This window comes from Schistocerca americana, chromosome 1 (genome assembly GCF_021461395.2).
Source record: "Schistocerca americana isolate TAMUIC-IGC-003095 chromosome 1, iqSchAmer2.1, whole genome shotgun sequence".
Classification (NCBI taxonomy): Eukaryota; Metazoa; Arthropoda; class Insecta; order Orthoptera; family Acrididae; genus Schistocerca; species Schistocerca americana.
In genome coordinates, this window is record NC_060119.1 from 633,482,517 (window position 1) to 633,554,605 (window position 72,089).

The following is a 72,089-nucleotide window of genomic DNA, read 5'->3' on the forward strand; positions in this document are numbered from 1 at the left end:
AAGAAATGCTTCAGTTAATCGAAGAAAGAAGAAAATACGAAAATGTTCAGGGAAGTTCAGGAGTACAGAAATACAAGTCGCTGAGAAATGAAACAAAGGTGAAGTGCAGGGATGCTAAGACAAAACGGTTGCATGAAAAATGTGAAGAAATAGAAAAAGAAATGATTGTCAGAAGGACTGACTCAGCATATTGGAAACTCAAAAGAACTTTCGGTGAAAGTAAAAGCAAGGAAGGTAACATTAAGAGTGCATCGGGAATTCCATTGCTAAATGCAGGGGAGAGAGAGCAGATGATTGCAAAGAGTACACTGAACGCCTCTTGACGAGGAAGATTTGTCTGATGTGATAGAAGAAGTAACTGCAGTCGATTTAGAAGAGGTAAGGGCTCCAGTATTAGAATCAGAACTTTAGAGAATTTTGGAGGATTTAAGAACAAATAAGGTAGAAGCGATAGATAACATCACCATCAGAATTTCTAAAATCATTAGGGGAAGTGGCAACAAAACGACTATTCACGTTGGTGTGTAGAAAGTATGAGTCTGACAACAAACTATCTGACTTTCTAAAATATGTTCGAAATTCTGCGAAAGAAAGCGCTGAATTATAGAGAGAAACGAGTAATGTACAATATGTACAAGAGCCAAGAGGGAATAACAAGACGGGACGACCAAGAACGTGGTGCTCGGATCAAAAAGCGTGTAAGACAGGGATGTAGTCTTTCGCCCATAGTGTTCGATCTGTGCATCGAAAAATCAATGATGAAAATAAAAGAAAGGTTCAGACATGGAATTAAAATTCAAAGTGAAAGGATATCAATGAGACGATTCGCTTATGACACTGCTATCCTGACTGAAAGTGAAGAAGAATTACATTATCTGCTGATTGGAATGAACAGTTTAATGAGTACATAATATGGACTGAAAGTAAATCGAAGACAGAGGAATGTAATGAGAATTAGTAGCAATGAGTACAGTGAGAAATTTGGCATCAGGCTTGATGATTACGAATAGATAAAGTTAAAGAATTCTGCTACCTATGAAGCAAAATAACCAATGACGGAGGGAGCGAGGAGCACATCAAAAGCCGACTAGCACTGAAAAAAAGGGCATTCCCGACCAAGAGAAGTCTACTAGTATCAAACATAGGCCTTAATTTGAGGAGGAAGTTTCTGAGAATGTACGCTTGGCGCGCAGCAGTGTATGGTTGTGAAAAATGGACTTTCGGAAAACCGGAACACAAGAGAATCAAATCTTTTGAGATGAGGTCCAAGAGACGAATGTCGAAACTCAGGTGGACTGATAAGGTAAGGAATGAGGATTCTGCTCAAAATCGGAGAGGAAAGTAATATGTGGATAAGAATGACAAGGAGGAGGGACTGCATGATAGGACACTTGTTAAGAGATCGGGGAATGGCTTCCGTGGTACTAGAGAGTGTTGTAGAGGGCAAAAACTGTAGAGAAAGACAGAGAGTGGAAGACATTCAGCACATAAGTTGCAAGTTTTACTCTGAGACGAGGAGATTGACACAGCCGAGGAATTAGTGGCGGGCAGGATGAAACCCATAAGAAGACTGATGACTCAGAAAAAAATATTTGAAATTGTTTAGATGATACTGTTCGGAATGTCTGATAGTATAACTCCAGTCTTATAGATTTTACGCCCGAACTAGTTCATCGCTCCCCCCTCCCCCACCCGGTCTCCCCCGTAGAGGCAATCCGTATATTCTTTTCACCTGTCCCCTCTTTCCATTACGTTTGACATTGGAGTTCCCATTCCACTGTTGCTGTTGGCGCACTTGCTTTTAATTTCATCGAAGGGTGTTTGGAGTTTTATTTATTCTGACGCTTTTTCTTCGACAACAATTGCTTTCTCAATTTCTTCACCTTTTTCCTTCAGCCATTTGACCCTAGCCTCCCTGAACATCCTGTTTCTTTTATTCCTAACTTATGTAGCTGTATTCCTGTACTTAGTGCCTTCGTCCATCAGTTGAAGGATCTCTCCCGTTATCCAAGGTTTTTGAGTTACCAGCAGTGTGTCAATATTTGTCTAACTTCTGTGATGGTCTTTTGTAGAGGTGTCCATTCTTCTGTACTATTCATTATTACAGTATATACAGTCTCAGAGAACTTCACACACATCTCAGCCTTTTTCTGTAATTCACTATAATTTTTTTCACGTTTATTCTTCAAGATGAAGCTTTTAAACTTCAGTGCACTCTTCATCGTTACTAAACTGTGATAAGGGTGTGTATCTGCTCCTTCGTGCGGCTTGCAATCCATTATCTGATTTTAGAATCTCTGTTTGACTTCCTCTATCTGTAGGTCTTTTCATCTCCTATCGTGGGTTTGAATTTGCTTGCACAACTTTCTCTCGTCGTATTTGTGCCTTGAAAAAAGCGGTGCGTTCACTGGTGGTTTGGGGAGTCTAATGGCGGAGGAGATTTCACAACACGATCCAACCACAGGCTGAGATGATTCTCACTGAAATTTGTACCGACAGTTATTCAGTTGATGATTACGCAAGGAATTTTTTAGTAATGAGAGCTGTTGGCGGCTGTGTGTGGATCAGAGGGATGCGTGCGGACCGGAGTGTGCTGCCCCCGCTGGCAGCTGGCGCGTGAGCCAGAGGGACTTATCTGCGCTCCGAGACAGCGACAGCGACAGACGTGGGTTCTTTCCGGCGGCTTATTGTGCCTCCAGAGACAGACGGGGCGGAAAACTTGCCCGAGCTACGCACACCACGAGCAGCTACGCTCCACCTCCAACCCCTCCTCCCTCCCTACCGCACCGTCCCTTCTTCACTTTGAGATAAGCAGCGGCGGCTGGGGAGTGCTTGGCTGCTGCCGGCAATCTGCACAAGCCCGACCCAGCCAGATCCACTGGAGGGGCACTTCAGCCTGCTTCGTTCGTAAGCACTAAAGTAATTTCACGTCTTCTCACAAGTTCAGTATCCTTACACTGAGGTGACAAAAGTCATGGGATAGCGATAAGTGCATTTACAGATGGCGGTCGTATCGCGTATGCAACCAATAAAAGAGCATCATTTGCACTCAGGTGATTCGTGCGAAAAGGTTTCCGATGTAATCATCGCCGAACGGCGGAAATTGACAAACTCTGAACGCGGAATGTTCTTTGGAGCTAGACGCACAATACTTTCCATTTCGGAAATCTGTAGGAAATTCAATATTCTGAGATCCACAGTGACAAGAGTGTGCCAAGAATATCAACTTCAAGCATTATCCCTCATCGCAAACAATTGAGTGGCTGACGGACTTCCCTTAACAACTGAGAGCAGCTGCGTTGGCATGGAGTTTTCAGTGCTATCAGAAAAGCAACGCTACTTGAAATGACAATCAATGTTGGAAGCACTATGAATGTACCCGTCAGGGAAGTGCGGCGAAATTTGGGGTTAACGGGATACTGCAGCAGATGACCGACGCGTGTGCCTTTGCTAACAGGACGACATCGCCTGCTGCAATTTTTTTCCCTCGTGACCCTAGACTACTGGCCTGGTCAGTGAGTCCCGATTTCTGTTGGAAGGTCTGATTGCAGTGTTCGAGAGTGGCAAAGACGCCACGAAGCTCTGGACCCAAACTGTCAACAAGGCACTGTGCAAGTTGGTGGTGGCTCCGTAAGGGTGTGGGCTGTGTTTACGTGGAAAGGATTAGGCCATCTGATCCCACTGAACCGATAGTTGACTGCAAATGGTTATGTTTGGTTACTTGGAGACCATTTGCAGCCATTCATGGACTTGATGTACCCAAATTACAATGACTTTCTATCGATTGACAATGCGCACTGTCACTGGGCAACAGTTGTTACTAACTTACCCGAAAAACTTTCTGGGCAATTTGTGCGAACGATTTGGCCGCTCAGATTGCCTGGCATGAATACCATCGATAATTTTTGGGACGTAATCGAGAGGTAAGTTTGTGCACAAAATCCTTGACCGGCAGATCTTTTGCAATTATGTAGCCACACATTCTTTCCCAACTGCTTTAATATTTTTCCGTCTGTCCATATGTTTTTCCCAAAAAGATGTTTTCCTTTCTTTACTATTTCTATGTTACAATATTCCAGTAGGATCTGTATTCCAAAAGTTTTAGTTTGTTTGGTGGGGGAGGGGAGGGGGATGTCATCTTTTCTCAGACTGGTCTGACACAGCTGTGCTGGTGTAAGCTGTCACCAGCAGTCTTATCGGCAAAGAGGCTGAGAGAAGATAGATAGGAGGCACCAGAGCAAGCGAGCCTATCAGGAAAGAGGCCAAAGACCAACTGGCAAGAAACGCGACACCAACGCCCTCTCGACCGCCAGTATTTATAACACTGCTGCGGACCAGAGTGCTCAGTCAGTCATCAGTCGCAGCCCTGTCAATTGCAGTTGCAGACAGTCGCAGACGCTATCAGAGTCTAGTCTCAGGCAACCCATAGCGACCAAAGTAGTGTACATAGCGGGACCTGTACTTCAACAGTAGTGAGGCTGACGTGGACTATTACAGAAGAGCTTGTACCACAACAAAATGGTTCAAATGGCTCTGAGCACTATAGGACTTAACATCTGAGGTCATCAGTCCGCTAGAACTTAGAACTATTTAAACCTAACTAACCTAAGGACATCAAACACATTCATGCCCGAGACAGCACTCGAACCTGCGGCCGTAGTGATCGCGCCGGTCCAGACTGAAGCGCCTAGAACCGCTCGGCCACTCCGGCCGGCTGTACCACAACACCTGGACTATATTAAGTAGCTTCTTGTTCTGTTAACAAAGAACGCTGTTAATATATGTGTGAAGTTTGTGTTATAGAAAGGAGATACCGGCCCTCAAACAACCTACAACAGTCACTGGCTTAAAGATGTCCTTCAAAAAGTATTGTATGACTGTGAATCCCAGCGACAACAAGTATATAAATTGACATCAGTTTGAGAGTACACGTAGTCCTGGTGGACACTGTCTCGTATAGTGCATTCATCCAAGACACACTTGCCCCATCCCAGGAATTATGGTCTGCAGTGCGATAAGTTGCAGCCCCCGTTCACATTCGGTGTTTCTGGAGGAGACGCTAACCAGCGCTAGGTATGTGCAGAGTGGTGTTAGACTCGTTATTCTGACATCCTTGCAATAAGTGCATGATGTTCCAACAAGAAACAGGATAATGCTCGCCTTCGCACTGAAACTAAGTATGCTCTGTAAGACATGCAACTACTTCCCTGGCCAGCACGACCTCTGAACGTATCTCCAATCGAGCAAGTGTGGGGTATGATAGGATGAAAAGTGACTCGTCAGCCAATAATTGGATGCCAGACACAGCCGTTACAGTGGCGTCCGTGGGGGCTACATCACGTACTGATATAGGCGTTTCAGCGTGGTTTAATATCTGGTATGTCAGAGCTACTCGTGTTATTGATCTATAAATGTAATCATTTCATGTACTCTACGCCACTATTACAACAATATATCTTGAGTATCCAGAATGAGATTTTCACTCTGCAGCGGAGTGTGCGCTGATATGAAACTTCCTGACAGATTAAAACTGTGTGCCCGACCGAGACTCGAACTCGGGACCTTTGCCTTTCGCGGGCAAGTGCTCTACCAACTGAGCTACCGAAGCACGACTCACGCCCGGTACTCACAGCTTTACTTCTGCCAGTACCTCGTCTCCTACCTTCCAAACTTTACAGAAGCTCTCCTGCGAACCTAGCAGAACTAGCACTCCTGAAAGAAAGGAGAGCTTCTGTAAAGTTTGGAAGGTAGGAGACGAGGTACTGGCAGAAGTAAAGCTGTGAGTACCGGGCGTGAGTCGTGCTTCGGTAGCTCAGTTGGTAGAGCACTTGCCCGCGAAAGGCAAAGGTTCGGAGTTCGAGTCTCGGTCGGGCACACAGTTTTAATCTGCCAGGAAGTTTCATATCAGCGCACACTCCGCTGCAGAGTGAAAATCTCATTCTGGAAACATCCCCCAGGCTGTTGCTAAGCCATGTCTCCGCAATATCCTTTCTTTCAGGAGTGCTAGTTCTCCAGGTTCGCAGGAGAGCTTCTGTAAAGTTTGGAAGGTAGGAGACGAGGTACTGGCAGAAGTAAAGCTGTGAGTACCGGGTGTGAGTCGTGCTTCGGTAGCTCAGTTGGTAGAGCACTTGTCCGCGAAAGGCAAAGGTCCCGAATTCGAGTCTCGGTCGGGCACACAGTTTTAGTCTGCCAGGAAATTTCATATCTTGAGTAATTGGAAACCTCTAAAAGGGTGTATTATCGTTTTTTTTTAGTAGTGTGTTTGTAACAAACGAAGTAACCCACAAGCCTGTTCGACGGATTCTCGAGTACTTTTCACCAATCTGGAATCCTTATCACGTACATCTGACGGAAGAGAGAGAGAAGATCCAATAAAGAGCGGCGTGTGTCGTCACGGGAGCGTTTTGTTACTGCACAAGCTTTACAGCGATGCTCAACAAACTCCAGTGGCAGACGGTAGAAGAGAAGGATTATGTATAACGGAGAGGTTCACTATTGAACTTTCCGGAGAGTACTTTCCGAGAACCATCGGACAAAGTATTATTTCTTCCCACATGCACGTCGCGATAGGACAACGACGATAAAAGTCTATAAATTAGAGCTAATGCAATGGATTATCAACAATTAATGTTCCCATGCGTCATTCTCGATTGGAACAGAGAATGGGGTATCATTAGTGGTACCAGAAGTAGCCTGTACCGCACATCTCAGGTAGCTTATGGAGTATTGATGTAGAATGTTTTTCGCGTGTACTTCTCCCCACTCAACGGCCTTGTCGCAGTGGATACGCCGGTTCCAGTGAGATCACCTAAGTTAAGCGCTGTCGGGTGTGGTCGGCACTTGGATGGGTGACCATCAAGGCCACCATGCGCTGTTGCCATTTTTCGGGGTGTACTGAGCCTCGTGATGCCAATTGAGAAGCTACTCGACCGAATAGTAGCGGCTTCGGTCAAGAATACTATCATAACGACCGGGAGAGCGGCGTGCTGACCCCACGCCCCTCCTATCCGCAGCGTCCGCTGAGGATGATACGGCGGTCGGATGGTCCCGGTAGGCCACTCGTGGCCTGCAGACGGAGTGCTACCTCTCCCCACTGGTACTATTGCCAACCCCCCTATTTCGTGTCTTATCGGTGGATTTTAATTTCAGTGTCCCTAAACGGCACCACATATCAGACACACAGATTTTCTTTCTCGGCTTTTTCACAGTCCACGATTCGCTTCCATATATATCTGCGCTCCAAACGTGCCTTCTCAGAACCTCTTGGCCTAGAATGCCTTCTTTGCTAATACTAGACTATTGTTACATGCTCTTCTTGCTTCCTCATTCATGTGTGGCTTTGCCTCCAAGACAGCACAATTTTCTCACCTTATCTACCTTTGATGTTCTCTGATACTACCATTATAACAGTATTTCTTCGGTTTACCTCCCATCCATGTTTTGCACTCATCTGACCATTTAGTCCTACAAGTTCTGTAATTCTTCACCTTTCCTTCACTTTCACTGAGGATAGCAATGTCATCAGCGAATCTTCTTATTGTTGTCATAACACCCTTAATGTTAATACCAATCCTAAGGTTTTAGTTTTCGTCTTTACTTCTTCGGTGTGTAAATGGTATAGTAAAGCCTGCATTATTTGTCGAAAGTGTAAAGGTATGTAATTTTTGCCATTTCAGCCATTTCACCATTTTTATTAGGAGGCAGCAAACAGTTTGTGCTTCAACACATTACACCTTTTTTTAAAAAGGAGCTATGTGCACTATGACAATTATTGGAAACTATGAAATTAACTCATCATAACTTCTGAACTGTTTCCGTTAGGACGTTGAAACTGCATGGTTGGCTGAGGGGCATGATGGAAATTAGTATGAGTCGTATGGTTTGGTTTAGCGACGACGCGCACTTTGATTGGGATGGGTTCGTCAGTAAACAAAACTGGCGCATTTGGGGGTCTGAGAATCCGCACTTCGTGATAGAGGAGTCTCTTCACGCTCAACGGGTGACTGTGTGGTGTGATGGCACGGTGACTTCCCTAGAAGTACGTGAAGGTTTTGGAAGGTGATTTCATCCCCATTGTCCAAAGTGGCCCTGATTTCGACAAGCCGTGGTTCATGCAAGACACCATCGAAGCAAGAGAGTGATGTCCTGGAGGAGCAGTTTGGGACCCGCAATCTGGCTCTGGGGTACGTATAGGCCACTGGCATGGGCCTCGATTGGCCGTCCAATTTTCCGGATCTGAACACATACGACTACTTTTTGTGAGGTTATATTAAAGGGAAGGGGGTACAGAAATGACTCCAAAACCACTGATGAGCTGAAAATAGCCACTGAGAAGTTCATCGTCGGCATCGATGTTCCGCCACTACAGTAGGTCATGCAGAATTTCGCTATTCGTCTGCACCATGTCATTGCCAATGATGACATGACAGCCATACCGAACACATCATAAGCGAAATCCGAATATCTTTAGTGATGTTTACATGTTGAATTAAGTGTTTGCACTCCGTAGTTTGTAACTAATTTACGTTTTTTCTCATATAGTTAAGTAATTGTCACTCTGTATGTACGTATTTAAGTATGTACGTATATGAGTAATCATCGCGTCCGTAGGTTGAGTATTTTATTTTTCTTTTTGACATTTATTGTATGAATAACATCAAGATACCGCACAAGTCACTGTCTGGTAGCTAGGGAAAGCAAGAAGTAGCGTTCCGTTTTGGGATTAGATTTACTCCAATTACAATACGTTATGCAACTCTAGATTTGTACAGAGGTTGTGACAGAATTCTCTCGGGTTAGTAGTTGCATTTTTTTCCGTTCAATGATACCTCCTGTGTTATATTATCTGTGTTGTTGTTGTTGTGGCCTTCAGTCCAAAGACTAGTTGTTGCAGTTCTCAATGTTCCTCTATCCTGTGCAAGCGTCTTCACCTCCGAGTAACAATTGCAACCTGTATCCCTCTGGATCTGCTTACTGTTTCTTCCTGTACTAAATTGGTGATCCCTTGATGACTACCAACCGATCCCTTCTTTTAGTCAGGTTGCACCACAAATTTCTCCCGAATTTAATTCATTACCTCCTCATTACTTACATGATCTACCCATGTAATCTTCAGCATTCTTCTATAGCACCATATTTCAAAAGCTACTTTTCACTTTTGTCTAAACTGTTTATCGTCCATGTTTAATATCCATGCATGGCTACACTCCATCAGATACTTTCAGAAGGGATCTATACTCGATGTTAACAAATTTCTCTTCTTTGCAAATGCTTTTCTTGCCACCGTCAGTCTACATTTTATACCCTCCCCACTTCGACCATCATCAGTTTTCTGCTTCCTAAATAGCGAAACTCATTTACTACCTTAGGCGTCTCATTTCCTAGTATAATTCGCCCAAACCCACCTGATTTCATTCGACTACATTACATTATCCTCGTTTTTCTTTGGTTGATGTTCATCTTATATCCTCCTTTCAAGATACTGCCAATCCCGTTCAACTGCTCTTCCGAGTCCTTTGTCGTCTCTGGCAGAATTACAATGTAATCCCAAAACCTCAAAGTTTTTATTTCTTCTCACTGGATCTTAATTCCTGCTCCAAAACTTTTCTTTGTTTCCTTTACTGCTTGGTCAGTATACAGATTGAATAACATTTGGGTAGGCTACAACCCTGTCTCACTTCCTGCTCCATCACTGTTTCCTTTTTGTGCCCATCGAGTCTAATAACTGCCACCTGGTTTCTGAACAAATTGTAGATAGCCTTTCGCTCCCTGCATTTTACCCATGCACCTTAAGAATTTGAAAGAGAGAATTCCAGTCAACATTGTCAAAAGCTTTTTCTAAGTTTGCAAATGCTATAAATGTAGGTTTCTCTTTTCTTAACTTATCTTCTATGAAAAGTCCTAAGTACATTATCGCCTCACGTGTTCCTACGGTTCTCCAGAATCAAAACTGGTCCTCCGCGAGGTCGGCCTCTACTAGTTTCACCATTCTTCTGTAAAGGATCTGTGTTAGTATTTTGCAGCTGTGACTTATTAAACCGATAGTTCAGTAATTTCACACCTGTCATCACCTGCTTTATTTGGAATTGGGATTATTGTATTCTTCTTGAAGCCTGAGAGTATTTCGCCTATATAATACATCTTGCTCACCAGATGATAAAGTTTTGCCATGGCTGGCTCTCCCAGGGCTATCAGTATCCCTAATGGGATGTCGTCTACTCCCAGGGCCTTGTTTCGACCCATGTCTTTCAGTGCATTGTCAAATTCTTCACACAGTATCATATCTGCCTTCTCATCTTCCACTACGTCCTCTTGCCTTTCCGTAATATTGCCCTCAAGGGCATCTCCCTTGTACAGACCCACTATATACTCCTTCCAGCTTCCTGGTTTCCTTTCTTTGCTTAGGACTGGTTTTCCATCAGAGATCTTGATACTCATACAGGTTAATTTTACTGTAGGCAGTATCTACCTTACCCATAGTGATATATACTTCTACATGCTTACATTTCTCCTCTAGCTATTCCTTCTTATACGTTTTGCTCTTCCTGTCGATCTCATTTTTTAGACTTTGTATTCCCCTTCGCCTGCTTCATTTATTGCCCTTTTATATTCTCTCCTTTCATCGATTACATTCAGTATATCTTGTGTTCCTCAAGGAATCCTACTAGCCCTCGTCTTTTTACCTACTTGATCCTATGCTGCGTTCATTATGTCGTCTTTCAAAGCTGTCCATTCTCCTTCTACTATATTCTTTTCCCTTGTTCTTGTCAATCATTCCCTAATACTCTCTCTAAACTCTCTACAACCTCTGGATCTTTCAGTTTTACTAGTCCCAACTCCTTAAACTCATACGTTTTGCAGTTTCTTCAGTTTTAATCTACAGTTCAATACCAATAAATTGTGGTCAGAGTCAACATCTGCCCATGCAAACGTCTTACAGTAATTCCTGAATCTCTGTCTTTGCCTTATATAATCAATCTGAACCCTTTCGGTGTCTTCAGGTGTCTTCCATGTGTACAACCTTCTCACGTGATTTTTAAACCAAGTGTTAGCTATGATTAAATTACGCTCTGTGCAAAATTCTACCAGGCGGCTTCATGTTTCATTCCTTTCCCCCAGTCCATATTCACCTGCTGCTTTTCCTTCTGTTCCTATGCCTACCACCGAATTCCAGCCCCCATGACTATTAATTTTCCGGCTGGATAATTTCCTTTACCTCGTCATATATTACCTCAATCTCCTCCGCATTTGCGGAACTAGTTGACATACAAACTTGTACTGCTATGGCGATGTGGGTTCCGTATTTATCCTCGAAACAATAATGCGTTCACTGTGTTGTTTATAGTAGTGTATCTGCATTCCTATTTTTTACTCATTATTAAACCTACTCGTACATTACCCCTATTTGATTTTGTGTTTGTAATCCTGTATTCATCTGTCCAGAAGTCCTGTTCCTCTTGCCACTGAACTTCACTAATTCCCACTATTTCTAACTTTAACCTATGCAATTCCCTTCACACTCTCTGTTGTGTAAGTAATATGCCCAGAGAAAATACGATGACTGTAAAATCATAGGAACATGGGAAACAATTCAGGTGAAAAACAGTGATACGAGACACAAGACTTTTCATACCTGCCACTATGTTTAATATGATTGTTACTGTAATTATTATTATTATTATTACCATTAGCATTATTAGTGGCAGCAGTAGCAGTAGTACAAGTACTGCCATTATTAACTTTATAAGTTCATAGTCAGTTTTATTTACTCATATTGCCTCTATATGCACTCATACCATTTCTATAGTATTTGTCATATTGAAATTTTTATTATAGAATGGTATGTCTGAAACTCTGGTCCGATGTAAGAGAGAGCCTGATGACTCTAATGAAATCATATTAAATAAATAGATATACAAGTAGTAGCGTTTATTGAGATTGCAAGATTTCTATAAAAAAAAAATTGTCTGTATGTGAAAAAACTGAATACGTCGATTTCTCCTCATGTGATGTGTACTTGGGTCTCGTATTCTACAACTGAGCAAAACCAACTGTTGGTTGGCCGTGTGTCGCGCATGTAAACAATGTTGTGAAATAAAACTTTAAATTTCATGAAATGTAGAATTTTATGTAAGGAAGTTAATCCACTTAAATTCCAAAAGAACTAATTACATGTTCAATGAAAACATTACAACTGAAACTCAGTACCGATATGCACTACGAACATAGCGAGATGTGCGGTGTTAGACTTGGAAAATCCACAAAAATATATTTCTACTCAACTTGGAAGAAAATAACTGATTGAAATTACCACTGCTGTTCACTGAAAATTAATCTGCTTTCTAGCACGACGCCTGACAGTCCTTACTACACACTGTTTGCTCAAGAATGCAAGGTTGGATCTACCTTGAAACAAAAGTGACTTGCCTCTTACACAGCATGCTATTTTTATGTGTGGAGTACAGATGTCCTCGAAAGCAAATGCAAATTAACAAATGCAGCAGCTACAGATAAATAATCAACTCAAAATTTGTTTGTCAGAAACAGTTTGTGTCTTTGTGTGGGGTAAGGGCAATGCATACACGACAGAATTTTCATAACTTTATTACGAATCATGGAGGTGGGTTTTATTCTAAAGAAAATCGTTCGTAAGAATTTAAACTCTCGTTATTGACAAAAAGACTGCACAACAAAAGAACAGGTCAACAGCTCCAAAACTGTCTCATCATAAAAAACGACAAACAAACTTTTAAAATTCCTCCAAAATCGTCCCTATCATTATAAAGATCAAGAAAGTATTGTAAATGAGTTTTCATCTCCACAGTAAAGCATTCCAGGCAGTTTCTCTTAGATCTACAAATAACAAATCTCTTTCTCTGAAAAACTCAACTACTCGCTACAATACCTCAAATACGAATGCCCCAGCTCTGCACAACTGACTGACTGTGTATCGCCGGAAATGCATATCCTTCTATTTCCATCTATTGTACTATAATTTTTTTTCCTTGTTGCCTGAAGATATGACATTTCTGTGTCTTTATATATGGTAATTGTTTTACTATTTGTATATGTATATATTTATGCATTTATGTCGATGTATAATTGGTTTGTTTTATATATATTATTTGTATTTTTACGCTGGGTCTGGCCTAGGGAAAACTATGCTATCGAACGATTACATCGCTAGGTCGCGTGGAGAACCAAAGTGTTTAGGATCTTTGGTAGTGTTAACTCTGCCGCGTGGAGCGCGGACTGAGCGGGGGTCTGGCTGGAGTAGGGCAGTGGAGCAGGTGTGTTGTGTGACGCTCCCGCGAGTTGCCGTGTTTTTGGGGTTTGGCTGCATGTAATTGCACTAGACTTGCTATGATAGTTTCTGACACGGTGTCGCGGACGGGAAGCATTAGCTGGCGCACATCAGGAGCCCGTTCCGCCTGGTGACCGTGTCGAGAACAGGGCGTCCCAACATCCAGCTTCTGCAACAGCGACGGCCGACAATGAGTGACTGTCGCCACCACCTCCATCTACAACTTCAAACCATCAATCAACCAACAAGGAAGACTGAAAGCACGTAAAGTTTTAGAACTGTATGGCAGATCTCAGCTTTTCAAATTATCATCACTAAAATACAGCAACTTAGCATGAACCTTTGTTGCTCATTGTCCCAGTTGCATTACCAAGCAGGGTCCCTTCTTTTTCCGAAATGAACTCGAGTGCCATTGAAATTCAAACGCCAGCATTAAAGTAAAATCATTCCATTTCACTGCTTTAATTTCAAAGTTCAGTTAAAGTATTCATAGCTGGCTACAATATTTAGATTACACAAGCACAAATTATGAGTGCGAATTTTGTTACCATATTTTAGCTTACCTGCGACTGCAGCTCAGCTTGGTACGTACTAAATTTTACTACTGTTAATTGTTCAGAATCATTTAATTCAAGTTCAAAGTTAAATCTCTTATTTCTAAATTGCGTAGATTCAAGTAGCTTTTGAAATGATTGTTCAGGTAGCCCAAGAGTAACCTTATTTTATTGAATTTCGTAGTGCTTCAGAAACAAAGTTCACTATTAATTTCAGTCACTAAATTAACTTTCAATTTTCCGGTTTTATTAATTCTTTTACTAAATTAAGTCAGAGTGTATCGAAATTTATTACTCCTGACAAACATTCAGTTTTCACACAACACGTGTCAGCCTTCAGTTGCCACGCTTTTAGTGCTAATTATATGTGGATTAACCTTTCATTTTCAGTTATTATAGTAGTGGTCCATAGGACTGGCGACCGTAATTTTCCGCAAATCTCAAATATCTAATTAACGCCAATTATTTGTTAACGTAACGATCGCACATTTACTTTCTTTATTAATTTTACCCTTTTCTCAAAATTAATTTCCACCAATTTCATTTGCATTTTTCCTTTCATTTAGATGTAACCCTTTCCTCCCTCTTTACCGACAAATTAACTTCGGTGACGATTGCTTTTCACAAATTTTCATTAGGTGCATGCGGTGAAATTTTTCACTGTCATTAAGGTCGGTAAGTGAGGGGGAGGTTTCAACTGGCAGGTCAGTCACAGATAAAACTAACATATAGTCAAGGATCTTATTCATTACTCATGTACTGCACACATTCATCTCTGTCCCAGTACAGAAAAGGTGATTTATTTACAATAGCAGAAAACATGTCAGAATCCTACAAGATATTTGGCGGTCCGATGCGAGAAACCCACAGGTGAATTAATCATTGAAAGTGAGTGCAACTATCGAAGGTCGAGTTGACGTCTAAAAGAACTACTACAGTGCATGTTTTGTGGTACATACAGTTATTCAAAGAAGGGATGGTAAGATCTAGAAGGTCCTCTATATAAATCGTGTGACAATAATACGACTAATTTGTGGTGGTTAATCTCTGCCTCTGCATTTTACAAAATGTGTGTGTGTATGTATGTGTACTATTGGATCGATTTCTACCAGACTTGACACACATACCTCATGCTCTCTGCGGTAAAACACTGTGGGTCTCGAAACCACATGCCTCTCAAACGAGTGGGCGTGAGAAAGAAGCGTCACGCACCGGTAGCGAATAACCCGACTGTATTTATCCAGTAAGGTATCTGAGAGTGAAGCCACTCGCAGAAAGCTTTCGAAATGTCAAGTCTTCATGAAACTTTTACTCACTAACCCCCCTCCCCCCTCCCCTCCCATAGAAACACACAAAAGTAAATAGATTATCGCTTACTACGTTTTCGCTGTTCATCCACCTAAGAATGCCGCATCAGGCAAGACCTTTGCATTTATACTGATTTACTAAAGGCGCGGTGAGCACTGGAGAAACCCGCTTCATTATGATCTATAAAATGCAATAACGCGACGTGCGAGTATTAATTTGTCAAAATGTATTGATATGACATAGTATTAATACAGGTCGCAGACATGAGGGATCATTTATTTAAATGTGACTTAAGGCGTCCTTCGCGCAACAACTGGAAATGACAGTCTTCTTCCGACTGTGAGCTAGCCGCAAGCAGCGGAAGCAATATACACTCAGGTGGCAAAACGTACGCGATACTTTCTAATATCGCGCTGTACCTCTTCTTGCCCGGCATAGTGCAGCAGCTCGACGTGGCATGAACAATTCGTTGGAAGTCCCCTGTCGAAATATTGAATCATGCCGCCTCTACAAACATCCATAGCTGCGAAAAAGTTGCGGGCGCAGGATTTTGGTTACGAACGTGCTCCTCGATTGGCCAAATCATTCGCTCGAGTTGTCCAGGATGTTCTGACATGGCGTATTGCCACCCATAAAAATTCCACAAATTAGGTCACTGGATTCGTGGTGTCTGCGCCACAATCGTAGACACCATCAGCTCTTATCGACTGAAATCGGGACTCATCTGATCAGCCAACGGTTTTCCTGTAGTCTTGGATCCACCGATATGGTCACGAGCCAAGGATAAGCGCTGCATGAGATATCGTGCTGTTAGCAAAGACATTCCCCTCGGTCGTATGCTGCTAAAGCCCATTAACGTTTAATTTCACCGCACTGCTCTAGCGAGAATAAGTTCATCGTACGTCCCACACTGATTTCCGCGGTTATTTCACGCTTGTCTTAGCACTGACATATCTTTGCAAACGCCACGGCTCTCAACGTTGTGCGTGGTGAGGGGTAAATCCTGAGATTTGGTATTCTCGGCTCACTCTCTACACTGAGGATCTCGAAACATTGAATTCCTCAGTTGTTTACTGATGGGAAAGTCCCATGCGTCTAACTCCAACTACCAGTCCGTTTCCATTGTTTTATAATTCCCATCGTGAGGCCATAATCAGTTCGGAAACCTTTTCGCGTGAATCACATCATTACAAATGAAGTGTCTGCCAGTGCACTACCCTTTTATACATTGTGTACGTGATACTAACGCCATCTGTGTATGTGCTTATTGCTGTCCCATGACTTTCGTCACTTTGAAACGGGTTCATAATTGTAATAAACGTTGTACGAAAACATATTATGTTTTCAGAATGAGATTTTCACTCTGCAGCGGAGTGTGCGCTGATATGAAACTTCCTGGCAGATTAAAACTGTGTGCCCGACCGATACTCGAACTCGGGACCTTTGCCTTTCGCGGGAAAGCGCTCTACCATCTGAGCTACCGAAGCACGACTCACGCCCGGTACTCACAGCATTACTTCTGCCAGTATCTCGTCTCCAACCTTCCAAACTTTACAGAAGCTCTCCTGCGAACCTTGCAGAACTAGCACTCCTGAATGATAGGATATAGTGGAGACAAGGCTTAGCCACAGCCTGGGGGATGTTTCCAGAATGAGATTTTCACTCTGCAGTGGAGTGTGCGCTGATATGAAATTTCCTGGCAGATTAAAACTGTGTGCCCGACCGAGACTCGAATTCGGGACCTTTGCCTTTCGCGGGCATGTGCTCTACCATCTGAGCTACCGAAGCACGACTCACTCCCGGTACTCACAGCTTTACTTCTGCCAGTATCTCGTCTCCTACCTGAAGGAGAGCTTCTGCAAAGTTTGGAAGGTAGGAGACGAGATACTGGCAGAAGTAGAGCTGTGAGTACCGGGAGTGAGTCGTGCTTCGGTAGCTCAGATGGTAGAGCACTTGCCCGCGAAAGGCTAAGGCCCCGAGTTCGAGTCTCGGTCGGGCAAACAGTTTTAATCTGCCAGGAAGTTTCATATTATGTTTTGTCTCTAACAGTACCGTTCTCTGTATGAGTACACAACTAAAAAGAAGAAGCAAATATGCACTTACTCCTCCCACAAATTATAAAGAAATCAGTTCTCAACCATCTGACTGCGAGTGTAAAATACCCTCAAACGTCAGCGAAAAGGCAAATTACCAAAGAATCCTCAGTTAATACCAAAGTCTCCTCCGGAGCTACTAGCGCGACACCGGCAGGCTGCGATCTGCAAGTCGCGCAGCTTCTCCCCACAGCACCCTGCGTCCGACATCTTCCGACTCTCCTCGACAACTGCTCGCTCGCTACTACTCGCGATAATATCTCAAACTTAAAGTTTGTATATGCACACAACAGAATCACTGACGTCCACCTTTCATAACACCCGCCCTCACTTTTAAGAATTTTGTGGGGTGATTCTTGCCTAACGTGTTGGCATGGAGCAAATGCAAAATTCTTACATAAAACAAAATTAAGAAGAATAGCATCAGCAGTTTTACAAAAGTGGTAGAATACATAAACATAAGCATAAGATTACATAAGTTATGTAAATAATAGGAAACTGATAAGCTGTGCAATATAGTCAAGAAAAATTAATATACAGGTATCACTTGCCCATGTAAGCACTCATAACTACCTGACATTTCTAGCACTTCATTTGACAGGATACCAAGACGTTGTTTATAGTTCCCCAAGAGCGTGAAAAAAATGCCCCTGAGCACTATGGGACTTAGCATCAGAGGCCATCAGTGCCCTAGAACTAAGAACTACTTAAACCTAACTAACCTAACCTGTAGCGCCTAGAACCGATCGGCTACCACGGCCGGCTTACCATTGTTTGTACACTGCGATGTTCTACACATGATGAAGACCTCTTGATTTATGTGTGATTATGGTTTCAAGTTCCACAGTATTTGCATGTGCTATTTGCCATACGAATAAAGGACCTTCATACAACAAGAAAAACTTGCTACTTAAAGACTTTCGTTTATGAGATAAACGACGCGATTAGATCAACACTTTTTGACCTACCTGTAAAATCTTGGTGTTCCCCTATGGATTTTGTAGCTTCTTCCTCTTCTCAGCTGCTTTCTTGATGTTTGACAATGGTAAACTAATTATTGCACGGTGTCTTAGACGCAGTTCTGTCGGGCAGGACACTAACTGTTTTATACGATCTAGTGGTGGTTTATTCTGTAGCATAAGGAGTGGAAGTGAAGTTGTAGAAGCATTCGGTAATTGGTTAATGATATTTTGGAAATCAGATAGATGTGAAACCCAGATTGCTGACGATCGCAATACAATTTGCAAAGTCTACCTAATTACTTTATAATGCGTTCTGAGGTTTTACAATATGGTCTAATTTTCCACGCCTCAGAGTTTTTAGCCATATGTTAGAACGAAATAGTGGACCTTTATCAGAAATTACTTTGTCAACATGCCCTACTTCTTTCAGAAAAGTCTTTACGAATGCTACAGTAACAGATTGAGCAGTAGCTTTCCGTAGAAGTTAAATGACACAAATTTAGAGGTAAGATCAACAGCTACAAAAAAAAAAAAAAATAATGACCATTGTTAGATCCCGTAACAGGACCAAAAATGAGAACAGCAGGAATTGCTTCTACTTCTACAAAGCCAAAAAGAGATACCACTGGTTGTCGGGTAGAATGGCGGGTGACAGGTTGGTATCCCATCGATGTCCGGGCCGCCTCCTGACATCTCCTCCTGGAATCTCATGGACTGGGGTGGGATTGTGTTCAGTGATGAGTCCCGCTTCGAACTGAGTCTCGCTGGCGAGCGCCTCGGTCAGGGCCGACAGGGCATCCAACAACTGTATAAATGTGTGAAGCCGAATACCTGCATGCATAAGGGCCTGAGATGAACCAGTGGGTTACAGGCTTGCCCAGTTTGTGCAGTTCTTTCCTTTGAATGAATCATCGAGTCTTTCCGAAACAGTAATCATTTGTTTCTACATCTACATCAGTACACAGCAAATCCACCTTACGGCCAGTGACGATGGGTACCCTGTACCATAAGTGTCATTTCCTTTCCGGTTCCACTCCCAAAGAGGGGCATGATGGGAATTAGTATGAGTCGTATGGTTTGGTTTAGCGACGACGCGCACTTTGATTGGGATGGGTTCGTCAGTAAACAAAACTGGCGCCTTTGGGTGTCTGAGAATCCGCACTTCGTGATAAAGGAGTCTCTTCACCCTCAACGGGTGACTGTGTGGTGTGATGGCACGGTGACTTCCCTAGAAGTACGTGAAGGTTTTGGAAGATGATTTCATCCCCATTGTCCAAAGTGGCTCTGATTTCGACAAGCCGTGGTTCATGCAAGACACCATCGAAGCAAGAGAGTGATGTCCTGGAGGAGCAGTTTGGGAACCGCAATCTGGCTCTGGGGTACGTACAGGCCACTGGCATGGGCCTCGATTGGCCGCCCAATTTTCCGGATCTGAACACATACGACTACTTTTTGTGAGGTTATATTAAAGATTCATAGTCAGTTTTATTTACTCATATTGCCTCTATATGCACTCATACCATTTCTATGGTATTTGTCATATTGAAATTGTTATTATAGAATGGTATGTCTGAAACTCTGGTCCGATATAAAATAGAGCCTGATGACTCTAATGAAATCATATTAAATAAATAGATATACAAGTAGTAGCGTTTATTGAGATTGCAAGCTTTCTATAAAAAAAATTGTCTGTATGTGAGAAAACTGAATACGTCGATCTCTAAAGCTATCTCCTCATGTGATGTGTACTTGGGTCCCGTGTTCTACAATTGAGCAAAACCAACCGTTGGTTTGCCGTGTGTTGCACATATAAACAGTGTTGTGAAATAAAACTTTAAATTTCATGAAATGTAGAATTTTATGTAAGGAAGTTAATCCACTTAATTTCCAAAAGAAACTAATTATGTGTTCAATGAAAACATTACAACTAAAACTCAGTACCGATATGCATTACGAACATGGCGATATGTGCGGTGTTAGACTTGGAAAATCCACTAAAATATATTACTAATCAACTTGGAAGAAAATAACTGATTGAAATTACCACTGCTGTTCACTGAAAATTAATCTGCTTGCTACATGACGCCTGACAGTCCTTACTACACACTGTTTGCTCAAGAATGCAAGGTTGGATCTACCTTGAAACAAAAGTGACTTGCCTCTTACACAGCATGCTATTTTTATGTGTGGAGTACAGATGTCCTCGAAAGCAAATGCAAATTAACAAATACAGCAGCTACAGAAAAATAATCAACTCAAAATTTGTTTGTCAGAAACAGTGTGTGTCTTTGGGTGGGGTAAGGGCATTGCATACACGACAGAATCTTCATAACTTTATTACGAATCATGGAGGTGAGTTTTATTCTAAAGAAAATCGTTCGTAAGAATTTAAACTCTCGTTATTGACAAAAAGACTGCGCAACAAAAGAACAGGTTAACTGCTCCAAAATTGTCTCATCATAAAAAACGACAAACAAACTTTTAAAATTCCTCCAAAATCGTCCCTATCATTATAAAGATCAAGAAAGTATTGTAAATGAGTTTTCATCTCCACAGTAAAGTATTCCAGACAGTCTCTCTTAGATCTACAAATAACAAATCTCTTTCTCTGAAAAACTCAACTACTCGCTACAATACCTCAAATACGAATGCCCTAGCTCTGCACAACTGACTGACTGTGTAACGCCGGAAATGCATATCCTTCTATTTCCATCTATTGTACTATAATTTTTTTTCCTTGTTACCTGAAGATATGACATTTCTGTGTCTTTATATACGGTAATTGTTTTACTATTTGTATATGTATATATTTATGCATTTATGTCGATGTATAATTGGTTTGTTTTGTATATATTATTTGTATTTTTACGCTGGGTCTGGCCTAGGGAAAACTATGCTATCGAACTATTACATCGCTAGGTCGCGTGGAGAACCAAAGTGTTTAGGATCTTTGGTAGTGTTAACTCTGCTGCGAGGAGCGCGGACAGAGCGGGGGTCTGGCTGGAGTAGGGCAGTGGAGCGGGTGTGTTGTGTGACGCTCCCGCGAGTTGCCGTGTTTTCGGGGTTTGGCAGCATGTAATTGCACTCGACTTGCTATGATAGTTTCTGACACGATGTCGCGGACGGGAAGCATTAGCTGGCGCACATCTGGAGCCCGTTCCGCCTGGTGACCGTGTCGAGAAGAAGGCGTCCCAACATCCAGCTTCTGCAACAGCGACGGCTGACAATGAGTGACTGTCGCCACCACCTCCATCTACAACTTCCAACCTTCAATCAACCAACAAGGAAGACTGAAAGCACGTAAAGTTATAGAACTGTATGGCAGACTTCAGCTTTTCAAATTATCATCACTAAAATACAGCAACTTAGCATGAACCTTTGTTGCTCATTGTCCCAATTGCATTACCAAGCAGGGTCCCTTCTTTTTCCGAAATGAACTCGAGTGTCATTGAAATTCAAACGCCAGCATTAAAGTAAAATCATTCCATTTCACTGCTTTAATTCCAAAGTTCAGTTAAAGTATTCATAGCTGGCTACAATATTTAGATTACACAAGCACAAATTATGAGTGCGAATTTTGTTACCATATTTTAGCTTACCTGCGACTGCAGCTCAGCTTGGTACGTACTAAATTTTACTACTGTTAATTGTTCAGAATCATTTAATTCAAGTTCAAAGTTAAATCTCTTATTTCTAAATTGCGTAGATTCAAGTAGTTTTTGAAATGATTGTTGAGGTAGCCCAAGACTAACCTTATTTTATTGAATTTCGTAGTGCTTCAGAAACAAAGTTCACTATTAATTTCAATCACTAAATTAAATTTCAATTTTCCGGTTTTATTAATTCTTTTACTAAATTAAGTCAGAGTCTATCGAAATTTATTACTCCTGACAAACATTCAGTTTTCACACAACACGTGTCAGCCTTCAGTTGCCACGCTTTTAGTGCTAATTATATGTGGATTAATCTTTCATTTTCAGTTATTATAGTAGTTGTCCATAGGACTGGCGACCGTAATTTTCCCCAAATCTCAAATATCTAATTAACGCCAATTACTTGTCAACGTAATGATCGCACATTTACTTTCTTTATTAATTTTACCCTTTTCTCAAAATTAATTTCCACCAATTTCATTTGCATTTTTCCTTTCATTTAGATGTAACCCTTTCCTCCCTCTTTACCGACAAATTAACTTTGGTGACGATTGCTTTTCACAAATTTTCATTAGGTGCACGCGGTTAAATTTTTCACTGTCATTAAGGTCGGTAAGTGAGGGGGAGGTTACAACTGGCAGGTCAGTCACAGATAAAACTAACACATAGTCAAGGATCTTATTCATTACTCATGTACTGCACTCATTCATCTCTGTCCCAGTACAGAAAAGGTGATTTATTTACAATAGCAGAAAACATGTCAGAATCGTACAAGATATTTGGCGGTCCGATGCGAGAAACCCACAGGTGAATTAATCATTGAAAGTGAGTGCAACTATCGAAGGTCGAGTTGACGTCTAAAAGAACTACTACAGTGCATGTTTTGTGGTACATACAGTTATTCAAAGAAGGGATGGTAAGACCTAGAAGGTCCTCTATATAAATCGTGTGACAATAATACGACTAATTTGTGGTGGTTAATCTCTGCCTCTGCATTTTACAAAATGTGTGTGTGTATGTATGTGTACTATTGGATCGATTTCTACCAGACTTGACACACATACCTCATGCTCTCTGCGGTAAAACACTGTGGGTCTCGAAACCACATGCCTCTCAAACGAGTGGGCGTGAGAAAGAAGCGTCACGCACCGGTAGCGAATAACCCGACTGTATTTATCCAGTAAGGTATCTGAGAGTGAAGCCACTCGCAGAAAGCTTTCGAAATGTCAAGTCTTCATGAAACTTTTACTCACTAACCCCCCTCCCCCCTCCCCTCCCATAGAAACACACAAAAGTAAATAGATTATCGCTTACTACGTTTTCGCTGTTCATCCACCTAAGAATGCCGCATCAGGCAAGACCTTTGCATTTATACTTATTTACTAAAGGCGCGGTGAGCACTGAAGAAACCCGCTTCATTATGATCTATAAGATGTAATAACGCGACGTGCGAGTATTAATTTGTCAAAATGTATTGATATAACATAGTATTAACACAGGTCGCAGACATGAGGGATCATTTATTTAAATGTGACTTAAGGCGTCCTTCGCGCAACAACTGGAAATGACAGTCTTCTTCCGACTGTGAGCTAGTCGCAAGCAGCGGAAGCAATATACACTCAGGTGGCAAAACGCACGCGATACTTTCTAATATCGCGCTGTACCTCTTCTTGCCCGGCATAGTGCAGCAGCTCGACGTGGCATGAACAATTCGTTGGAAGTCCCCTGTCGAAATATTGAATCATGCCGCCTCTACAAACATCCATAGCTGCGAAAATGTTGCGGGCGCAGGATTTTGGTTACGAACGTGCTCCTCGATTGGCCAAATCATTTGCTCGAGTTGTCCAGGATGTTCTGACATGGCGTATTGCCACCCATAAAAATTCCACAAATTAGGTCACTGGCTTCGTGGTGTCTGCGCCACAATCGTAGACACCATCAGCTCTTATCGACTGAAATCGGGACTCATCTGATCAGCCAACGGTTTTCCTGTAGTCTTGGATCCACCGATATGGTCACGAGCCAAGGAGAAGCGCTGCATGAGATATCGTGCTGTTAGCAAAGACATTCCCCTCGGTCGTATGCTGCTATAGCCCATTAACGTCTAATTTCGCCGCACTGCTCTAGCGAGAATAAGTTCATCGTACGTCCCACACTGATTTCCGCGGTTATTTCACGCTTGTCTTAGCACTGACATCTCTTTGCAAACGCCACCGCTCTCAACGATGTGCGTGGTGAGGGGTATATCCTGAGATTTGGTATTCTCGGCTCACTCTCTACACTGAGGATCTCGAAACATTGAATTCCTCAGTTGTTTACTGATGGGAATGTCCCATGCGTCCAACTCCAACTACCAGTCCGTTTCCATTCTTTGTTAATTCCCATCGTGAGGCCATAATCAGTTCGGAAACCTTTTCGCGTGAATCACATCATTACAAATGACGTGTCTGCCAGTGCACTACCCTTTTATACATTGTGTACGTGATACTACCGTCATCTGTGTATGTGATTATTGCTGTCCCATGACTTTCGTCACTTTGAAACGGGTTCATAATTGTAATAAACGTTGTACGAAAACATATTATGTTTTCAGAATGAGATTTTCACCCTGCAGCGGAGTGTGCGCTGATATGAAACTTCCTGGCAGATTAAAACTGTGTGCCCGACCGATACTCGAACTCGGGACCTTTGCCTTTCGCGGGAAAGTGCTCTACTATCTGAGCTACCGAAGCACGACTCACGCCCTGTTCTCACAGCTTTACTTCTGCCAGTATCTCGTCTCGTACCTTGCAAACTTTACAGAAGCTCTCCTGCGAACCTCGCATAACTAGCACCACTGAAAGATAGGATATAGCGGAGACATGGCTTAGCCACAGCCTGGGGGATGTTTCCGTTCTCTGTATGAGTACACAACTAAAAAGGAGCAAATATGCACTTACTCCTCCCACAAATTATAAAGAAATCAGTTCTCAAGCATCTGACTGCGAGTTTAAAATACCCTCAAACGTCTCCTAATAGCTGTTCTACAATGCTCGTGTACTGAATAGACAACTTACGTCGTCTCGCCGGTACAACTGCGTGATCAGCAACATCCTAAAAATGCTTCAAAACAGCAATACTGCTAGAGTACTCCAGAGAATAATGCACACACTAATTGCAGCAATTACTGCCATATTTTTCTACATAGAAATTATCGGGGGGTGGGAGGTGCTTTGGTCAACTAACCTTAAAAGTTGTAAAGAGAAATGAAAGAAACCAATAAAAACCTTTACTTTAAGATATTCAGAAAATTGATGATTTAAATGCCGACAAACCTTACTTTGTCTTTTAATTATTCCGCAATGTGTATAATCAATAAACACGTTTCTCGTCACAACAAAGATACGAATAATACACTGAGTGTATCCGTACACAAATTTGATAAAATCCCTCCAGTGAGCAAGCGACCAATAACTACGTGCAGCGAAAAGGCAAATTACCAAAGAATCCTCAGTTAATACCAAAGTCCCCTCCGGCGCTACTAGCGCGACACCGGCAGGCTGCGATCAGCAAGTCGCGCAGCTTCTCTCCACAGCACCCTGCGTCCGACATCTTCCGACCCTCCTCGACAACTGCTCGCTCGCTACCACTCGCGATATATCTCAAACTTAAAGTTTGTATATGCACACAGCAGAATCACTGACGTCCACCTTTCATAACACCCACCCGCACTTTTAAGAATTTTGTGGGGTGATTCTTGCCTAACATGTTGGCATGGAGCAAATGCAAAATTCTTACATAAAAAAAAAATTAAGAAGAATAGCATCAGCAGTTTTACAAAAGTGGTAGTATACATAAACATAAGCATAAGATTACATAAGTTATGTAAATAATAGGAAACTGATAAGCTGTGCAATATAGTCAAGAAAAAATAATATACAGGTATCACCTTGCCCATGTAAGCACTCATAACTACCTGACATTTATAGCACTTCATTTGACAGAATACCAAGACGTTGTTTATAGTTCTCCAAGAGTGTGAAAAAAATGCCCCTGAGCACTATGGGACTTAGCATCAGAGGCCATCAGTCCCCTAGAACTAAGAACTACTTAAACCTAACTAACCTAACCTGTAGCGCCTAGAACCGCTCTGCTACCGCGGCCGGCTTACCATTCTTTGTACACTGTGATGTTCGATACATGATGAAGACCTCTTGATTTATGTGTGATTATGGTTTCAATTTCCACAGTATTTGCATGTGCTATTTGCCATACGAATAAAGGACCTTCATACAACAAGAAAAACTTGCTACTTAAAGACTTTCCTTTATGAGATAAACGACGCGATTAGAACAACACTTTTTGACCTACCCGTAAAATCTTGGTGTTCCCTTATGGATTTTGTAGCTTCTTCCTCTTCTCAGCTGCTTTCTTGATGTTTGACAATGGTAAACTAATTATTTCACGGTGTCTTAGACGCAGTTCTGTCGGGCAGGCCACTAACTGTTTTATACGATCTAGTGGTGGTTTATTCTGTAGCATAAGGAGTGGATTGAAGTTGTAGAAGCATTCGGTAAATGGTTAATGATATTTTGAAAATCAGATATATGTGAGACCCAGATTCCTGACGATCGCAATACAATCTGCAAAGTCTACCTAATTATTTTATAATGCGTTCTGAGGTTTTACAATATGGCTTAAAACATGATATAGGTATTGGTCTAATTTTCCACGCCTCAGAGTTTTTAGCCATATGTTAGAACGAAATAGTGGACCTTTATCAGAAATTACTTTGTCAACATGCCCTACTTCTTTCAGAAAATTCTTTACAAATGCTACAGTAACAGATTGCGCAGTAGCTTTCCGTAGAGGTTAAATGACGCAAATTTAGAGGTAAGATCAACAGCTACAAAAAAAAAAAAAAATTATGACCATTGTTAGATCCCGTAACAGGACCAAAAATGAGAACAGCAGGAATTGCTTCTACTTCTACAAACCAAAACAAGATACCACTGGTTGTCGGGTAGAATGGCGGGTGACAGACAGGTTGGTATCCCATCGATGTCCGGGCCGCCTTCAGACATCTCCTACTGGAATCTCATGGACTGGGGTGGGATTGTGTTCAGTGATGAGTCCCGCTTCGAACTGAGTCTCGCTAGCGAGCGCCTCGGTCAGGGCCGACAGGGCATCCAACAACTGTATAAATGTGTGAAGCCGAGTACCTGCCTGCTTATGGGCCTGAGACGAACCAGTGGGTTACAGGCTTGCCCAGTTTGTGCAGCTCTTTCCTTTGAATGAATCATCGAGTCTTTCCGAAACAGTAATCATTTGTTTCCACATCTACATCAGTACACAGCAAATCCACCTTACGGCCAGTGACGATGGGTACCCTGTACCATAAGTGTCATTTCCTTTCCCGTTCCACTCGCAAAGAAAACGGGGGAAAACGACTGTCTGTTTGCCACCGTATCATCCCTAATTTCTCTTAGCTTATCTTCGTTGTCTTTATGCGCAATGTATGTTGGAGGCAACAGGTTCGTTCTGCAACAGCTTCAAACAGCGGTTCTCTAAATTTTCTCAATAGTTTTTCCCGAGAGGAACATCGCTTTCCCTCCAGGGATTCCCCGGGATTGAGTTCCCGATGCATGTCCGGAACACTTGGGTATTGTTCGAACCTACCGGTAGCAAGTCTAGCAGCACGCCTCTGAGTAGCTTCGATGTCTTCCTTTAATTGGACCTGGTACGGATTCCAATCAACCGAGCAGTACTCAAAAGTACGTCACACTACCGTGCTATATGCGGTCTCCTTTACAGATGAACCACATTTTCCCAGAATTCTCCCAATAAACCGAAGTTGACCAGTCGCCTTTCCTACCACAGACCTCACATGCTCGGAACATTTCACATCACTTTGCAATGTCACACCCAGACATTTAAACGACGTGAGTTTGTCAAGCAGGACACTACTAATGCTGTATCCGAACATTACGGGTTTGTCTATCATCCTCATCCGCATTAATTTACATTTTTCTACATTTAGAGCTAGCTGCCATTCCTCATACAAACTAGAAAATTTTGTCTAAGTCATCTTGTATCCCACAGTCACTCAACTTCGATACCTTACTGTTCATCAAAGCATCATCAGCAGATAACTGCATATTGCCGCCCACCCTGTCCGCCAGATGATTTGTGTGTTTAGAGAATAGTAGCGGGCCTAACACACATCCGTGGGGCACTTCTGACGATATGCTTGCCTCTCATGAAAACTCGCCGTCGAGGATAACATACTGAGTTCTATAACTTAAGTAGTCTTCGAGTCACTCACATATATGTGGACCTGTTCCATATGCTCGTATCTTCTTTGACAGCCTGCAATGGGGCACCGCGTCAAACGCTTTCCAGAAATTTGTGTATATAGAATCTGCCTGTTGCCCTTCAATCATGGTGTACCACGTGAGAACAGGGCAAGCTAAGTACCACACGAGATTTGCTTTGTAAATCCATGCTGTTTCGTGGACATAGGCTTCTCCGTCTCAAGGAGAATTCTAATTAAGGATTCTGCAGCAAGCCTGTGTTAGTGATATTGGTCTGTAATTTTGCGGGCCTGGTCTTTTGCCCTTTTTATATACAGGAATCAGCTGCGTTTTTTCAAGTCGCTTAGAGCTTTGTGCTATGAGAGAGATTCACGACAAATGCAAGCTAGATAAGGGGCCAATACCGTAGAGTACTTTCTGAAAAACCAAATTCGTATTTTATTCGGACCTCGTGACATATTTTGTTTTCAACACCTTCATTTGTTTCTCCGCGCCAGGGTTGTTTATTACAATGTCGTCTACAGCGACCCTCTTCGATGACCAAATGACGATATGTTTGTACGATTTTGCAGCGTGATCGATTTCTTGAACATGAAATTTAAAACTTCTACTTTCGTTTTGCCGTCTTCAACTGCCACAACTGCCACACCAGACTAGCCAGTTAGTGACTGGATGGAAGCCTTAGACCCACTGAGCGGTTTTGAATATGACCATAAATTTTTCGTGTTCTCTGGCTGATCTTTTTCTAAGATATGGAAGCGTTAGTTATTATATGCATCGTGCTTAGATCTTTTCACAAATGGGCGAATCTCTACAAACTTTTGCTTGACTTCATTTTGCACGTTCTCTTTTGAACCGAGAATGCAACAAACTCCGCTTCCTCAGCATTTTCCGAATGTCGTTATTAAACCATGGTGGGTGTTTTCCTTCCTTAATCCACTAACAAGGCATATAATTCTCTGGACTACGATTTACAGTTTACTTAAACTTCGCTCATAATTTCTCTATGTCCATCTTACTGGAACTCGCCGGCCGCTGTGACCGAGCGGTTCTCGGCGCTTCAGTCCGGAACCGCGCGACCGCTACGGTCGCCGGTTCGAATCCTGCCACGGGCATGGATGTGTGTGGTGTCCTTAGGTTAGTTAGGTTTAAGTAGTTCAAGGGGACTGATGACCTCAGATGTAACGTCCCATAGTGCTCAGGGCCATCTGAACCATTTTCTTACTGGAACTAAGCGATGTCAATTCGTCGCGTGCAGTAATTTCATGGAAATGTCTTGGTCACTAAAAACTTTATTTATGACGCATTTCGAGCCGTCATCATCAGATAACTGTGACAAAATGTACACGAAGACAACTTAGAAAAGTTAATACGTAATAACTACGAGGCCAACGTAACATCAGGAACGGAAGTATATGTTAGGTACTATGGGAAAGCTCATGTAAGTGAGCAATACCAGGAAAAACTACAGCCTCATGTACAGCTGCCGTTAGGCGATATTTGGAAAAGGTGTTAATTTGGACACTTCGCATGCCGACTGAAAACAGCAAATACGAAAACCATATTATATCAACTTGGCGACAGATAGCGTTGATGTTAAAGATCGAGACAAACCAAGACATAGCTTTTACGGTACACAAACCAACGTAAATATTTGTACCACGTTTCATTTTTATCCTTTTTTTTACAATGAGCGTCATATCATCAATGAACAAATAAAACAGAACACGTTATGAGTCATGTGAGTCAAAACCTGTCACAAGACACACACAAAGATCGTACAGCAAATTAGGCAGCTAGGCACATCGAGAAAATGGAAGGAAGACATTACGAATGAAGATATTACGATTTTTAATTACAATTTTCTAGACAAAGCAAGCAAGCTTCAACGTATTGAAACTACAGATGGATCATTCCAAAAACAAAACCTATCACAAAAACACAATTTTTTTAACTGTGTCAGTGTGGCTGGGGATGGATAGGAACAAGTTGGAGTGCCCATTAGGGATGTTGAGTGGGAGGGGAAGGTAGTAAGGGCTGTGTAAGGGTCAAATGGAGGGAGAAGTTGAATTACTTGGAGGGGGAAGGGACAGGAGGAGGTGTGTAGGGAAATAGCAGAGGTTAGGGAGGGGTGCAGGCTCGAGAAATCGGACAGAAGGGTAGCATAAAGGGATTGAGGGAAAGAAGGAAAGAAAGGGGAGGGGGAGAAGAAATGTGGCTCCGATGGCACATTTTCACTAATTTTATTAAGAAATATAATGACATTAAAATTCCATTACAAGAGAATTGTCCATGGCTTTTTTCAGTGTATTATTATCCTTCAATGCAGACCATCATGATTATGTTTACAAGATAAGATGTTTAAAGCATATTAGTGGGTGAGGAAGGGGTTGAAGGAGGGAAAGTGGGGGGGGGGGGGGGGGACAAGAGGAAAGGGGAATGAAAAGAGCGATATGCAAGTACATAACATTATTGAAATACAATATGCCACTACATGACTTCATTCAATCACATGTTATTTGATAAGGGAATGTTGTCTGCAATTCACTGCTTAAGCGAGATGACGACAACTGCTTAGTGCTCTTTCAGCAGAAACATTCTGCTAGCCTTCTTAATTGATATAATAACTTTCGTAATCATAGTTGCTATAATGACATCATGATCTTTGATACCCATTTCTGTACTGACGTTGTCTATAATGTCCAGCCTACTTGTAGCTACAAGGTCTTAGTTATTTCCATGGGTGTGCGCTGCTGAACTAGCTGCTCAAGGCTGTTTTCAGAAAACATTTTCAAAAGTACTTCACATTACTACTTTTCTGTACCTCCTACGATGAAACCATAGACCTCCCAGTCTACTACTCGGTACGTTAAAGTCACCTCCAACTAGTAATGCATGATGTGGGTATTTACACGTAACTGACCATAGTCATTCATTGAATGACTCTAGAACTGTCACAGCAGAATCGGGTGAACGGTAGAAACACTCAACAATTAACTTAGTTTCACCTAGATCTGTAATACGCGACCAAATAACTTTACTGTCATACTGAACTTGGACTTCAGTTTAGAATAAATTTTTGGCAACTACAATGAACTCTCCCTCTCCTATGGCCTCTAATCTGCATTTCCGATATACGTTCCATGACTTACTAAATATCTCAGAGCCTTCACCTTTGGGTTTCAGCCAGTTCTCGGTCCCAAGAATAATTTGCCTGTACGTGTATATCATACCTACTGATTGCCGTTCCATTCGGATAATTCCCTGTGGTGTATCCGTTTTTTGTCTCAGAGTGTAATGCACTTTATATCTCTACCCGTTTCTGACAAAAAAGAGTCTTAACTGTCGTACAGACAGACAGACTGACACACAGACTAGCTGACAACAAAGGGATTCTTAAGTGTTTAATTTTTAGAGAGTGATCTAAAGACTCCTAAAAATAGTAAGTAATTCATCCCAGAAAATTCCGTGACAGTGAAGACGGTAAATACAACTAATCCATTAAGTAGAAAGTTATATATGTTTGACATTTCGTCACTCGTTGGGGACGATCCGAAGGTTATGTTATTCTTGAAGAGTCAAGTCTGCGAAGATCACTAGTAATTCATTTCATTACTATTGTCAGTCTCGACAGATCTACCCCTCATCATAGTATCTGTGAGTTATAATAACAAAGGTCCCAAGTGAGGGTGGCTCAAACATGTAAGATTTCATATAACAACTATGTAGGCCTACTTTACTGTAGCATTAGAATGTACCTCGAAACATTATTAGATGTACATGCTTTTTCCAACACTGAAAGTCACACAGTGAGTTTGTGTCAAATTGTAATAAAAAGTGCCCTGGAAAACACCAGATAATTAAAGTGAGCAACATACTGAAATGATGTCCGAGCCTACACTAATTACTTAACACCACAGCGACGACTTAGGTGGTATAATTTTTTCACCGGTAAGTAACATCGAGCTTGTTGTGACGTATCTAGTGTTACGTCTACTTAAACTAAACCTCAAGTTCGGTAATAAGCATAAACATCGAGTACCGCATAAGCTACATACAGTCTTTTCACTCTGGCATTAAGATGTTACTATGCAGAGATAGTATCATCACTACTACACCATTTTCGTGTGATGCTTAGCTCCTTGTGACAACCATGATGTATTTATTGCTGTATCCACTTGAAGAAAATCTTGAATATTGTGATAAATACACTCCTGGAAATTGAAATAAGAACACCGTGAATTCATTGTCCCAGGAAGGGGAAACTTTATTGACACATTCCTGGGGTCAGATACATCACATGATCACACTGACAGAACCACAGGCACATAGACACAGGCAACAGAGCTAGCACAATGTCGGCACTAGTACAGTGTATATCCACCTTTCGCAGCAATGCAGGCTGCTATTCTCCCATGGAGACGATCGTAGAGATGCTGGATGTAGTCCTGTGGAACGGCTTGCCATGCCATTTCCACCTGGCGCCTCAGTTGGACCAGCGTTCGTGTTGGACGTGCAGACCGCGTGAGACGACGCTTCATCTAGTCCCAAACATGCTCAATGGGGGACAGATCCGGAGATCTTGCTGGCCAGGGTAGTTGACTTACACCTTCTAGAGCACGTTGGGTGGCACGGGATACATGCGGACGTGCATTGTCCTGTTGGAACAGCAAGTTCCCTTGCCGGTCTAGGAATGGTAGAACGATGGGTTCGATGACGGTTTGGATGTACCGTGCACTATTCAGTGTCCCCTCGACGATCACCAGTGGTGTACGGCCAGTGTAGGAGATCGCTCCCCACACCATGATGCCGGGTGTTGGTCCTGTGTGCCTCGGTCGTATGCAGTCCTGATTGTGGCGCTCACCTGCACGGCGCCAAACACGCATACGACCATCATTGGCACCAAGTCAGAAGCGACTCTCATCGCTGAAGACGACACGTCTCCATTCGTCCCTCCATTCACGCCTGTCGCGACACCACTGGAGGCGGGCTGCACGATGTTGGGGCGTGAGCGGAAGACGGCCTAACGGTGTGCGGGACCGTAGCCCAGCTTCATGGAGACGGTTGCGAATGGTCCTCGCCGATACCCCAGGAGCAACAGTGTCCCTAATTTGCTGGGATGTGGCGGTGCGGTCCCCTACGGCACTGCGTAGGATCCTACGGTCTTGGCGTGCATCCGTGCGTCGCTGCGGTCCGGTCCCAGGTCGACGGGCACGTGCACCTTCCGCCGACCACTGGCGACAACATCGATGTACTGTGGAGACCTCACGCCCCACGTGTTGAGCAATTCGGCGGTACGTCCACCCGGCCTCCCGCATGCCCACTATACGCCCTCGCTCAAAGTCCGTCAACTGCACATACGGTTCACGTCCACGCTGTCGCGGCATGCTACCAGTGTTAAAGACTGCGATGGAGCTCCGTATGCCACGGCAAACTGGCTGACACTGACGGCGGCGGTGCACAAATGCTGCGCAGCTAGCGCCATTCGACGGCCAACACCGCGGTTCCTGGTGTGTCCGCTGTGCCGTGCGTGTGATCATTGCTTGTACAGCCCTCTCGCAGTGTCCGGAGCAAGTATGGTTAGTCTGACACACCGGTGTCAATGTGTTCTTTTTTCCATTTCCAGGAGTGTATAAACATCTAGCACCACATCGTTTATGTATAGGAATTTCATTTACGTATTAAGACGTTATTATATAAAAGTCATCGGAATTGAGTACTATATCACACTTGATTTCCAGATGTACTTTGTCCCTACTTAAGCTAAAAACTAATAGCTATGAACTATGGTTTCTCAGTCATACGTAAGCTTTGAATTCCACAATGCGCATGAGGGGATGCATGTGCTCTCATGTAAAAGCTCTCCACAATATCTTGCAATAATCAGCTATGAGGTTACACTCACACTGATTTTGTGGTCTTCAGTCCAGAGACTGGTTTGATGCAGCTCTCCATGTTACTCTATCCTGTGTAAGCCTCTTCACCTCCAAATGACTCCTGCACCTACATCCATCTCAAAAAAATGGTTCAGATGGCTCTGAGCACTATGGGACTTAACTTCTGTGGTCATCAGTCCCCTAGAACTTAGAACTACTTAAACCTAACTAACCTAAGGACATCACACACATCCATGCCCGAGGCAGGATTCGAACCTGCTACCGTAGCAGTCGCGCGGTTCCGGACTGAGCGCCTTAACCGCGAGACCACCGCGGCCGGCCTACATCCATCTCAATCTGCTATTTGTATTCATCTACTGGCCCCTCTCTACGTTTTTTAGCCTCCACGCTTCCCTCCAATACTAAATTGGTAATCCACTGATCCCTCAGAACATGTCCTACCAACCGATCCCTTCTTTTAGTCAAGTTGTGGCACAAATTCCTCAAGGAACTACTGTATTTAAACCATGAGCTCCGCATCACTTGCTCGTATGTCTCGGCGTAGATTATTTTATGTGGTCCAAAGAATGCAATAATAAACCTAGTAGCATTTTGTGGAGTGATTTTGTAGGGTCCATGCCATGGCCTATATTCGTCTAACATATAGTTATCTCGACGACTTTTTCTGTCAGGACTTCTGATGTGGCTCTGTGTTGATGAATAATCTGAACTACATTTTTATTGTAAACTTATTTATTAAAAATAACGTACAACTATAGTTTACTGTTACTGAATATGTAAAGTGTCAGAATATGCACTCCACTGTAAATCGTATATTTTTTGAAAGAATAGATGGTATATGTTTTCAAAACGTAATGTTATTTTAAATCTATGATTTAAAATCTTAGATGCAGCCGTAAACTTGATTTTAATGAGATAGGAGATGAGACAGAACTGCCGTGTGGCCCATGTATTTAAGTGTATCGATTACCACACACCACTAGGTAAACAAGTGCGGACTTACTTATATGTGAAAATATTATACCAGCAACGTCACCATTATGATGTCAAGTGATTAGTCTATGCTGGGCCATCAGCTCAAACTGTTGTATGTTTTGAACATGTGGACATTTATTTGTGACACGCTGATATCCCGTCACTTTTTATTGCAGTTTGACGCAACATAACTATGTGACTTTCAGTGTTATAAAAATCATGTATATCTAATTGTGTTGCAAGGTACGTTCTAATGCTGCAGTAGTGTACACAGTGCTTACAACAAATTGTATATAATTTTGAACTGCCTTCACTTGGGATGTTCGTTTTCGTAACTTTCAGATCGGATGATGGGAGCGTATACTTGTCGAAACCGGTAATAGTAGTAAATATAATTGCTAGAGACCTCGGAAAACTTGTTTCTTCAGGAGTAAGGAATCGTTGTTACGTTTTTAACAGCTATGCTTCGTGTTATCACAGGTTTGCCTGCCTCCTGCCTGGAAAGCTGCTAGCAACGACACCGGAGCTTCACGCAAGCATCTGCGCCGCCGCAGCTGCGCTGCCCGCGAAACCTTGTCGCAGCAGCCTCTGTTGTCAGAGACGTAAAAACACTGTCGGCCGAGCTCGGACCGCGCCCGTCTGAGTGGCCGCGCACGCGTGTTTTGCGGGCCCGGCCGGCCGCCCGCCCCGCGCGAGCCATTCGGCCGCTGCGTCGCGCCGTCCCACCTTATATACGGCGCCGCAAAAACTTCCCCCGGCATATTCGCCGGCCCTAAGTTTGATGAGTTACGGCACCGCCGCCGCAGCAGCAGCAGCTGGCATTCCGCCGCAGCACGCCCCGTTCCCGACCCCCGCCGTATCTCAGGCTTCGACCCATCGCGGCAAGTATGCAGCCAACAGCGACCCAGGAATGCGTCCTCGGCGCCGTAACTCGGCGCCGCACCGCACAGTGAACTGTCACTACGGGGTACCAACAGCTTTGCTCGTATAGTGTCCTACACCGACTACGGACCAGTGCTTTGCAACAAACAGTATGCCAGTTCTCGAACTAAACAAACCATCAACTAACTGTAAATATCCAGACGGAAAAAGAGATCGCAATACCAAAAAATACTTCATACAGAGCAATTAAATTTCGGGAGTACATTTCCCTAAGTGACAAATTTAAGCTATTAACATTACAAAACCATAGGTCACTGTAAACGTGAGATAACCCATTGCAAACGTGAAATGCCGGTACGTTAGTAAACATGTAAGAGCCAGAATGTTGAACGCAAGCATCCAGACGTGTTTGCATTGTGTTTTAGCAGGTGCCGGATGTCAGTCCGTTGGAAGGAGTTTCCCCTGAAACGGTCAATGCTGTTCGTGGATGGTGCTCGCGTTGATTTTTGATGGTGTCCTGTATGTGCACGATTGGAGATAGATATAGTGATCCAGCACGCAAGCCAACATGTCGACACTGTGTGCCGAATGTTGGGTTACGTTAGCGGTATGTGGACGAGTGTTATCTTGTTGGAAAACAACCTTTGAAATGCATCTCCTGAATGGCAGCGCTGGCCGGGGTGGCCGAGCGGTTCGAGGCGTTACAGTCTGCAACCGCGTGACCGCTACGGTCCCAGGTTCGAATCCTGCCTCGGGCATGAATGTGTGTGATGTCCTTAGGTTAGTTAGGTTTAAGTAGTTCTACGTTCTAGGGGACTGATGACCTCAGAAGTTAAGTTCCATAGTGCTCAGAGCCATTTGAACATTTTTTGAATGGCAGCACGACAGGTCGCATCACCAGACTGACGTACAATTTTGTACTCAGAGTGCGTGGGATAGCCACGAGAGTTCTCGTGTTGTCATACGAAATCGCACCACTGACCATAATTTCAGGTGTAGTTCGAATGTGTCCAGCCCGCTGACAGGTGGGCTGCAGGCTCTCATCCGGCCTCCGTATAACCAACACATGGCCATACTGGTACCGAGGAATAAACCGCTTTCATCGGAAAATGTTACAGACCTCCACCTTACCCTCCAATGAGCTTTCGCTTGACACAACTGAAGCAAATGGCGGTGGTTCGGGGTCATTGGAATGTTCGGTACACTGCTTCTAACTCGGAGTTGTCGTTGAAGTAAGAGTTTTGTAACAGTTCGTTGTGTCACTGTGGTGTCAAATGCTGCTCAGGCTGCTGCTGCAGATGCAGTAAGATGTGATAGAGTCATAGGCAGAATACGATATTCCCTTTTGGTAGTGCCACATGGCGGCCTGGAATCCGGTCTTCTTGCGATTCTACATTCTCGTGATCATCGCTGTCAGCAATCAAGTGCAGTGGCTACATTCCTCCCAAGTCTTTTGGCAACATCGCAGAAGGAACGTACGGAATCGGGTAGCCCTATTACACGACCTCGTTCCAACTCAGTGAGGTGTTCATTGAGGCGTCTTTATCAGCGTAAAGACATTCACGGCTGTCATCAAATCACCACGTCCGGTCTCAAGGCTAACTAACGCTCAAGACAGTTACAGCTGGTGTATAAAGTAAACCTGGTTTTAATTCAAATGGCTCCAGGCACTATGGGGCTCTACATCTGAGGTCATCAGTCCCCTAGATTTAGAACTACTTCAACCTAACTATACTAAGGACATCACACACATCCACACCTGAGGCAGGATTCGAACCTGCGATCGTAGCAGTAGCGCGGTTCCGGACTGAAGCGCCTAAAACCGCTCTTCCACAGCGGACGGCCTGGTTCTAATGTTCAAAGTGACGCTGCTAGCGCCACTCTTGTGCAACTGGTGCGAAATTTGAGTAGACATCATCTTTCAGATATAGAAACACTCCTACCAACTTTCGTTTAAGTCGCACAACTCCTTCTTGGTGATGCGATTCTTTTAGCCGTCTGTGTTGATCTGCTTGTCCTTTTTCCTCTTCTCGTTCCTTTCCATACCAGGAAACATTACTGACTTCATATTTCAAGGAGAACAAAGCACTTTAGTAACATGTAAGCCTCAGAAATCGATCCCACGAGAAAATTTGAGCCATAATTCTGTTAATACGTAGTTATCACTTCCTGATGTACATCCTTCAAACAGTCGCTCATCCCTAGAGCAGCCAGCTACCGCTTGAGTGAGATACGGCGTAGCAAAGTGACAACTAGTGCACTCCTGTTCATTTGATGGTGAAGGCTAAGAGGAAAACAAATCTGGATACGCGGTCACGACTGCCGATGTGTTTCCAAATCTTTCTCAAGAACATATTATTTTAGGCGAGAAATAGGTACGTAATTTGTCAGCCTCATCCACTTATACAGGGTATCCTATCTAAGAGACGTCTGTTGCATTTCCTATGGTTTTTCGCCAGATATTTGATATTTTTCTTTCGCCGTGTATAGTTGGAGTCTCCTTAAATAAATACTGTTCATCACGTCTTTCACGCGGCCCCCAGGTCCACGGAAAGAATCCATGAAGAAAGTACTGCAGCAGCGATGTGTAGCGCTGCTTCACATAGAATAACTGTTCGACAGTGAAAAGGCAATATTTGATTTGCTTGAGATATTCTACTCCCGGGGTAAGCAGTCATGGGCTTACATTTCAGCAAAATAATGCCCATCCGCACACGGCGAGAGCTGCCTCTGTTCCTCTTCGTACTCGTCGAACCATACCTTGGACAGAATTGGTGCCAGATCTCATTCCAACTGAGAACATTTGGAGCATTATGGGTAGGGCACTCCAACCATCCCTGGACTTTGACGATCTGCCTCACCAGGAAGGCAATCAACTAGCGTATCAATCAATGCCAAGCTCAATAATCGTATGCGTATGTGCCAACATGTTATAGACCTGCTCTCTCTCGAACAAATCATTCAGTTTTTCTGAAGCTGGAATCGTTTGTCTGTCTGTACGTGTACATCACATCTATCGATTTGTGTCACATTCAGATAATTCCTTCGTTCTTTCCTTATGGTGTAGTTGCCGCATACTAAGGTCAAGCATCACTTAGCGGTGTAAAAGGTTTAAGCTTATAAGTAAATGCCATCAAAGGATACTGCCCTACATGTCCGATATTTTGTTATTCACAAAACTCAGTCTTTAAAACCTGTAGAAGAAATTTTTACCCATTCTGGGCCTGTTGGTCTAGTAGGAAGGCGCGTGTGACGGTCAACGGAACAGTTGCGTGTTAACACACTGGACTCGCATTCGGGAGGACGAGGGTTCAATCCCGCGTCCGGCCGTCCTGATTTAGGTTTTCCGTCATTTCCCTAAATCGCTCCAGGCAACTGCCGGAATGGTTCCTTTGAAAGGGCACGGCCGACTTTCTTCCCCGTCCTAATCTGATGAGACCGATGACCTCGCTGTTTGGTCTCCTCCCCCAAACAACCCAACCCAAGTTGCGTGTTCCACTCTTCATGGAGCTCTCGGATTTTTCAGTACTCTTTTTATCCCTTTCAGCCCAAGTGGCTTCGGTCTCACTCCAATACTTAACTAACTTTTTCTTGTTCGAAGTTTCTGTTCCTGAGCCTTTCGCGTGAAGCCGCCGATGGAATTCCAAACCAGAGACTCCAAGTGGAACACCGAGATAATTCTACAACTCCAGGGCAATGCAAAAATATTCGTTTTGTAATCTACTTGACGTGTGGTTTTTGCATAGTGATCATACTGAGGAGATCATACTCAATGAAAGTAATTGTATCAAAAGTTTTGGTAACGTAAATTTGAGTTTTTAATACAGCTTTTATGAGCGGTATCGACTGGAAACCATATGCTCTATATGTACTGTTTTAACTAATTTTTTAATTGGGTGTAAAGTTTTTAAATTTGAGGGACGTGTTTTGCTTGTTATTTTTACTATAATTTGGTTTAGGCACTATGTGTTCACGAAAGTTTCGACACGTCATCCCTTATGTAAACATCCGTCTGTTAGAAGAAGAAATTCCGGGTGGATTGGATTCAGAGACATCTGAAAGCGCGGCTGTGAACGTTCTCCATCAGGCAAGTACATCAGGCACTTCAAGTCCTTTGCCAGGTCCTGAACCACTCACTGAAAATGCAGTTTGTGACGAAGCTGATGATGACATTAAAGATGTACCTGCCATGATAAACTCACAAATAAGATGGTTAGCATCGTAGAATTTGCCGCTGTGTATGACTTCTCAGAAGAAGTCAGATCGAATGTTGACGTAAGCTGTGGATCTCGCTTGGAAGTGTTTCTGATTTTGTTTCGGAAGAAATTGATGGGCGGTTGTTAATTGTACGCCCCACTGGTTCCAAAGTGAAACCAGCTCCATAAAACTATCAACTGTTTACTTTTTGACAATTTGTTGTTGTAATCATTCGTTACGATGACAGTAACGGCGAATGCCGTGGAAAATTTTGAAATTATATGTTTATTCATATTTTTGGGACTCATGGGGTTAGCCCACCGTTCACCCGTCAACGACATTAGGAGTCGCCAGAAACAACACGTGGTTTGGATTCCACGTTAAAGTGTAGGGCCCTATACCGCCACCTCCACCCCTGTTCGGTAAGTTGCGTAGGATGGGGACACAATGCGCCAAATTCTGGTTATTGTCAAAAAAGACTATACGGCACAATGAGACTAACAATTACGAAATTATCTCATTGCAAAAATTACCAACGTTTCAACCAGTTGCGTAATTAGTAACGCTATGAAAGTAAAGAGATTAAGTTAACACAAATCATTACTGTTATTAGCTATCCAGGGCCGAAGATTTCCTTAAATTGGTACTTCAGATTTACAAATATCAGATCCCCTTCTCTAACACTCAATTGCTCTTTACTATTTCTCTAACAAAAATGACCCAGCATTCCACAACTGACTGGAAAGCCAGTGTACCATAGATTACATTAAATACAGCGTTAATGATCTTATCCACCACTCGTGTGACGCGCTCATGGATCTGTGTCCCAGTGCCTGAAGGTAAATTATTTACAACGGCAGAAGACATACGAAAACCTTACAGCATAATTCAGTTCGTGCTGAACCCAAGGATGCGAATCATCCTCGAACATTATCGTTTATTTCTTTCTTTCCTTTGTGATAACTTCATCTTTTAATACGTTTACGGGCTTTAAGCGCTACGGCTGAAATCAAAAGAAAGAACCACTTTAGGGAAGGAAAACAAAAACTGCACAGTATAAAAAGTTGCAAAGGACGTGTTTACAAAAAGCACAATGAAACAGGGAAGTCAGTCACAACGGAGGAGATATCTACTGCATACGGTAGTCCATCGTTACCGGTGCATCTTCCACCCTTCCCGTCTCCAATTGTTTAAGGACTATTCGTACTCGGACCTTGCGCGTTTTCCAACAGGTTGAGAATGGAGGACTCATTTAGGAAGCGATTCATCTGCTCCAAAGATATGGCCAAACCACAGAAGAGTCTTCTACTCTAATACTAAGCGGATGTGTGGCTTTAAAACCTGCAGGTACAGCTCTTCTTTCGTATTTCATTCCCATTTACCTTCCACAGTATTGCATACAGACTCATAGATTCTACGAAGTACCTCCCTCTCGAAAGCACAAATTGTTTCATCAGTTGTAGCTGATGTCGCCCAGGTTCCACAATCACGTAAAACTACCGCCCATAAAAGTGTCGTCTACAGGAGAATCTTACCCTTCTGTGATACAGGAAGTGACATGAATAAATTTTTCAGACAAAGGAACTCGTGACTGCCGTTTATAATTCATTGATTCACTTCTTTCATCACTTTTATTAGTCTATGTGTATCCCAGGCACTTCATACCTTGAACTCATTCGAAAGTACACCTGTCAACAACAACGGAACTTGGGAGAGCTAGACGGTATGCTTCAAGGATATATAAATCGTCATTCAGTACCACACCCGTTTACTTCTCTTTTACGAAAAATATGGACATATCAGCGCATACATGCTCCAGGGCGTCGCCAAGAAACACAACGTCAGCAAACGCTACTATTGTACCTGCTCCCATCATTTCCATTTGTCTCATTCGACAAGTATCACGGCCTACGTTTACGAAATTGAATATTACTGGCATCAGTGGGTCTCCTGTCTCAAACCGTTTCGAGTACTGACCGGTGGCGATACGAGGGCGAATCAGAAAGTCTGACCTTAATTTCTTAGACAAATTACGGCTGTAAATGCGAATTCAGCGTGATCTTGTCTGCCGCTAAATCCGAGGCATGGCTCTGCTGTCACTTAGTGTAGACTGTAGATGGTGGCTGCACTTCACATATCCACGAGACACGAGCAATTAAGAGTGATTCGTTTTCTTGGAACAAGAGACGAACGTTTGTCAAAATCATCAGGGAAGTACAGTCCACATGTGAGGAAAGTGTAGGTGGTGGTGCGAGTTCGCAAATGACCGTAAAGACTACCGTGACAGTGAGCGTTCGGGGAGGCCGCGGTCGTCGCTATCTGACGACGACGTCTCCTGCGTGGATGCAATTATGAAAGAGGTCGGAAGTGTGAAGCTCAAGGACATAGCCAAGGAGTTTGGCATTTCGTATGGGTGTGTTTACGACACGTTTCACGGGTCCTTAGGGTACCGAAACGTTTCGTATCAGCGGATGGCTAAGCAGTTGGATGCCATGATGAAAGACAAGCGAATGATTACTTCATTGAATTGTCTGCAACGGTATGCCGAGGAGAGTTTTCCGGACCCCATTGTTACTGCCAATGAAACGTGGCTCCGATATTTCACGCCGAAACCGAAGCAACAGAGCATGTTGTGGAAGCAGCCGGGTTCGCCTGTGATTGAAAAAATAATAACCAACAAAAAAATCCGTTCAGTGCCACCTGTTGAGAAAGTGATGTTAATGGTCTTGTGGGAACGCCGTAAACCGCTTCTGCTCGATTTCATGCGACTAGATGCAACCGTCAATGCCAACTGTTACTGTTTCAAGCTGTCACATCTGCGGGCTTTCATGAGGAAGAGTCGCCGACGGGTTCTTGATGTGGAAAACCTTCACGACAAGGCGAGGCCATATGTGGCAGTCAGAACCGTTAGCAAGTTCCGCTAATTTCACTGGAAGAGTCCGGACCATCCACCACACAGTACGGACTCACCTCTGGTGATTTCCACGTTTTTAGTCCGCTCAATAAATGCCTGGTAGGAGAGCGACTCACGTGCATGAAGCCAAGATGGCTGTCCGACAGCGGTTCCACAGTCAACCGGATGCTACCCTGGGGGCGTCTCAAATTTAGTTCTACAATGGGACAAATGTCTTCCCCGGCTGCAGGTACTATGTGGAAAAATCGGGTAAGGTACTTAGAATAGTTCGTATATATCTAATTAACTGTTTGTACCAAATTTCGGCTAATAAAAGGTAGGGGAAAAGACTTATTTGACAAGCTGACTGAGAATATCCAACTGCAGTTCGTCGGATGTATTCGGTGGGATGTCAAACACCTATAAAGTTTACCATATCATAAAGCGGACAATGCTGTCATGATGTACACTTGTATGTAAAATACTATTAATGTTTATTACTTCCTGTTGCAAAACTGATATTTATAGAGAGAATAATATCTTTGCAGAGTTAGAGGAACGTACATCTGAGTAAAGGTGTAAAAATGGAGGAAAAAAGAGGGCTGGTGTGAGATTTTCTAGATCGAGTGAATGAAATAAAAATTTGAGAAAAAGAGGTCACATGCTTTGTGACACGATTACTCCAAAAGTAAGAGATACAATAGATTGGAGAAAACATTTGATGCACGGTTGAATGATGCTGGAAATCATGTGCAGCAAATGAGGTGACGATTGATTATTTAATGTCTAACAGAAGCTTAGAATTTTAAAGTATACTGGATTTTTCGAGTAACATTCAAGAGCACGTCAAATGTTTCTCTAATCTATCTTATCTCTAACTTTTACACAAACCATTTCACAAAACATTTGACTGTTTTTCCTTTCAATATTTTTGTTTTCGATTTTTGATTAGAATACGTGAAATATGATCACTATTATGTTGTTTCCGTAACTACCCTCATTACTTTCCAGCGATTAAACATTATTTTTCAAAAACCTAGAATTAACGCTGGTCAATCTGAAATGCATTTGTCCATTTCCGACTCTCCGCCAATGGAAATTCTGACAACAATCCATTGTTGAATTTGTAATGGGTCTTCTTTTCGCTGTACACAAAAAATTCTACTGATCCACCTCACCAAAGATGCCATACGACTCTGTGATTTCTTGAGCTGACGTGCAGGTCACTTCCTTTCTTGCGTGAAACTCTGTATGTGACTGTTATAAAGTTGGCGATCAGGTGAAAATGAAATGAAACGATGGTACGGCATTGATGGCCGGGAGACCCCATGCGGTGTAGCTCGTCCGCCGTATTGCAAGTTCTTTTTAGGTGACGCCACTTCGGCGACTTGCGTGCGTCAATGAAGATCAAGAACACACAACACCCAGTCATCTAGAGGCAGAGAAAATCCCCGACCCCGCCGAGAATAGAACCCAGGACCCCGGGCTCGGAATGCGAGAATGCTACCACGAGACCAGGAGTAGCGGACGAAGATCAGGTAAAAGTTGAATAGTTTTAGTTACAGTTTCCGCCTAGTGCGGTGAAAATGTACATAAATGCTATTATACAGATGATTGTCTGATTTATGGATGAGCACGTAATTTATTAACCGCCTCTCTCACTGTTTGTACCGATAGGCACTTCCAGAATGGAGGTGACTGAACATCGACAACGTTTGAAGCTGTTGATGGTCGTTTTAAGCAGCCTGAGACATTGAAGCCTGTCACTTGTGACTGAGGGAGGCCTTATTGGACGAGGACATTGAAGGAAATACTTCTTCAAGAAGTCGACGACGGCCAGAGGTGCGCTGCAATTTCTGTAGTGATTTTCACATGATTGACTGGCGAGTGTCGCATTGTAACCTCCTACCTCCAAGAAATCTACCAGTGCAGTAGCAATGAGGAGCCACTCTAACTGCGCCGGAGTACTGTAAAGTTTTATTCAGTAATGCCAACTCTTGCTTCTACTAAGATGTTTACCACAGATATTTCATACCCGTTTTAGATATGGTAATTCTGTTCTCGCCCAAATGAACTGTGGAAAGTCCTCCTCAAAAGACCTTTCTTTGGTGTATTAATTACTGAACAGTGGTATCAGCTTCGATTTTGGAAATAAATCCATAGCAATTTCAGCTGTTGCTATCTTCGTTCTACAAGAGATGATTTCAGTGACACTTCACTCTTCAAAATCCGATTAGAGTTTTCCGAGAAATATCAATATTCAGAACTTACAGAGCAGGGCAAGCGTCATAACCCAATTTTCCAGGAACTTCGCTTAGTGGAAGATGGGCTAAAGTAAGCGAGCACGTGTCTCAGTTTACTATGGATACTCGGTCGTTTTTGTGTAAACGACGGTCAAAGTTTTCTATGTAGTTTAGGTGTTGTTTAGCGCGTGACATGTTCGATCGAAGCGGTGTCACAGCAATTAGCGTCGCAGATACAGAATTTTACGCTCCATGCTCGAAACCCTATTATTGTTTTTTTCCTTATTCACCACCTCATTAGAAGATTACTGCATGAATTTTTCTTTTCAAGTTAGGGACGTTATATTTAGTCTACAATTACGACTGGGTTTCACAAAAACAGATATATATGTGTGTATGGTGTTTCGGAGATTACAGTCTTTTTAATTCTCATATTCTTGTATTACATTCTTATATCAGTTCTTTTGTCTCTCACATTCATTCCAATATTAATTTTTATATTAATTCTTACCTCGATTGCAACATTTTATTGTCACGTTATTTCTTGTATTTCATTCTTATGTTTATTCTTCAGAAAGATTTGGTACCTGCCCTTGGATGACACCGATCCTAGAAACATTCGAAATATACAAATTCCGTACACGATGAGTATCGCTCGAATGTCTGGCACAGCAGTATTTCTTGGTATGTCTCTTACTCAGGAAAGAAACCTCGTTAACATTACCGTAGATATCACCCGCTGGCAATACTTTCGTGGCAAACCACGAGGATAATTTTTTCGAAAATAGAAGTACGGAAAATCACCAGAATTGTTGTAAAGACACAATATTGGAATTTCACCTAAAACAATTTCAGATAATTTTCTTATCTCTTTTTTAAAATTCTGCCACCAGAGAGACAACTATAGACGAATAAGAACGATGTTACTTCAACTTACGTTGGTAAGAACATCCGTGTAGTACTCTTGCACAGACGTGGATAGAAAAAATAATAAAAAATCGACAAAGTAGTTTCGAACATGGGGTGCAAAACAGTGAAGTCGCAACGCTAGGCTCAGCGCCACCCCTTGAGCCTAATGTTCTACGAGCTAGAAGGCACCTGAAGTACGCTGAACATTATGACCGTCGTATTCTCAGAATCGATCGAGTGTCTACGGGTAACCCGAGCTATATGGCCGCTTATTTTTACCTGTCTTCCACTAAGCTAAGATTCTAGGAAATCGTGTTATATCGTTTGCCGCATTCTGCTCTGTAGGATTCATCTGTTTTGAACATAAACCCAATTGCTGTCTTATACGGATCGGTCACGTCATGTTCATGGGACACTCCAGCTTGACTCTGCCAATAGGGTCAATTTACAAAAGTGGAATGGTGGAGAAAAGTTTAATTTAAAGCTGATACTAAACACACTTGGCTTCATATGGCTGGACAGACAAACGAGCTTAAATGCAATGAACGTAGCATCGACGGTGATCCCCCAGTTAAATATGATGACAGATCTGCTCTTATTTTTGCCAGAGCCTTGACAGAAAGGCGCCCATCTGCATATAAATGAATTTGTAAAACATGTAATTGAGGTGTAAAGTTAGTTAAATAATAAATTCAGGTCGTGAGTCGATATAAACACATTAACCCTGCCAAATTACATCAGCAACAAAAAACGAAATCACAAAAGCATTTAGGCATAAACACTTCTCTAAAGTTATACTACGTCATCAAGTGTTCGAAATGGTCACTGTCATATGCAGTACTCGTCTGCAGTCGCTGGTGGGAGCACTTATGTACAACCTGAACAAGTTCCTCCGCTATCACTGCGCATGCCCAACAGTGTGATGTTTTAAATCCTCTAGGGTTCATCTTTGACCCTACTCTAGAGGAAAGAGTCTAGCGGCGTCAAATCAGGCAAACGTGCCGGCCAACTTATAATACCTTCACGTCCTATCCAGCGACCAGGAAAGAGCCACAGGCGAGCACTGAGCCATACAAGACCCACCGTGCTACTACACGTGTCTACCAATTTAAAATGGTGTTTCTCTAAGACAGACGCTAGGACTTTGGTAATAAATTGTGTGTGTACTTTGGTAATAAATTGTGTGTGTGCCTTCCCCATTAAAGTGTCTTCAAATAAGTAAGAACCAGTAACGTAGTTCCACTAATTTTGCACTAACAGTTCACATTCCACTGTCTCTCATACTTAATCTCCATCTGCGGATTTTCAGTTATCCATTAATGCATAATACTTGCAGTCAGCTTACCATAATTTTTAAACGCAGCTTCATTGGTAAAACGAATTTTTTGAAGCAGAAACTATTGTCCCGTAGAATTTGAGTTTTTCTCGACATATAAAGTGTCCAAACAACTTGTGAGAAAGCAGCCCGGTACAGTTTTCGATACCCACCTGTATTTCGACACGTGAACACTGCGTCATTATCAAGGCCACAAATGCAACGTGAGAACTCGGAAAATAAAATTAAATTCTCGCTAGACGTGGCTATTCTGGCCAATAAAAACAATATTGTGTATGCAGTAAGACAACATACACGTACCGTGAACAACTAGCGTCACCAATGTACCAAAGTTGACTAGCGTCAGAAGTTATCGATTGTGAATATTAACTTCCAAGGAACTAGGAAGTACCATTAACTCAGTGTCTCTTATTGTTTTATCAGGCAGAAAGTAGTATCCCTTACATACGAGTAGTTTAAGCGGAAGACTCACAAGGTTAATACTCCAGTATCTCCAAGTCACTTCTATTACCGGTCTCACTGTCATCAAATAAACTTGCAGTGTACAACATTTAGTTTACCAGAGGTATTGTAGGCCAACGCTACTCTTTTAATTATTTATTTCTACGTCCAATTAAGTCTATGTTTTCGAATACTGTAAATACGAAAAATCCTCAACTGGTACTATGATTTTATTTCCATTCTTTGTTGTGTGTTGATTAAACGTTATTTTGGTAAAAACTTTATCCCTTTCGTTGAACTAGAGACTGTGACAGTATATCAGTTAATGCCACTTCGTGGTGATAATGGAGGGCAATTGGAGTCCGACATTCTAGACATATGATCTCTACGTGGCTAACAGCGGAAGGGCTTGAGGATTTGCTAGTGCCGTGAGGCGAGTAGGAAAGATTCTTTATTAGTGATGGTATAGCACAATCGGAGCGTGACTCTGGAACGGACAAATTTTATGGCCATATTTGCAGCAAATTTTTGGATTTTCTCTTCTTTCATTAACTTGATAAGTGATAATATTTCACTTCAGTTCAACAACAAGACCGTTTTGTATCTGCTGCTTGTGAAACCTCTATTCTCATTGCTAGTATTACCACTATTACTTACATTATTATAATTATTACTACTGCTGCTACTACAAGTAGCAGCGGTAGTAGTAGTCATCGGGTTGAAGCATCTTCGAATAGTAGTCAAACAGCTGTCGGCCCCGGGTTCGAATATCACCACTGCTTAAATTCTGAATAAAAAAATCACTAGCAGCGGCGGCCGAAGACTTTCGACATAAGAAGTCACCCCCCATATTGCCAACGGGCTTCTGGAACTGGGTGACGGAGCGGACAGACGTTCAAAGTATTCTCTTGCCCTTAGGGTGGGAAACCGCCTCAAAAAGGTGGAAGTATCAGTAAAGATCAGCGGTACGAGGATGCAGAAAGCATTGGAAACCACAGTATTAAAGACACGTGATTTGCATCCACAGGACGTTTGGCCTGTAGCTGAAAAAGTGTCATGATCACATCGCAATTAGCAAAAGATTCTGGACTGGTCCCACAACCGGATCTCTGGGAGGGGACACCCAAGGGGGAGGTTCTCGCGAGAAAGAGAGTAATATTCAACGAAAGGATAACGTTCTGCCAGTCGCAAATGGAATGACATAAATCTGAAAGTGGTATGGAAGCTATAATTCTGGAAAGAGAAATGCAAAGGCTCAGTCTAGATATAGTAAGAGTCAGTGAAGTGAAATAAAAAGAAGACAAAGTTTCTGGTCAGATAAGCCAGATAAGCAGCGTAAAGTGGTATAATGGTTAAAATTATCTGTTTAACTTTATTTAAGTGAATGTGGAGCTGTAATGTTGATCGTGTTTTTTAATGTTACATTGTATGATAGACACTAAAATCCGGGCTATCTGTTTTGAATGTTGCTCATAGCAGACCACAAAGCTCCAGTAACGCTAACAGTTGATGACAAACTTCAACTGCGAGTATGCATAGAGAGATCTAAATGCGAGAATTCTAAGAAAATAATGCCGCATCTCAAACTTATTGTTGTCACGAAATCTGACCATGAATTTTGATGAAAAACTTACGGCGAAACTGAAGCTGGTCCCTGGGAAATTCAGTCAAAGAAAGTATCTGTTTTCTGTACCAAGGCTTACCTGGGTCGCAGTACGGAACAAAATTCACACACGCAACTTTCACTACTTCCTGGCCTCTACGGACGGAATTTTGCAGGATGGTATTTTGCAATTAACTTAGATTAGACTGCAAAATTCGTTAACGAAGCACATAAGTAGACATGCAGAAATGATAACCGTAGTAGTGTAGAAAGATAACGCATTTCATAGTGTTTGGAAATTGTCTTCAGTTGTAGTGCAAAGGCGCACAACAGTACCTGATAGATTGTTTGAAATCATTGTGTACAGACCCATAAACAACACATGACAAAGCGTCATTAAGAAAGCAAATGTGTTAATACTATTCATGGTAACTGGCTGTTTTGTTGCCTCAGAAAGACTAAGATAAAGCTTCGCTTCAATATCACATTTTCTCACATCTTTGCAAAAACTGTGTTGCCATCGTTGAATTACTATGTATTCAGCGAAAACTGTCCTTAACTTAAGTGCACCCAGCATACCACTTAGAAAACTCGTCGAAGTGTTGCTAGAACTCAACTAAGAGTAGACTCAGAGGATACAATATTGCTCCATAAATAGTCCACTGACAACTCAGAAGCAATGTCCCCCTCAACAGTACTGTAAAGTTCCATAGTAGCGCCCATAGTAAAGCATTGGTTCACCAAATGTCTGTGAAATAATTACATAAATTCAGTTGAAATGGCATGACATACTGTTGTAAAAAAAGCGTTAATTCGTTGCATAAGTGTCCCACAGTGCAGAAGAGTATGCTGAAATATTTTCATGAATGTTCAGACTCAGCATAATATGTAACAGACAAACACTGAAACAAGTTAGTGAACTTATAAGCTAGAACAAAAATTTAAATGTGTGTCTTACCACATTATTGTACAAACCAATACCGAAAGTAAGTTTCCGTAAGACAATTAGTTTGGTGGTAGCATTGAAGACTAGTTCACAAGAAGAAGCTAAAGCTGACAAATTACCATAAACGCTGGAAAGTGACACACAAATAATTCTTTACGTCAATGTTATACAGTATTCATTGTGAGAAAACACGAGTAAAACACTGTATGTATACAAGATATAAATTGAGAACAAAAGTCACAGCAATTTCGTATAAATATCCGTCAAAATGTAGTTACAAAAGTAAAAGGTTCCTTAAAATTGTCTTCTTCCCATCGTGCACTAATCATAAAACTTAAAATTATTTCTTACAAAAATTTTGTAACTTGAGCAACTATTCAGAAGGAAATTGAATGAGGGAAGAGAATAAAAGTTTATGCACAAAACTATTGTTCTACATGTCAAAGGAAATTAACTACCTTAAAGCGTCAGTTGTCAGTCCGTCACAAAACAAAACGAAAGTGAAAATGTAGCCACAGATGCCTGTTCTATTCACGTGCTAACTACTCATTATCATCTAAAAAAATACACTCCTGGAAATGGAAAAAAGAACACATTGACGCCGGTGTGTCAGACCCACCATACTTGCTCCGGACACTGCGAGAGGGCTGTACAAGCAATGATCACACGCACGGCACAGCGGACACACCAGGAACCGCGGTGTTGGCCGTCGAATGGCGCTAGCTGCGCAGCATTTGTGCACCGCCGCCGTCAGTGTCAGCCAGTTTGCCGTGGCATACGGAGCTCCATCGCAGTCTTTAACACTGGTAGCATGCCGCGACAGCGTGGACGTGAACCGTATGTGCAGTTGACGGACTTTGAGCGAGGGCGTATAGTGGGCATGCGGGAGGCCGGGTGGACGTACCGCTGAATTGCTCAACACGTGGGGCGTGAGGTCTCCACAGTACATCGATGTTGTCGCCAGTGGTCGGCGGAAGGTGCACGTGCCCGTCGACCTGGGACCGGACCGCAGCGACGCACGGATGCACGCCAAGACCGTAGGATCGTACGCAGTGCCGTAGGGGACCGCACCGCCACTTCCCAGCAAATTAGGGACACTGTTGCTCCTGGGGTATCGGTGAGGACCATTCGCAACCGTCTCCATGAAGCTGGGCTACGGTCCCGCACACCGTTAGGCCGTCTTCCGCTCACGCCCCAACATCGTGCAGCCCGCCTCCAGTGGTGTCGCGACAGGCGTGTATGGAGGGACGAATGGAGACGTGTCGTCTTCAGCGATGAGAGTCGCTTCTGTCTTGGTGCCAATGATGGTCGTATGCGTGTTTGGCGCCGTGCAGGTGAGCGCCACAATCAGGACTGCATACGACCGAGGCACACAGGGCCAACACCCGGCATCATGGTGTGGGGAGCGATCTCCTACACTGGCCGTACACCACTGGTGATCGTCGAGGGGACACTGAATAGTGCACGGTACATCCAAACCGTCATCGAACTCATCGTTCTGCCATTCCTAGACCGGCAAGGGAACTTGCTGTTCCAACAGGACAATGCACGTCCGCATGTATCCCGTGCCACCCAACGTGCTCTAGAAGGTGTAAGTCAACTACCCTGGCCAGCAAGATCTCCGGATCTGTCCCCCATTGAGCATGTTTGGGACTGGATGAAGCGTCGTCTCACGCGGTCTGCACGTCCAGCACGAACGCTGGTCCAACTGAGGCGCAAGGTGGAAATGGCATGGCAAGCCGTTCCACAGGACTACATCCAGCATCTCTACGATCGTCTCCATGGGAGAATAGCAGCCTGCATTGCTGCGAAAGGTGGATATACACTGTACTAGTGCCGACATTGTGCATGCTCTGTTGCCTGTGTCTATGTGCCTGTGGTTCTGTCAGTGTGATCATGTGATGTATCTGACCCCAGGAATGTGTCAATAAAGTTTCCCCTTCCTGGGACAATGAATTCACGGTGTTCTTATTTCAATTTCCGGGAGTGTACTTAGCGCACCCTAAATGAATGAAAGATAAGGCTTTAGAGCTATACATAAATAAAGAATAGGTGTGTTAAGTGGTTAGTAAACATACTAAAACCTGCTCAGCGGAGCCGGCCGTGGTGGCCGTGCGGTTCTAGGGGCTCCAGTCCGGAGCCGCGCTGCTGCTACGGTCGCAGGTTCGAATCCTGCCTCGGGCATGGATGTGTGTGATGTCCTTAGTTAGGTTTAAGTAGTTCCAAGTTCTAGGGGACTGATGACCACAGCAGTTGAGTCCCATAGTGCTCAGAGCCATTTTTTTCTGCTCAGCTGACCTGAAAAAATGAAAGAAACTTGTTCACTTGTTAAGCGAGAAAGAAAAATTGTTAGTAAAAGCAAAACCAAACAATTGTCGAATCAGAACAGAAGTGTCAGCCTCATAAATATCACTACCAACACAAAAAATGCCGATAAGCCAAAAAGTTCTCATCATATTGCATCAAATAAAGTAGCAAATATTTCAATACGTCTCGTTCCCATTTATAACTAATCTCCTACTCCAGAAAAAAATTACTAAACCACAGCAGTTCAAAGCGTCCACAACAACCACATCATCATGCAATTTTTAACAGTCGCTAACCCCATTGCACATCTCCTGAAACCTTAAAACGTATTTCCACAGATACATAATTCGTATATCCACAAAGTCATCAATTATTTATTAAAAAATTAACGGGTCAAGTCGGGAAGATTTTAGAGAAACATGATTTCAGTCCGGTCTTTAGACCAACAAAGAAAATAAGTCAAGTACTACGATCTCTGAAGGATAAACGCCCTCCTCTGTGAACATTTGGTGTATACAAAATTGCGTGTACGTGTGGTAAAGTTTATTTTGGAACTACCAAGAGGATCGGAAATAAACGGCTAAAAGAGCGCAAAAGTCTTTTCCGACTAGGAAAAGTAAAGAAATTAGCTGTAGCAGAGCATGCTTTTCAGTCAGGAGACCACGAAGTGAAGTTTTCTGAAACAGAAATTTTATCTACAACGTCAAATTATAATCCACGACTACGCAGGGAAGCCATTCAAATTTATAAGCATCCGGATAATTTTAATAGGAAAGAGGACGCAATGAGACATATGGACAGTAGCTCTGCAGAATCGCTAGACAGTTTTATCTTTGACAAGACGACAATCGATAGTTCAGTTTTATTTCTGACAAGGATTATCTCTGCTCACCACGTGTTACTTTGACCATGCCCCCTTTCCTACACTATACCTGTCGCTCTTGGACGTCCGATCGGTCAGTCGGCAAGACTCAGCGGAGGAGCGCCTCTGAGAGTATCCAGCGCAGTTCTGGACGAAACGTCAAGAACAGAAGAGTTTCTTGGACCACAACCTCAGATCCCGAAAGGTTTACAGCAGCTATGTCATCCGGTCGTGAAAGCCTTCATTCTATGATCAGAAGACTCTACTGGGAGGATTTCTCAAAAATAGTCAGACGTCTGGAATTTTTACGTAAGAAGAGAGAACATTTAATTTGTACTTTAACCTTCTTGTTACGTGGTAGATACTCTTCTTCCCTACCGAACCTTTTAATGCTAAAGGGGATGTTCCAAGCAGCTCGGATGCATCGGATTTATGATTGTACAGAAAGAGCACTATCCTGAGAATGGATACGTTATACAAGACGAGAAATGGATTCTGTTGACCGTACGTTGCTGAAACTGCATTTATTCCTTGCTAGTAAGGTACAGATAGATTTGTGGAATAAACTAGATGACCTTACGTTTAGATCTATGGAAGCTTTGATGGAAGCAACTACTAGTAGACATAAGAAAAAGTTTGGAAAGTTGCAACCTAATGCAGCAACTACAAGCAATACGGTGATGTCTGACATTGCTATTAACAAGTCGGAGAGAGTGTTATTTCAAGACGGGATTTCCGTCCTTGAAAAAGGAGGAAACTACGCTATAACACAAGTTGAGGATATGATCGCGAGCGTAGAAGCAGGTATACGAAATCTCCCCAAGGAAACTGAAAATTCCAATTCGAATCAAAACTATTAGGTTCCTATACCACAGTAAATCTTTGAAAAGTAATTTAAAGAAAGGCGAGAAGAAGGCTCTCAGAGATTTAAATGCAGATGAAAATATAGTGGTTCTTCCTGCTGATAAAGGGAATGCTACCGCTGTTATGAATACAGAGGATTAACGAAGCAAAATTGTGAGCCTTTTAACGACAGGATAGTACAAAAAACTTACAAAGTACCTTACACCCAGCTTACTGAGGAAAACAAATAATCTCATTGAGTAGTCTACCTCCATTCAGAAATAAGAAAAGAGAGCTTTGCTGTAGAGTGAAGTTTTGTGTCCTAGACTGTATGTTGTACCCAAAATTCATAAAATAGATTTTCCTTTGAGACCCATAGTTAGTCCCATCAATACTGCCACGTATGAAAAAGCAACATATCAGGCAACTCGTGTACAACCATACATTGGGAAAACTGACTTACAAGTAAAAGACTGGCGTCATTTTATTAAGGGCCGGCCATGGTGACCGAGCGGTTCTAGGCGCTACAGTCTGGAACCGCGCGACCGCTACGGTCGCAATTCGAATCCTGCCTCGGGCATGGATGTTTGTGCTGTCCTTAGGTTAGTTAGGTTTAACTAGTTCTAAGTTCTAGGGAACTAATGACCTCAGCAGTTGGGTCCCATAGTGCTCAGAGCCATTTGAACCATTTTGAGCCAACCATTTTATTAAGGAACTTGAAGGGCTTATTCTGGGTTCTGAAGCTATTCTTCTTAGTTTCGACGTGGTGTCCTTATCCACTTTTATTCAAATTAACGAAGTTATGATTTTTATAATGGACATTTCTCCAGGAGATGTGACTGCTCTTTTTAGATGTTGCGTTACTCTGAGTCAGTTTCGGTGGGACGATGACTTTTATGAGCAACTTGATGGTGTTGCAAAGGGTAACCCATTAGATCCTGCGATCGCTAATTTCTGTATGGAGAAATTCGAACTATCGGCTCTGGACAAAGCAAATAACAAATCATGTTTCTGATACCAGTTTATAGATGACTCATTTTTGGTTTGGTCGCATGGTAGAAAGGCTTTGGACGAATTCTTTGAAAATCTAAATAAAATTAATCCAAAAATTCAGTTCATCATGGAAATGCAAAATGGTAACCCAATTTCCTTCTTTGATGTTTCAGTTACGAGACAGTCCGACGGAAATATAGAACATAAAGCTTTTCGGAAAGTAGCACATGTGAACAGATATTTGCATAAAAACTCCAATCACCATCCACAAAGAGAGGTGTCATTAAATATCTTGTCGATAGAGCCGAACGGATATGCACATCGGAACACCTAGACGCTGAAATAAAACATCTGAAGTAGGTTTTCGAGAGAAATGGCCACTCAGGAAAAGAGGTAAAGCGAATTTTGCGACCAAGGAACAGAAGGCCGAAGGACAAGGATGAACCACAACGACGGAAAAACACAGTTTCTCTCCCTTTTATTAAAAAAGTAACCGATCAGATCGGTAAGATATTACAGAAACATGACTTCAGTCGGGTCCTTAGGCCAACAAAGAAAATAAGTGAAGTAGTCCGACCTGTGAAGGATAAACGCCATGCTCTGTCGACATGTGGTGTATACAAAATTCAGTGTACGTGTGGTAAAGTTTATATAGGTACTACCAAGAGGATCGCAAATGGAGGGCTAAAAGAGCACAAAAGTCTTTGCCGACTAGGAAAAATAGAGAAATCCGCTGCAGCAGAGCATGCTCTTCAGTCAGGAGACCACGAAGTGATGTTTTCTGAAACAGAAATTTTATCTACATCATCAAATTGTTATCCACGATTTTGAAGATTTTGGTACTTACCGTTATCTACATACGCGCATATTAACAAAGTTCCCATTGGTGAGAGTCTGATAGTAGAGGTGCAATATCTCGATTTGTTGTGGAACAATCAGTTAGTGTGATAAAACCACATCACGTACCATGTATTCAGGCAATACCTCCATTTACCATCGACTGTTCCTTACGACTGTTTACAGCCGAGATCTTGATTTCTCTTGAATCGATCACTATAATCAGATAGTAAAAAATTTACCTAGGAATTTATCAAAAATTTACGAATATGAAGTATTACCGAACTCTCACCGGTGTGTTTTCAGTTGTGCGTCTGAGATTTGCAAATTCTACAGATGAAAAATATTGTGACATAGATATTGTCATTGCGGGAACATTTCAGCATAGTATTGTTGTGCCGCTATTCCACTGAATTTAGTGAACACACCAACTTGAGGTGTATACCTGCCAACCGTTCATCGGTATACTTATCCGTAGCATGCCGGCCTTGGTTGTTCATTATACAGGAAACAAACGCATACTGACCGCGACGTTAACGTCAGAAGTTTTCTCCACACTGTACACAAGAAAACGCAACTGAAAACGTTAGAAAACAGAACGAAAGCTATTTCTGACGACGACCATTCTGAATTGCAGCATATGAGATGCATATTTTGCGAAATTGGTCGGAGCAAAGAAGCCATTACGAGCACATTTAGCTACCAGAAAGATAGGATGCGAGCTGAATAGACACGGACCGAGAGCAGCATTTGCCAGCCGCAGTGGCCGAGCGGTTCTAGGCGCTTCAATCCGGAACCGCGCTGCTGCTACGGTCGCAGGTTCGAGTCATGCCTCGGGCATGGATGTGTGTGATGTCCTTAGGTTAGTTAGGTTTCAGTAGTTCTAAATCTATGCGACTGATGACCTCAGATATTAGGTCGTATAGTGCTTAGAGCCATTTTTTTTGAGACCAGCGTTCCGACATTACTCCAAGATTTGAGTTACACTACTCTCCGTTAAAGACAACGTAGGTTCTCGAGTTCCCGTCGTGTATAGTGTCCCTAGCAAATGCGGTAGCATGTACATAGGACAGAGTATTCGCGCTTTTTCTGAAAGTTGTGCTGAGCACTCAAGAAATATTAAACAGAGGGGAACATCAAATATCGGCCGTGGCTGATCAGTGTCTGGGAAACGGACATAGAATACAATTTGGAATGATGAGTCCTGCTTCATGTGTCATTATACTGGGATTCCTTTATAAAGGAGTCGTCGACAATAGAACAAACAACAACAATTTTAACAGAGACCTGGAGTACGCCCGTAGTAGGGCACGGGGGCAGGTTTTAGATATCTAATACAAGCCAAGACGAATGTTTGACGCTTCTAGGTAGGTGGGAGCGACAGTTTCAAACATTGCTCTGGCCCTTCGCAACACCTAGTCCAGGGGCGGGCCAGAATTGGTTACCTGCGCAACTTGACTCGCGCGCATACGTCACTTGGTCCCTCTCTGGAAGGTTCCAAATGCTGGTTTTTTACTTTTCATGACGATGGTGGAGACAGTTATCGAAAGCCCGAGTGTTTTATTCAAAATGCCGCAACTTATAAACCGAAAAGACCTTCTTCTTGTTTCGAATGGGCCAACTTTGGACCACGCTTGTTCAACTGTTGGGCTTTGATCTTCGCCCAGTACTGTCGCAACCTCTGTCGGTGTAACTCCTTCCTTTCTTCCGTCCAGGCGGTACCTTTTCCTCTGGAATTTTCCTGAAATACTCGGACTTCCTTCAGGGTGTGTCTCACAAACTGCCTGTTAAGGATATCAGTTATTCCCAGGCCTTTAATGTCCTTTTCGGCTTCTGTCAGCCAAGTGGTGCGAACCTTCTTGTTTTGCCAGAAGGTGAACAGACGGTTGGTCAATGTGTTTGGAGGCCATCTTGCAACATGGCTATAGGAAGCTACCCTTCTTTTTCTTGCACAGTTAGAGAGCCTCTACATATGTTTGTAGATCTCCGAGTTATGCCGCCTTCTGAATTCTCCAGGTTCTTCTACAGGACCTAGGATCTTCCTGAGGATTCTCCTCTCTCTGACTTCCAGTTTCTCCATCAGACCTCTCCGGTGCATACAGGGCTTCTGGTCGTATGACTGACGTGTAAAGCTTACGTTTCAGGTTTATTCAACGTTAATGTTATCATATTAGGTGCCGAAACTTGGTTGAAGCCAGACATAAATAGCAGTGAAATTTCGAACTCGGATTGTACCGATAGGACTGATGCTATGGGAGGTGGTGTGTTCATTGAAGTTAAAAGCTATTCAGACGCAGTTGAGATCCCTGGGTCTGACTGTGAAATAGTCAGGATAAAGCTGTCAATCAGACGAGGAGTGACCATTGTATTAGGATGTTTTTATAGACCACCAGCATCCGCAACAAACGTCGCAGAACGTTTCAGGGAAAGTCTTGAGTATATAGGAAATAAATATCCAAATTATCCATTAGTTATAGGTGGAGACTTTAATGTGGCGTCCAGTGACTGGGAAAATTACACGTTTATCACAGGGGCAGAAGCAAAGACTCGTGCGAATTTATTCTAGGAGCGCTCTCGACACACAACCTTGAGCAGTTGATTAGAAAACCAACTCGAGATTAGAACTTATTAGATATCTTGGCGACAAACAGACCGATCTTTTTGAGGAAGTTAATCTAGAAGAAGGTATTAGCGACCATAATGTCGTTGTGGCTTCTATGTCAGTGGCAGTAGCAAAATAAAACCAAAGAAACAGCGTATAGTTTTCTTGTTTGGGAAATCAATTAAAAGAGGCATTAATGAATATCTTCATAGTCAGCTCCTAGCATTCCCCGCGGGACACAAAGATGTTGAGCATCTTTGGTTGAAAGCCAAAGGTATTGTCCAGCACGTGCTAGAGAAATATGTGCCTAACAAAAATATAGGGGAGGGAAAGGATCCACCTCGTTTCAAAAAACATGTTAGGAAGTTTCTGAGAAAGCAGAGAATTTTGCACAGTCCTTTCAAACGTAGGCACTGTTCCTTGGCAAACAGAAATATGTGAAATGAAAGCAGGTGTCAAAACGTCAGTGAGAGATTCTATTAACGAACTTGCAAGCAATATTTTATCTGCAGATTACAAAAATAGCCCCAAAAATTTTGTTCTTACGTAAAATCTCTGAACGCTACAAATAATTCAATACCTTCTCTTACTGACAGTACGGGTAATGTAACGGATGATGATAAGCAGAAGGCCGAAATTCTAAACCTAGCTTTCATAAACTCGTTTACGGTAGAGGACTGCAGCACCATTCCCCATTTCAATTATGGAACAAACGCAATGATGGCTGACATAGCGATTAGTGCATCTGGGATTGTAGAGCAGTTAAGATCCTTAGAAGCCAAGAAGGCATCTGGCTCAGACGGCATCCCCGAAAGATTTTATTTTGACTATGCTGCAAATATAGCACCATTCTTATCCATCATCTATCAGAGATCATTGGAACAGCGGGAAGTTCCACGGGACTGGAAGAAGGCCCAGGTCATAGCAATCTATAAAAAGGGTAGAAAATCGGATGCATATAATTACCGGTCAATTTCCCTGACATCGATTTGTTGTAGAATCATGGAACATATTTTGTGTTCAGACAAAAGCTCATCTGCAGAAACTAGCACGGTATTAGGAAAGAGCTGTCATTCGATACACAGCTGTCCTCTTTGTGCATAATATACAACAGACTCTAGATACCGGCTCCCAGGTTGATGCCATATTCCTCGACTTTCGAAAGGCGTGCGACTCGGTTCCGCACTGCCGCTTGCTCCAAAAAGTGCGCGCTTACATATGCGATTGATTAGTAAGTTCTCTGACAGACAGAGAGCAGATTGTCGTCCTGAATCAGAAACAAGCGTAACATCAGGTGTGCCCCAGGGCAGCGTAATAGGTCAACTACTTTTTACGATTTACATAAACGATGTGGTTGATGGTACTGACAGCGGCATTAGACTGTTGATGATGCTCTAGTCTACAGGAAAGTAGAATCACACGAAAGTTATGAACAGATCAATGAGGATTTGCAGAAAATAAGTGCGTGGAGTAATGACTGGCAGTTATCTCTCAATATTAGTAAGTGTAACCTACTGCGTATAACAAAGCGAAAATCCCCATTAATGTACGAGTCAAAATAAATACCCAGTCTTCGGAAGCGGTAACATCCGTTAAGTATCTGGTTGTGAGTATTCGAAATGATCTCAAACAGAACGATCAGATTACTCGAATAACGGGTAAGGCGAACTCTAGATTGCGTTTAATTGGTAGAATCCTGAAGCGATACAGTCCTTCAACAAAGGAAATTGCTTATAATCTTCCAGTCTTAGAGTATTGTTCGTCTGTATGGGAAGCGTACCAGTTGCGTTAGATTCAATAGATTGATAAGGTCCGAAGAAGACAGGCAAGATTCACGACTGGTACATTTAGCCATCGCAAGAGCGTTACAGATCTCATAGAAAGTTTTAAGAGAGAACACACACTTGCAGATAGACGACGGGGCTGCTCACTAAATTCCATAACACGATCTTCGCTGAGGATGTAGAACAAATATTATTACCACCAACTTACAAATCGCGCTATGATCACCATTCAAAGATAAGGCAAACTAGAGCTCGTACTGAGGCATCAGACAGTCGTTTTCCCTCGCGCGATCAACGAGTGGAACAGAGAGGGGGGGGGGGGGGGGGGGAAATATGATTTTAGAGCGAATAGTGCCCTCCACCACACACCGCTTGGTGGCTAGCGGAGAATATATGTAGAGGTAGAACTACCACAAAACCATGACCGTCAACAATCTAATGCGTCAGGTACTAGCTACAGTGATAATACGACATGAAAATGATTGTTGGCCAACGACAACTGATTATCTAATTGCTCCTGGTTTTTATAGCTACTAACCCTTATCTCACGAGGTCTCTCAGACCGCGCCCTAATTTTCCAAGTCGCTCTCGTAGGTCAATTATGGCGAAACATTTTTGTACAACAAGAACCCTCTTTTAATGACCAACCCTACAAATTATTGTTGTCAGTTGTGTTATCGCCTTATTTGACTGTTGTAGACATGTGATGGGGCCTCCTAGACCGCGCCTCAAGAGCTACGCACCTGCATTCGTCAGTTTAGTACAAAATGTGTTAGCAAGAAAATTTTACTCACTCTAAGGTCAATAAAATCTTTACTCAGTGGATGGAGAATGATGTCAGAGATATAGAACAAGAAGTAGACGAAGAAGCCAACGATATTTCAATAGCCAGTGGTCACAATTCTGCTAGCGAACAAGAGGACCATTCAGAGGAAGAACTACAGGGCAATGGTGATGAGGATCTTTCTGTTTCTCCAAACAAATTCTTAGTTAAAATTAAATGTGTTGTGTATGGTGGTAAAGAAATTATTATTAATTTTGCAGCCTTTCTTTTTCTGGCTATCGAATTCAATTTTTATATTTAAGTTTAAACCCCGGAAATTAGTTCTACGCGAAAATATGCTTTCTACAGAGATACCAAAAATTTTTAGAACGTATAATTCAAGAGTTCGCATTGCGTACTATTGAAACAACTTCACATAAGTATGGGATTTTTGTTTGATACAAGAATAAACTACTGTTGGCTTTATGTAGCGAATCAAATCAACAAGGAATATTTAAATAACACTTATGCAGTTGTAATCATAAATGTTATATAACCTAAATTAAATTTTCAAATGATTTACTGCTTAAATCTCCGTTTAAAGATAGCGGTCTCAGAGACCACACCTCGTAGTATACGTTACAGAAAAGTCACCTCGTGAGTTAAGGGTTAATACCTTCAAACTCTGGAATAAGTAATGCAGACTGCTGTATCTTCTTTGCCAGACGATGTCAGATTCTGACAGATCTGCATTCTTGAAGGCCTCCTCGTGAGTTAAGGGTTAACCCCATCAATCTGTGGAATAAGTAGTGCAGACTGCTGTATTTTCTTGGCCAGACGATGTCAGATTCTGACAGATCTGTATTCTAGACAGTCTCCTCGTGCACTCACTATCCGCTACAAAATGGAGGAGAGGCTCCGTTATATTTGCCGTTAGTATAATAGTGATTGTTGATCCCTGACAGCTGAAAACTTTCAACTGTGAAGTGTAAATGGCTGCAGGTGAAAACAATATTTGTTTGTAGGGGTGCGGCGACACTGAGGTGTTGTCATAGGGACTTGACAGTGTCGCGTTACGTGGATGATTGAGGTGGATGTGCGAAGGAGTCGAACCAACAGTGAGGGATCTTTTCTCACCGGCTCTGACATAGGAATCTCGTTTACTTCTAATACCATTCAACTGGTTCAACTGGCTCTGAGCACTATGGGACTTAACATCTATGGCCATCAGTCTGCTAAAACTTAAAACTACTTAAACCTGACTAACCTAAGAACATCACGCAACACGCAGTCATCACGAGACAGAGAAAATCCCTGACCCCGCCGGGAATCGAACCCGGGAACCCGGGCATTGGAAGCGAGAACGCTACCGCACGACCACGAGCTGTGGACTCTACTACCATTACCTCATTCCATAAACAGATAACATTACAATCTGTGCATCTTGTTTATAGCAGGAAAATTCTGCAGAAGAGAATTCTTCCTCTATTTCATTTATTTGATCAACAATTTAGTCAATAATTTACGCAAACGTTTATTGTTTATTGAAAGTAATGACTGACCAGCCTGACACTTAAGGATGCTGAGACAAGCAGCGTGTGGGAGACCTCCTGCTTCGTGTTGACAACACTCGAGAGACGCATACAATCTATGGTGTGCCACGTTCACTCGAAGACATACACCAATTATCACCTTCCTGGCAAGAGTTCAGTGTTTCCAGAGTTGCTGAAACTTTTCGTGAATTTTGATACCATAAAATCTTTACAGTACGATAAATATGTTCACTTTCTTATATAAACGAATAAGTAAAATGTTTTTGCCGCAGGAGTGCTGGATAATTTACAGGTCAATGTTGTTGTTGTGGTCTTCAGTCCTGAGACTGGTTTGATGCAGCTCTCCATGCTACTCTATCCTGTGCAAGCTTCTTCGTCTCCCAGTACCTACTGCAACCTACATCCTTCTGAATCTGTTTAGTGTATTCATCTCTTGGTCTCTCTCTACATTTTTGCCCTCCACGCTGCCCTCCAATACTAAATTGGTGATCCCTTGATGCCTCAGAACATGCCCTACCAACCGATCCCTTCTTCTAGTTGAGTTGCGCCACAAACTCCTCTTCTCCCCAACCCTGTTTAATACCTCCTCATTAGTTATATGATCTACCCACCTAATATTCAGCATTCTTCTGTAGCACCACATTTCAAAAGCTCCATACAAATACTTTCAGAAACGACTTCCTGACACCTAAATCTATACTCGATGTTAACAAATTTCTCTTCTTCAGAAACACTTTCCTTGCCATTACCAGTCTACATTTGATATCCTCTCTGCTTCGACCATCATCAGTTATTTTGCTCCCCAAATAGCAAAACTCCTTTACTACTTAAAGTGTCTCATTTCCTAATCTAATTCCCTCAGCATCACCCGACGTAATTCGACTACATTCCATTATCCTCGTTTTGCTTTTGTTGATGTTCATCTTATATCCTCCTTTAAAGGCACTATCCATTCCGTTCAACTGCTCTTCCAAGTCCTTTGCTGTCTCTGACAGAATTACGATGTCATCGGCAAACCTCAAAGTTTTTATTTATTCTCCATGGATTTTAATACCTACTCCGAATTTTTCTATTGTTTCCTTCACTGCCTGCTCAATATACACATTGAAAAACATCGGGGATAGGCTAAAACCCTGTCTGACTCCCTTCCCAACCACTGCATCCCTTTCGTGCCCCTCGACTCTTATAACTACCATCTGGTTTCTGTACTAACTGTAAATAGCCTTTCGCTCCCTGTATTTTACCCCTGCCACCCTCAGAATTTGAAAGAGAGTATTCCAGTCAACATTGCCAAAAGCTTTCTCTAAGTCTACAAACGCTAGAAATGTAGGTTTACCTTTCCTTAATCTAGCTTCTACGGAATCCAAAATGATCTTCCCCGAGGTCAGCTTCTACCAGTTTTTCCATTCGTCTGTAGAGAATATGCGTTAGTATTTTGCATCCGTGACTTATTAAACTGATTGTTAGGTAATTTGCACATCTGTCAATGCCTGCTATCCTTGGGATTGGAATTATTATATTCTTCTTGAAGTCTGAGGGTATTTCGCCTGTCTCATACATTTTGCTCACCAGATGGTAGAGTTTTCTCAGGACTTGCTCTCCCAAGGCCGTCAGTAGTTCTAATGGAATGTTCTCTACTCCCGGGGCCTTGTTTCGACCCAGGTCCTTCACTGCTCTGTCAAACTCTTCACGCAGTATCGTATCTCCCATTTCATCTTCATCTACATCCTCTTCCATTTCTATAATATTGTCCTCAAGTCATTGCCCTTGTATAGGCACTCTATATACTCCCTCCACCTTTCTGCTTTCCCTTCTTTGCTTAGAATTGGGTTTCCATCTGAGATCTTAATATTCATACAAGTGGTTCTCTTTCCTCCAAAGGGCTCTTTAATTTTTTCTGTAGGCAGTATCTATCTTACCCAGCGGGAGATAAGCCTCTACATCCTTACATTTGTCCTCTAGCCATCCCTTCTTAGCCATTTTGCACATCCTGTCGATATCATTTTTGAGACGTTTGTATTCGTTTTTGCCTGGTTCATTTACTGCATTTTTATATTATCTCCTTTCATCAATTAAATTCAATATTTCTTCTGTTACCCAAGGGTTTTTACTACCCCTCGTCTTTTTACCTATTTGATCCTCTGCTGCCTTCACTATTTCATCCCTCAAAGCTACCTATGCTTCTTCTACTTTATTTCTTTCCCCCAATCCTGTCAATTGTTCCCTTATGCTCTCCCTGAAACTTTGTACAACCTCTGTTTCTTACAGTTTATCTAGGTCCCATCTCCTTAAATTCCCTCCTTTTTGCAGTTTCTTCAGTTTTAATCTACAGTTCATAAGCAATAGATTGTGATCAGAGTCCACATCTGCCCCTGGAAATGTCTTACAATTTAAAACCTGGTTTCTAAATCTCTGTCTTACCATTATGTAATCTGTCTGAAAACCTGTCAGTATCTCCAGGCTTCTTCCATGTATGCAACCTTCTATCATGATTCTTGAACCAAGTGTTACCTATGATTAAGTTGTGCTCTGTGCAAAATTCTATCAGGCGGCTTCCCCTTTCATTTCTTAGCCCCAATCCATATTCACCTACTACGTTTCTTTCTCTCCCTTTTCCTACTATCGAATTCCAGTCACTCATGGCTATTAAATTTTCGTCTCCCTTCACTGTCTGAATAATTTCTTTTATTTCATCATATATTTCTTCAATTTCTTCGTCATCTGCACAAAAAAAAAATGGTTCAAATGGTTCTGAGCACTATGTGACTTAACTGCTGAGGTCATCAGTCCCGTAGAACTTAGAACTACTTAAACCTAACTAACCTAAGGACATCACACACATCCATGCCGAGGCAGGATTCGAACCTGCGACCGTAGCGATCGCGCAGTTCCAGACTGTAGCGCCTAGAATCGCTCGGCCACTCCGGCCGGCCTGTCATCTGCAGAGCTAGTTGGCATATAAACTTGTACTACTGTAGTAGGCGTGGGCTTCGTGTCTATCTTGGCTACAATAATGGGTTCACTACGCTGTTTGTAGTAGCTTACCCGCACTCCTATTTTTTTATTCATTATTAAACCGATTCCTGCATTACCCCTATTTTAATTTTGTATTTATAACCCTGTATTCACCTGACTAGAAGTCTTGTTCCTCCTGCCACCGAACTTCACTAATTCCCACTATATCTAACATTAACCTATCCATTTCCCTTTTTAAATTTTCTAATCTAGCTGCCCGATTAAGGGATCTGACATTCCACGCTCCGATCCGTAGAATGCCAGTTTTCTTGCTCCTGATAACGACGTCCTCTTGAGTAGTCCCCGCCCAGAGATCCGAATGGGGGACTATCTTACCTCCGGAATATTTTTCCCAAGTGGACGCCATCATCATTTAATCATACAGTAAAGGTTCATGCCCTCGGGAAAAATTACGGCCGTAGTTTTCCCTTGCTTTCAGCCGTTCGCAGAACCAGCACAGCAAGGCTGTTTTGGTTAGTGTTACAAGGCCAGATCAGTCAATCATCCAGACCGTTGCCCCTGCAACTACTGAAAACGCTGCTGCCCCTCTTCAGGAACCACACGTTTGTCTGGCCTCTGCACAGATACCCATCCGTTGTGGTTGCACCTACGGTACGGCTATCTGTATCGCTGAGGCACGCAAGCCTCCCCACCAGCAGCAAGGTCCAAGGTTCTTGGGGGGGGGGGGGGGGGGGTACAGGTCAATATGAAAGTATATCTTGGTGCACAAATAAACAGTTCTCTAGTGGTACAATGTTCGACGTACACAACAAGTTTATCTCAGATTCTTACAACTTGTTGGTCCTTGACTATGAGGTCTCGAACCAGCTTTTACATGCTGCCTTATGTCGCTGCAGATCGCAGCGAGCCCTCGCTAATGTCTGTGGAACGTAGTTTCGTTCCCGACTCGCTGTGACATCACAATTTCTCGACAGTACCACCGTTTGTTATCTACAGATTACTAGCGATAACGCTGTAAACGTCCATGTTCATTAGAAACTGTAACTACTTGTTCGATTCGTTTCAGTATGTGATTTTCCGTAACACTGCAAAATCATCTGGTTTGTATTAAAGAAGCAAGTACAAGGCCAATTCTGGGATTCAAGTTACCTTCCATTAGGAACGTGCAATGAACTCAACGACTGTGGTAAGACTTTCAAAAAGATGGCGCACGGCTATCAGTCGTCCTTTCCTTTCAGGCTTTATTAAAGCAAATCTGGATTTAGCCTACTAACTAGTCATTATCAGTGAAGTGTTTCAAAGTTTTAATACATGTGCTAGTGGTTCTGGGTCTGCAAGGAACTGTGACAGAAGCCCGAACAACAGGGGACTGATGTACTAGCACATGTACTAAGACTCTGAAACAATGCACTGATAATGACTTGTTACTATGTGAAATATAGATTTGCTTTAATGAAGCCTGAAAGAAAAGGACGACTGATAGCTGTGCTCCATCATTTTGAATTTCTGGGATACTCGCCTCCACCATACGGACAAGTGGCTTCATTTAGTAACCTCTCCTATTTTCTGCACACCATGACGATTGGAAAACTAGCGTTTTTTGTCATCACTGATTAGGTTACCGTTCATTCCACGGCTCTTCACTGCAACTTTGCAAGTTTCGAGGGCAAGCACAGTAATCTGATCAGTCACAGTATATCAGTTGTTTACCACTTCATACCATCATATTACTGAACTAATCCCTTGCTTACATCTTAGGACTTATTTGGATGCAGTTAGACGTATATTAGATTACATCTAGTGGTATCATCTGGAAGTGTCCTGTTTAGCCACTTTCAGAAACATTAGTTCATACGCTACGTAATTATAGATGTATATCTGAAACAACTATAGAATTTAGATAACTGAATATCATTTAATGATTTAAGTCTCAGCACACTTCATTTTCTTTCCTGCGGTGTTAAGATTACTGTTAAAATGTTGAGATAATGAGGTTATAACGCGGAATATTTATTCCAAAATAGATGCCATGAGCAACTCAATGATACTTACTGTTACCTGAAGGCCCTTCCCAAAACATATTTTTTCCGCTGTATTACCTGTGATTACATCACGAGTCTTTCTCTCGTGTCATCAGTAAGTAAAACGGCACACAACGGTAATCATCAACATTCACGAAATTCACAATATTGTTGGTGTTCCATTCTTAACGATCGTTCGATATTTCAACCACTTTCAGAACTAGAACCTCAACTGATATCCTGGGTCTGCATCTGGACTTTCCTCTTAGAAACGTCCGTTCAAGCATATTCTTTATTTAGCCGTTACACCATATTAGAGGCGAGTGAAGTTTGGTATTCATTTCTGTATGGAGTCGATAAATGTCAGTTTCTACAATTACAGATACAACTTGCTCAAAAAATATGGTGATTCTGTGATCCTCCTCTGTATCCGAATCTCAGTTCTTTCTATTTATTTTCCGTACCTGTTGTATCAGCGTCCATATTCAATAAGTCAGTGGAGGAAGGTGCTAACTCTCAATTTAGTATAGATTTGCCGGGATTTTCAATTGGATCACGGACTGGCAACATGTAATTACATACGTGCCGCTGGAAAATGCTGCTATGTACCGCTGCAAAATGTTGCCTGCCTACATAAAATGCTTCTTTCTTATTGTATTCATGTATTTCAGTTTAACCAGACGTATAACGCGCAGTACTGGAAAATACGCTCTTGTGGGTTAACATTTCTTCCCGCCGACCTCTTCAATTGATAACTGTAACCTAAAACACTCCTCACGGATGAGTTTATAAATTTCTTCCTTATTTCTCTATTCTGGGAAATTTTGGCTAGTAAAATACTAAACTGTTTTCTTTTTACTGCAATTGTTCCGTTGCGAATATTGCATTCTGTCACTGCAGATGTCTCGAACAGTCAAGAATCTTAAACTGATGCACGTAACTCTCACGCAATGACAACATGAATGAAGTAACGCTGACGTTGCAGTGATCAAGTCAATGTTATTACTGTGTCAATCCTTGAAAGAGAGGTAAGAGAAAAATAATACACTAGTTTTAAAAAGATAATAGGATTTAAAAGTCACAGCAAGAAAAGCAATCGGATTTTCTTTCGTGAAGTAATTTTTGGAAGTCTCACAATAAAAACTTTATTGATAAATGAGGATAGAAACAGCCAACATAATTATGGTGTCAGTAAATATTTAAGAGGTTCTAAAATTTTGCAAATATGTACCTCGGCGAACGGTAAAGAAAAGAGTGGCATTACGTAAAAGAACGAGGAGTGTGCAGTATGCCGAGGCATTAGATGTCCACTGAACAGGAATGTTTGTACCTGACACTCAGTCGACTGCACAAAAGCCCTCACATAAAGCGTGTCTTTCATGTAGAGCAGTTTACAATGTAGCTGTGTTTTCAAAAATGTTTTTGTCTCTAAGTTTCGTAGCTTATCGCTGCACCAGTTTCACTGCCAGTTTCGAATACGGGCTATTTTGACTCCACACTCAAATGTGCACGTAAATGGCTATGGTGTTGATTCTTTTGCCATGATGAATGTGCACGCAATGTCAATTTGAAATGTGCGAGCTGAGAGGACTGATATAAAGATAAAGCGGTACTTTTTGTTTTGTACTAGGAAATGGTGGACAGGAGGGTGGGGTGTAGTTCCGTAAGGATTTACGAACGCTCAATTGCTTTTTTAAGCACGTATACGGGTGAGATAAAGTGGAAGCATAGTTGGGGCTGCTTTTATACTGCGTATAACCCTTTCACGGACAGTCGTAATTTTTCTCGCGTTAAGAGAAAAACACAGCAGCACTTCGATTCCATGTTGGACAGTCCACGCTGTGCAGCCTGAAAAGGCTGCTGATAAAGGCGGTGACTTGCACTAACCTCGGTGACTCGGCTTCGGATCCCACTTCTTCTTCAATGATGCTTCTCCGTTCGCTCGTCACCATCTTTAACTTACATGATAACTTTTTTTTTCTTTTTAGTTATCAGACTTCTGACTGGTTTGATGCGGCCGCCACGAATTTCTCTCCTGTGCTAATCTCTTCACCTCAAAGTAGCACTTGCAACTTACGTCCTCAATTATATGTTGGATGTATTCCAGTCTCTGTCTTCCTCTATAGTTTTTGCCTCTGCAGCTCCCTCTAGTACTATGGAAGTCATTCCCTCATGTCTTAACAAATGTCCTGTCACCCTGTCCCTTCTCGTTGTAAGTGTTTTGCGCATGTTCCCTTCCTCTCCGATTCTGTGCAGAACCTCCTCATTCCTTATCTGTGCTCCAAACGTATACTCTAAGAAACTTCTTCCTCAAAATAAGGCCTATGTGTTGACTTCTCTTGGCCAGAAAGGGCCTTTTTGCCATTGCTAGTCTGCTTTTGGTGTCCTCCTTGGTCTGTCAGTATTGGTTACTTTGCTGCCTAGGTAGCAGAATTCCACAATTTCATCTACTTCGTGACCATCAATCCTGATGTTAAGTTCCTCGGAGTTCTCATTTCTTGTACTTCTCATTACTTTCGTTTTTCTTCGATTTACTCTCAGTCCATACTCTCTACTCATTAGACAGTCCATTCGATACAGCAGATCATGTAATTCTTCCTCACTTTCACTCAGGATAGGAATGTCATGAGCGAATCGTATCGTTGATACCCTTTCACCTTGAATTTTAATTCCACTCCTGAAACTTTCTTTTATTTCCATCACTGCTTCCTCGATGTGCGGATGGAACAGTAGGGGCGAAAGACTACTTCCCTGTCTTACACCTTTTTAATGCTAGCATTTCGTTCTTGGTCGTCCAATCTTATTATTTCCTCTTGTTTCTTGTACATATTATATATTACCATCTCTCCCTATAGCTTACCCATATTTGTCACAGAATTTCGAACGTTTTGCACCATTTTACATTGTCGAACGCTTTCTCTAGGTCGATAAATCCTCTGAACGTGTCTTGATTTTTCTTTGTCTTGATTCCATTATCAACGTCAGAACTGTCTACCTGGTACCTTTACCTTTCCTAAAGACAAACTGATCGACGTCCTAAATTTTCTTTTCCATTCTTCTGTACATTAATCATGTCGGCAACTTGGATGCATCAGCTGTTAAGCTGATTGTGAGATTATTCTCGCACTTGTCAACTCTTGCAGTCTTCGGAATTGGGTGCATGATGTTTTTCCGAAAGTCAGACGTTGTTTTCTCCTATCCGTCCTCTCCTCTGCATATAACGCTGGAATTCCCGATGCAGTCTTTCATTCCTCAGCGACTTGTATATCTATATTCTTGAGTTCCCCTGACCATTTTTGTAATTCCTCCATTCATCAACCGATTGAAGTATTTCTTCTGTTTCTTTACCTTCTTTATACCTATGTTTTTCTTTCCAACTTCTCTGTTTGCTCTGTTTAAGGATATCTGTTCCTCTTCAACTGTCCTATCTACTGGACTATTCTTTATTGCTGTATCTACATTCTTAGAGAATTTCAAGCGTAACTCGTCGTGCCTTAGTACTTCCGTATCCAACTACTTTGCGTATTGATTCTTCCTGACTGATCTCAAGAGAAACTTCAGCCGACTCGTCATCACTACTACATTGTGATCTCAGTCTGTATGTGCTCCTGGGTACGCCCTTCAATCCATAATCTGATTTCAGAATCTCTGTCTGACAATGATGTAATGTAACTGATATCTTCCCGTATCACCCTGCCTTTTCCCAGTATACCTGCTCCAGTGAGATTCTTGAACTAAGTATTCGCTATTACTAGCTGAAACTTATTATAGAATTCAAGTAGTCTTTCTCGTCTCTCATTCCTTTCCCAGGCCCACATTCTCCTGTAACCTTTTCTTCTATTCCTTCCCCTGCAACTGCATTCCAGTCCCCCAACGACTATTGGATTTTCGTCTCCCTTTTCGTATTGTATTACCCTTCCAATATTCTCATATACTTTCTCTATTTCTCCATCTTCAGCATGCGACGCCGGCGTTTATGCCTGAACTGTAGTTGTCATTGTTCGTTTGCTGTCGGTACTGTTAAGAATAACCCTATCACCTAACTGTTCATTGTAACGCA